The sequence below is a fragment of the Palaemon carinicauda genome, chromosome 12, assembly GCF_036898095.1.
Source record: "Palaemon carinicauda isolate YSFRI2023 chromosome 12, ASM3689809v2, whole genome shotgun sequence".
NCBI classification, from domain to species: Eukaryota; Metazoa; Arthropoda; class Malacostraca; order Decapoda; family Palaemonidae; genus Palaemon; species Palaemon carinicauda.
In genome coordinates, this window is record NC_090736.1 from 145,802,088 (window position 1) to 145,874,176 (window position 72,089).

At 46.0% G+C, this 72,089-nt stretch overlaps 1 long non-coding RNA gene across 1 annotated transcript; it reads left to right on the forward strand.

The window, feature by feature from the left end:
- Positions 1 to 15,839: 15,839 nt before the first annotated feature.
- LOC137650680 (uncharacterized) lies at positions 15,840 to 59,318 on the forward strand. Its single transcript, XR_011046049.1, has 3 exons — positions 15,840 to 16,015; positions 41,794 to 41,883; positions 59,109 to 59,318. It is a non-coding gene; the product is annotated as an uncharacterized lncRNA (long non-coding RNA).
- The last annotated feature ends 12,771 nt before the right edge of the window (positions 59,319 to 72,089 follow it).

Below are 72,089 nucleotides of genomic sequence, written 5' to 3' on the forward strand. Positions count from 1 at the left end.
AACTATGGATAAATATCCATACAACATCGTGTTCAAATAGAAATAAATTGATTATGCCTATATTTATGCATTTTCAATTCTAACTATGCCTAAATATGAATAAATATCCATACAACATCGTGTTCAAATAGAAATAAATTTCCACTCAGTACTTGGAACCGAACACGCTAGCCAGGTCGAAACCAACCATCCCATGAGAGGCTATCTACTGTTCCTTGAGACTCTGGTCAGTGAACAGATGAATCAATAGAATACTAATATCTAGTAACCACATAACATGTAACCATAAACCCCATCGGTAAAATAATGTTAACCCCGGTTCTGAACGTCTGAGTCAGGGGTGGCCAACCTGTGGCGGATGCGCCAACAGTGTCACATTTCATGAATACAAGTGTCGAACTATACCCCAAAAGATAGTACATTAAATGACTATTCTTTAAAATTTATTTTTATGAGTTATACAGCTGATCCCAGCCTGTGAATAGGATCACTAACCAAAGTTCAAGGAACATCCAGACTTATGTCCCCTTTCTGTTACAGAAGGTTCGCCTACATGGTTCCCGTCAGGATGATGATGAATCTCTCTGGCCTGCAAGAGAGGCTCTCCGCCCTTGGGTATCAAGGTTGGGAAGAAATGCTCCATCTAGAGGTCCCTATCTCCTCAGAGTGTCCTCTCTAAGGTTGGACGACGACCCCATGGACGGGCAGGTAGGTGGGGATGAGTTTTGAGCCTTCAGCTTTGCAATTACCTACGTCACCGACCTAGGACCCTTAATGGATCCTGATGTTCATGTTACCCTGCATAAACCGTGACTGCTAAAAGCAACACATTCTAGGGAAAACCAAGGGGCTATGACGGAGCTCAAAAGTATGGTGGTGAGTCGGATCCGTTCAGGAACTCGGAAGTTTCCCCCTACAGCCCCAGGCATATCGAAGTAACCTCCTTCGATAAAAACAACGCATAGAGATTTGCCTTACATGTTCCATATATAGATGGTACCATATATCTGGATGGCATAGACGTCCTCCCTCTGGGGGACCTAGATTTTACTCCCAGGTACTAGAATTCCCGTTCAACGGATTCGTTCGATTGAAAGAGATTGCCATGGTTAGGTTAGACAAGGTACCGAAGGTAACAGTATTATTTCCTAAAGGGCAGGCCCGATCTGTCTGGACCAGGATGTTGTCAGTCTGGGGGGTACGATAATTCCAAGATCTGCCCTTCCAATTCGACCTACACGTTTGATGGTCTGATCGGGTTAGTTGTGGGAAATACGTTCTGTCTGAGGCCTCTATCAGACAGGAATCGATAGTCGGTTACCCACTCGTCATCACAGCCTTCCTCTGATTCGACGTCTATGCATCCAAATCCCCCTCATCAGGTGGTCTACCTCACTGATTCCCCAGGTACACAGCCCAACCCCGTTGGGATGTTTTACCTGCATACAGCCCTAGATCCGAACCCTCAGGCTCCTCTCGTGGACACCAGAGAGGAAGCTACAGGAGTAGAAGACAGTCTCGCCATCGAGACGGACCTAGGAAAAAGGGGGCTCAGAGAAGGAAAGTACCTAGATTCACCCCCTCACAACGCGGTGGTCCCAGTAGGGGGTAGACTTTACCATTTTCGAGACCATTGGACCTTCGGTCTGTGGGCTCATAGCATAATCTCTAAAGGTTTGAGGTGAAAATGGCCACAAGGTCCTCCTCCTCCACCAGTGACCTTCTCCCAGAAATCCACTCCCATCCTGAAAGAGTACACCACAGGGTTACTCAAGAAGAAGCAATCAAACGGGATCGATCACTTAAGTTCCAAAGCCACCTGTTCACGATTCCGAAGAAAGGCTTGTCGGCATTGAGAGTGGACCTGGACTTGTCAAGCTAAACTCTTACATTCTCTGCGACAAGTTCCGGATGTTGACTATCTCTCAGGTGCGGACCTTACTTCCCCGTGGGACCGTCACCACCTCTGTCGATCTTACCGACGACTATTATCTTGCGCCTATAGCTCGAAACTTCTCTTCTTATCTGGGTTTCCGCCTAAGCAGGAAAGCCTTTGTGTTCAAGACATGCCCTTTGGCCTCGACATTGATCCCAGGATATTCACGAAACTGGGAGAGAGAGTGTTAGAACAACTCAGGAACCAAGAGATACAGATCATTGCTTATCTGGCCGGTTGGCTCATTTGGGCCCGGCCGGTCATAGAAGGCAACAGAGCTACGAAGGAATTACAGTACTTCAATTTCTCGACAACCTGTGATTTCGGGTCAATCTCCAAAAAATCTCGCCTGCAACCATCAGGCTGCTTAGAATGGTTAGCCATTCAGTGGGACCTTTCGAAGCACACGTTGTCTCTCCCTTCCAAAAGGTAAGAGGAATAGTTTCCAAGATCAAAAAATTTTCTCAAACACAAACAGGTGTCCGAAGAGCCTTAGAAAGTATCCTCGGACTTTTCCAATTCACTTCAGTAACAGATCTCCTAATAAAAGCCAAACTCGAAGACATCAATCGAGTTTGGAGAAAGAGAGCTACAGTACCTATAAGAGACATGGTCTCGAAGATCCCCTCTGTCTTGAAAATGAGACTACGCCCATGGTCCGAACCGAAGGACCTCTCCAAATCGGTTCCTCTACAATTCCCACCTCCACAAGTGACATTCCATACAGCCGCGTCTCTAAGTGGATGGGGGGATTACTCCGAACATCAGATGTTTCAGGTTCTTGGTCTCTCTCCATGAAACAGTCCCATATCATTGTTCTCAAAGCCATGGCAGTGTTCTTGACCCTGAAGAGAGACTCTCCTCAGAGGTCGACCCACATCAGAGTAGTGTCAGACAGCACAGACGCAGTACACTACGTCAACAGGGGAGGATCCAAGTCACCCAACCTGAATCAGATCCTGGTCACTATCTTCGCCTGGGCAACAGAAGAGAACTGGTTCCTGTCAGCACCTCACCTAGCGGGAGGCCAGAATGTGAGAGCGGACTCACTAACCAGGACGGATCCACTGGAGTCAGAATGGTCTCTAGACATAATTTCATTCCGGTGGATACTCAGGCTCGTTCCAGGCCTCCAGGTAGATTTATTCGCAACTCAGATGAATCACTAACTTCCTTGTTATGTGACCCCAACCCTGGACCCTCGGGCTTATGCCATGGACGCATTACCCCGGGATTGGAACCATTAGAAGAAGATTTCCCTATCTCCCCCAGGGAATCTTCTAAAAACTTTTACACAAACTACGCTCCTTCCGGGGCGCAGTGGCTTTAGTACCACCTCACTGGCCAAGAACAGTTGGTTTCCTCTCCTCCTCGAGTTGAAACTCAGTCCCATCCGGATCCCGTTCCTCAAACTGACCCGAGTATCCAAACTCACTGTGTCAGATTACTCAAGGATAGCCAAAACTCTAACTTTGTGGACTACAGGAAGTTGGCAGCTCGTAGAGATGCGAACATTGAACCGGAAAACGATCTCTTCATCGAATGGGACAAAAGGGACTCGACAATTCGCCAATATGATTCGGCCGTTAACAACTAGTAGGTCCCCTAAGAGTGCAGACCATACTCGTATGTCCCCGCATTTAGCCATCTCTTTCTTGAGGTTCCTATTTGACAAAGGCCTAACAGTTAGCACTTTAACCACCATCAAGTCAGCTTTGAAGAAGATCTTCCTTGTTGGGTTCAACATTAACCTAGCTGATTCCTATTTCTCATCAACCCCAAAAACATGTGCTAGGCTTCGACCTTCGGTTCGGCCACAAAAGGACTCTTGGTCTCTGAACGGTGTTCTCAAACTTGCGATGGACACGGACAATGAATCCTGCTCTTATATCACTCTTCTTAGGAAGACTTTATTTCTAACGGCTATGGCCTCAGGTGATGGAACATCAGAACTAGCAGCTCTCTCACGAAACCCAGAAAACATAGATTTCCTCCCTTCAGCCAAAGTACTCCTTTTCCAGACAAAGCTTTCCTAGCTAAAAAAAAAAATGAGGATCCGCAAAATAGGTGCTCCCCTCGGAAGATTATTCTTCATCCCCAGGATTTTTCTCCATGTACAGTCACACTCTCAAGCCCCTTTTTAGCTAGAACTGCCACCCGCTCGTCTGGCCCCTTGGTTATCAGGGAACAAGGAGGTACTATATCCATTCACGGTATCAGGCAACAAATCCTCTACTTCATTAAACAAACTAATCCGGAATCATTTCCCCAGGCTCATGATATACGGACAGTAGATGCCTCCAACAATGATTCCCAGAACAGGGACTTTGATGATTTTAAAAAATATACGGGTTGGAAATCCCCTATGGTTGTCAAACGCCAATATCTAAAGATCTTACAGGCCCTTAAATGCCGACGATGGCAGAGGGGAGCCTTATCCCTCCCCATTAATCTCCTCTTCTTCCTTTCTTCCATCTCTTCTCTTCTCCCTCCTACCCGCCACTCACACCACGTCGCCGCTCTCCTTGGTAGTTCGTTAGCCCTATGATATTTGCCATGTTTAATTCCTATGGTTTAACTATTATTGTAGTTACCGTTCCTTTAATGTTTAGATATACTTAGACATGTAAGGTTTGATGCCTTTTGCAATTCGACACTCAGTTGGTTCCTTGTGGTCATTATTATTTAACCTTACGTTCCCTATGTCATTTGGCTGGTTGGTAATTGGACGATTACTTTATTATATCATAGTATTGTCGTACATGGTGATTGTATTCTCCTCATTATGTTATTAATTTATTGGGCTTGGAAGGCATTCTCTGGTACTTTTTCGCCGGCCGTCACAGATCGACCCAGAAAAGGGATTTTGACGAAGGAAAAATCTATTTCTGGGGAGAGACCTGTGACGCCCGGCGAAACCCTTCCCGATTATTTTTGTACGGACCCACCCTTTCCTTGCCAAGCCATATGTTCTTGCAGAAGGATGACCTGGTGAGCGCGAGTGGTAGGTGTCGGTAGGGTAACCCAACTGTATTCTCTAGGGCCTGTCACGGCCCTCCCCCTTTGATGAAGGGATTATCTAAATGGAAGACAGCCTGTGAATAGTGTTTTACAAACGCCCTTGTTAGATATACGACACCAACAAGGTGCTCGCGCGAGGGTTGTAACCTCTGCATTCCATGCTTTTAATTTTCTCTGGTATATTTGGAAGATTTATATCAGAAAAAGTACAAAGAAGGACTTTTTCGCCGGGCGTCACAGGTCTCTCCCCAGAAATAGATTTTTCCTTCGTCAAAATCCCTTTTATTATTTTGTTCATGGGTACAGCATTACATTATCTACTTATTTATTGTTGAATTTCAAAATTTTGTATTCACCTGACATCTTTATGGAAAATAATAGCTCCTTTTTTCCCAACAGATAGTAATGAAATCCATCGTTTTTGAGCCCACAATTTTAAGAAAAGTGTACGAAATTGTTTCAGCATCTCAAAGTTGCATGGTAGAAATGCGTGTCACAACAGAAGACGATCCTCGGCAAGCAAATGCATAAGGTGTACTGTAGATATTATAGGACTCAATACCTATGATTTTGGTAAGTGAAAGAATAATGGGGCATTGAGTAGAGCGCAGACCTCCGCCCTGCCAGCTTATTTCTTGATCTTTTGCTCGATCTTAACCTTGACCCTAACATGAATTAATTGACGTGGATTTTTGTAAACAAATATGAACCAAGTTTGAACTTTCTGTGACAATGATGTACAAACTTATTGATGATTACGTAAACTGGACATTTTTCTTGACCGTGACCTTGACCTTTAACCTTGATCTTCCAAAATTTGATAATTTCCAGCTTTTTATATAACAGTTTCATTACTCTACAATTATAATTGTGGCCAGGAAGCTGTTCACAGACAAACACACACAAACAGTTTGTAAAACATAACCTCCTTCCAACTTCCTTTGCGAAGGTAAAAAATACCTCTACTGTACCACATAGTATATTGGAATTTTCAATATTAAACTTAGCCGGTGATTATATAAGCTGCAGCTCTGCTGCTCGACAGAAAACTCTACGTTCAAAATCCGCCAGCGATCGCTATGCAGGTAGGGGGTGTACTTCAACAGCGCCATCTGTCGTGCAGGTACTCAGTACTCAATGTAAACACAGAACTCAATTTTCTCTCTGTCGTGCCACCGGCAAGACCTACTAAATTCGCTGTTGCTAACTGGATTGGTTTTCACAACTTTTTGGTGAAGTACACGTTTCTAGTTTTGAGCTTTCGCTTTGCAGGCTTTATCTTCAATACATCCTTGCATTCTTTTGTTGATATCGGATTATTTGTTGATGACTTTGGATAGTTTTTGAATTCCCCTTTGACTAATTCAAAATGGCTGACCCTTCTCAAGTCCCTAAATTCAGGAAGTGTAATGCTAGGGACTGTTCAAGGGGTCTTCCGAAGGCCTCTATCGATCCTCACACGGTTTGTTCCAATTGTCGGGATAAAACCTGTCAATTGGAAGATCGATGTGAGGAATGCGTTGGGCTTTCGGAATTCGATTTTATCGAATTCCAGAAATATACACGTAGGCTAGAGAGAGATAGAGTCAGGAGAAGTTCATCTCGCTCCGTTGAATTTTCCTCTCCTCATGCCCCACAACCTATTCCTTCCCCTGTAGTGGTTGCTCCTGATCCCCCTTCTAGCACTCAAGAACCTTCGATGGCAGATATGATGCGTGCCATCCAAGCTCTGGGTGAGAGAGTCGAGTCCTTGGCTAGTGACCGTAACCAGCTCATGGCAGACGTCAAGGAGCTGAAGTGTAAGAGTGCAGTGGGTAGTGATAAAGTGAGTGGTAGTGTTGTGGATAGTGTTGTGGATAGTGTTGCGCTTGAGGGTTCGTCTGTTCGTGCCTGTCGTCCTCCCAGTCCGGGACCTCTTGCAAGCTCCCAAGCCCAGGGGAGAAGCAATGTCGTACGACCAAAGGGTTCGAGAGGCTTTAATCAGCGAACAGACGTTCCCTCCGTGGTTTCGGGCGTATCTACCCAAGATCGCCCCACCCACACAAAGACGAGAGAGCCCATTTATTCCTCGTCTGCGGAAGAGGTTTCTCGTAAGAAACCATGGACCAAGGTCTCGCGGCCTCTTAAGCGCAAGTCGGTCCCTTCCGCGCAAGTCCAACGGCCCAGTTGTAGCCACTGGGTCAGTTCGGACTCGCTGCAGTCTTCTGACGACTGCTCACCTCCTAAGAGAGGCAAAGCGGTACCGCATCAGGCAGTAACACCGTCTGTTGCCGCACCTGCTCCTGTAGACACTAAGTGGTCTTTGCTGCAGACCATGCAGTCTCAGTTAACGTCATTGATGCAGGACTTTCGTGCGGAGAAGGTTGACGCTGCACCAACCTCTAGCCTACAACCACCCACGGTTGTGCGTCCGGTGGACGCTGAGGCGACCTTCTGCCGCACTCCAGCTGAGAGAGTCCCGCCACCCATGCGTTCCAGTGTACCCTGCCAGCCGCATGTTGACGTTCAGCGACGCACGGAACCTTCCGTTGACGTTCGCGAGGTACAACAACAGTCTAAGTTGTTTTGTTTTGACGCGGTGTGTCAACCTCCGCAACCCAGTGTGGTTACCTCTACTCGCCCACATCAGACTAGACAGTCTGGAGTAGACGCTTTGCGTCCCCGCGCTGCTATGGTTGTTGCCAGTTCACAGACTGGGCAACAGTTCCATGACGTTGCGTCCGGTTCAGTCACGCGTGCACCCGTGCTGCCGGACTCAGCTGACCAGCCGATTCCTACTCCTTTGCCGCTTCCTCCTCAATTCTCAGATGATGGACTCTCTGATGATGACGACGCTGCACACATTGATGACCCACATACGGACCTTGACGAACCCAAGACCACGCAACCCTCTTTGGACTTTAGAAAAGTTCTTGCTCTGTTCAAAGAGATGTATCCGGATCAGTTTGTGTCTGCGGCTCCACGCTCTCCTCCGTCAGAGTTTGCTTTAGGCACGCAGTCATCCGCGCCTGCCTTTACGAAACTCGTCCTCGCCCGCTCGTCCAAGAGAGCTTTACGAGTTTTAGGAGATTGGATGCAGTCCAAAAAGAACCTAGGGAAGACAGCATTTATGTTTCCTCCTGCGAAACTCTCTTCCAGATCGAGCGTCTGGTATGCCACGGGAGAAGTTCTCGGCTTGGGAGTTCCTGCCTCTGCCCAGGGCGACTTCTCAAGTCTAGTAGACTCTCCCCGCAGGCTAGCCATGAGACGCTCTAAGATATGCTGGTCTCCTTCGGACCTAGACCATCTGTTGAAAGGAGTGTTTAGAGCCTTCGAGGTCTTTAACTTTTTGGACTGGTGTCTGGGAGCTTTGAGCAGGAAGATCTCCCCGTCTGACAAGGAATCTTCCTTGCTCATAATGTCCTGCATGGACAAGGCCATACGTGACGGATCTAGTGAGCTTGCGGCTTCGTTCGTATCCGGGGTCCTCAAGAAACGGGAGAACCTTTGCTCTTTCCTGTCAGCTGGAGTAACACCGTGTCAGAGATCGGAACTTCTTTTTGCTCCTCTCTCAAAGTGCCTTTTCCCAGAGGACTTGATTAAGGAGATTGCTGCCTCCTTGATTCAGAAGGACACCCATGACCTGGTTGCGTCCTCTGCCCGCAAAGCCACCCCTTTGCCTACCTTGTCAAGACCCAGGATGGACACTCCAGCGTCCAGATTCATTCCGCCCTTTCGTGGCAGAGCCTCCAGCAGAGGAGGTGCTCGTGCCGAAGGGAGACGTGGGAAGAAGAAAGGTACCAAGTCCTTTAAAGGCAGAGTCTGACTGCCACCTTCTTCAGACAGCAGTGGGAGCCAGACTCAAGAACTTCTGGCAGACCTGGGAGGAAAGAGGCGCAGATGCACAATCTTTGAAGTTGCTCAGAGAAGGGTATAAGATCCCGTTTGTACGCAAACCCCCTCTAGCAACGTCTCCCATCGATCTCTCTCCCAGGTACAGAGAGGAAGACAAGAGACGAGCTTTGAAGCAGGAGGTGTCTCTCTTACTAGAAAAGGGAGCGGTAGTCAAAGTCCGGGACCATCAATCCCCGGGCTTCTACAACCGTCTCTTCTTAGTGGTAAAGAAGACAGGAGTGTGGAGGCCGGTGCTAGACGTCAGTGCGCTGAATGTCTTTGTCACAAAGCAGACGTTCGCCATGGAGACCACAAAGTCCGTTCTAGCAGCGGTCAGGAAGGAAGACTGGATGGTCTCTTTAGACCTAAGGGACGCATACTTTCACGTCCCCATCCACCCAGAATCCCAACCTTTTCTGAGATTCGTTTACGAAAAGGTTGTCTTCCAATTTCAAGCCCTGTGCTTTGGCCTAAGCACAGCTCCTCTTGTGTTTACGAGGCTGATGAGGAATATTGCCAAATTCCTGCATTTAGCGGATATCAGAGCCTCCCTCTATTTGGACGACTGGCTTCTAAGAGCTTCTTCCAGTCGTCGCTGTCTGGAGAATCTAAAGTGGACTCTAGATCTGATCAAGGAATTGGGTCTCCTGGTCAATATGGAAAAGTCTCAACTGGTCCCATCCCAAACTATTGTGTATTTAGGGATGGAGATTCACAGTCAAGCTTTTCGGGCTTTTCCGTCGGCCCCCAGAACAAGTCAAGCCCAGGTATGCATCCAGAACATGCTAAAGAAGGAACGATGTTCAGTCAGACAGTGGATGAGTCTGATAGGGACGCTTTCATCCCTGGAACAGTTCGTTTCGTTAGGGAGACTACACCCGTCCCCTTCAATTTCACCTAGCTGTTTACTGGAAAAAGGACAAGACGCTAGAAGCGGTCTCGATCCCCATTTCCGAGAAGATGAAGTCGTCCCTGACTTGGTGGAAGGACAGTATCAGCCTCAGAGAGGGTCTGCCCCTGGCTGTTCAGACCCCCAACCACGTTCTCTTCTCGGACGCATCGGACGTAGGCTGGGGCGCGACATTAGACGGTCGGGAATGCTCGGGAACTTGGAACTCGAGTCAAAGGACAATGCATATCAACTGCAAGGAGCTACTGGCAGTACATCTGGCCTTGAAAAGCTTCAAGTCCCTCCTTCAAGGCAAAGTGGTGGAGGTGAACTCGGACAACACCACGCCCTTGGCGTACATCTCCAAGCAAGGAGGGACCCATTCTATAACGTTGTACGAGATCGCAAGGGACCTCCTCACCTGGTCAAAAGATCTAAACCTTTCTCTAGTAACGAGGTTCATCCAAGGCAACTTGAATGTCATGGCAGATTGCCTCAGTCGGAAGGGTCAAATCATTCCAACAGAATGGACCCTACACAAGGATGTGTGCAAGAGACTGTGGGCCACATGGGGCCAGCCGACCATAGATCTCTTCGCAACCTCGATGACCAAGAGGCTCCCAATATATTGCTCACCAATCCCGGACCCAGCAGCAGTTCATATAGATGCCTTTCTACTGGATTGGTCACATCTAGACCTTTATGCATTCCCCCCGTTCAAGATTGTCAACAAGGTACTGCAGAAGTTCGCCTCTCACGAAGGGACAAGGTTGACGTTAGTTGCTCCCCTCTGGCCCGCGAGAGAATGGTTCACCGAGGTACTTCAATGGCTGGTGGACGTTCCCAGAACTCTTCCTGTAAGAGTGGACCTTCTACGTCAGCCACACGTAAAGAAGGTACACCAAGGCCTCCACGCTCCGTCTGACTGCCTTCAGACTATCGAAAGACTCTCTAGAGCTAGAGGCTTTTCGAAGGAGGCAGCCAGGGCGATTGCTAGAGCTAGGAGGACATCCACTCTTTGAGTCTACCAGTCGAAGTGGGAAGTCTTCCGAAACTGGTGCAAGTCAGTATCAGTATCCTCGACCAGTACCTCTGTAACCCAAATAGCTGACTTCCTATTATACCTGAGGAAAGAAAGATCTCTTTCAGCTCCCACTATCAAAGGTTACAGAAGCATGTTGGCATCAGTCTTCCGTCACAAAGGCTTAGATCTTTCCAACAACAAAGATCTACAGGACCTCCTTAAGTCTTTTGAGACCACGAAGGAGCGTCGTTTGGCTACACCTGGTTGGAATTTAGACGTGGTACTAAGATTCCTTATGTCAGAAAGGTTCGAGCCACTACAATCAGCCTCCTTTAAAGATCTCACTTTAAAGACTCTTTTCCTGGTTTGCTTAGCCACAGCTAAAAGAGTCAGTGAGATTCACGCCTTCAGCAGGAACATCGGATTTTCATCTGAAACGGCTACATGTTCTTTACAGCTTGGTTTTCTAGCCAAAAACGAGCTACCTTCTCGTCCTTGGCCGAAATCGTTCGATATTTCAAGCCTTTCAAATATGGTTGGAAATGAACTAGAAAGAGTCTTATGCCCTGTTAGAGCTCTTAAGTTCTATTTAAGACGAACTAAACCTTTACGAGGACAGTCAGAAGCTTTATGGTGTTCTATTAAGAAACCTTCTTTGCCTATGTCAAAGAATGCAGTATCCTATTATATCAGACTGTTGATACGAGAAGCTCATTCCCATCTGAGTGAGGAAGACCAAGCTTTGCTGAAGGTAAGGACACATGAAGTTAGAGCTGTCGCAACTTCAGTGGCCTTTAAACAAAATAGATCTCTGCAGAGTATAATGGACGCAACCTATTGGAGAAGCAGGTCAGTGTTCGCGTCTTTTTATCTTAAAGATGTCCAGTCTCTTTACGAGAACTGCTACACCCTGGGACCATTCGTAGCAGCGAGTGCAGTAGTGGGTGAGGGCTCAACCACTACATTCCCCTAATTCCATAACCTTTTTTAATCTTTCTCTTGAAATGTTTTTTATTGTTGTTTTTGGGTTATCCGGAAAGCTAAGAAGCCTTTCGCATCCTGGTTGATTTGGCGGGTGGTCAAATTCTTTTCTTGAGAAGCGCCTAGATTAGAGGTTTTGATGAGGTCCTGTAGTATGGGTTGCAACCCTTGATACTTCAGCTCCTAGGAGTCGCTCAGCATCCTAAGAGGATCGCGAGGCTCAGTAAGGAAGACGTACTTAAAAAGGCAGAGTAATTGTTCAAGTCGACTTCCTTACCAGGTACTTATTTATTTTATGTTTGTTATTTTGAATAACTGCTAAAATGAAATAAAAAATCCTTAGCTCATAATAATGTAAACAATTAATGCTGGTCTCTACCCACCCCCCTGGGTGTGAATCAGCTTATATAATCACCGGCTAAGTTTAATATTGAAAAATGTTATTTTTATAATAAAATAAATTTTTGAATATACTTACCCGGTGATTATATATTAAAGGACCCTCCCTTCCTCCCCAATAGAGACCCAGTGGACCGAGGAGAAAATTGAGTTCTGTGTTTACATTGAGTACTGAGTACCTGCACGACAGATGGCGCTGTTGAAGTACACCCCCTACCTGCATAGCGATCGCTGGCGGATTTTGAACGTAGAGTTTTCTGTCGAGCAGCAGAGCTGCAGCTTATATAATCACCGGGTAAGTATATTCAAAAATTTATTTTATTATAAAAATAACATGATTCAAGATAACTGACAGCTAAAAGTAGTTCTTTGATATTTTCAAACTAAAGTGAACCAGAATTTAATTTTCGTCATGAGAACTTAGTTTTGTAGTCATATTATCAATAAAGGTAAGTTTTGTAGGAAAATCAACTTAGCAAAAAAGGTAGCGTAACCGAAACCATCATGATGATGATGTTAAATAAACTTTTAAATTTTTAGGGCCAGTAATTTAAGAGGTTACCTTATACAATATGGTTCCTCCAATTGCTGTATATTGGTGTTATTTGTAGATGATTTGGTGGGTAGTATTTAAACTGGGTTTGATAAAAAAAGAATATCTTTATAGATTAATGGATATCTTCTATTCTCTTCATTCTATTCTGGCTTGCAAAAGGTTTCATAGGAATGTTTTTCTTCAAAATAGGTGTTATCTTTTTTCTTAGCTTTGTATTATTTTTGTTAATGTTTATGAGTAGGTTAGTTGAAAGTGTTTTCAATTGCAGCCTTTTCTTGTATTTGATATCGGACAGTCATCTTGAAATGTTATTCATCTTTATTCTTCATACTATTTTGGCTCCCTTGAGGGCAGGACTTGCATCTCAGACTACCCTAGTAGCCAACCGGGACTATTTACTGCTCCGTGTTTAAACCCCGTGGGTGATACTTGGAGCCAGGACCATGATCCTAGGTTGCAGCTTCAAGCCTCGTCCCTTGGTCTTTGACTACCTCACAAGCCAAGTGGGAAAATTGTTACGGCCGTTTTTTCCACCTCCATTGGGCAACACGTTATGTGGAACCGGAGCCATGACCACGCACCATGGCTTTGAGCCTTGGCTCCACAGGCTCGGGGTCCGGGTCAAGTGTTACCTCAATATCCAAGTGGGACAGGTGTTGTAGTCCCATGATGTACAAGGGTCCTCTTGTATTGTCCCCTTCCTGGCCAAGGCAGGGGCGTTGGCCGTGACATTGGGTGAAGGTCTTGAGGCTTGGTCCCCCTGGCTAGGGCTTATGTTCTCCACTTTGTCTTGCATTGGTCTGGTGTATTCCCCCCCCCACCTGGCTGATTCACAGGGCCTTGACCGTGACCCTCTTTCACGGCTCTTCAGTTACTATGCAGCCTGTTGTGATACACAGGTGATACATAGGGCTGTTGCCTCGTATTGCAGTTCCATGCCTTCCCCCCTTGGGGACAGGAGTTTGGGTCCCCCCAGTTACCTTGTCCAGGTGGGACAGGTTCTTTGTCCTCCATGTCAGGGCTTGAGTCGTGACCTGAAGTGTGAGCCACGAGCCTCGACCTATGGAGGCGTGACTCAGGTCCCAGGCTACCAGGATAGCTGGAGTTATTTTATGTCAGCTCTTTGTTTCGGCCCCCCTCGGCCAATACAAGGGGATAAGGCCTTGGTCCCCTGGCTATCTTGATAGCTGGGGGTTACTGGCATACAGTTCTGTGTGTGAACCCCTTGGATCAATGCACGTGGCTAGGTCATGACCCTGTGTCAGCTCCTCCCGCCATGGTCCCCCCTGTCATCATGGATTGAGTTTCCCGACTGCAGTATCCATGAACCAGGGTGGGTGGCTAAGAGTTGGTTCCCTGGACACTTGTGGCCGTCTAGTTGATAAAGGCCCTTTGGCGTTCTCCATCTCTCCTTTTACCTGATCTTGCAATCCTTCAGTAGAGCAAGTTCAGAGAACTGCACCAATCAAAGTGTTCATTGCGTTTGGGCGGGTATTACGAAACCAAGAGTTTTTGGGGAAGAGATCTTCATCCTGTAAGGCGCTGGGTCGTATCCATCCTTCTGCCTCATCTAGCCTCTATCAATCCCGAGCTGAAGGGTCATTAATGAAGAGACTTTGATAGGTTAGGGACGGGGCTTCTCGTCATCACACATCTGTTGCTTGACTCCTCATTAGATGGATTTAATGTCGGTCCAGCTTTCACGATGAAACATACTCCCTACCTGCCTATGTACTTACCTAAACGGGCTCAGGTTTGTATAGCTAGGGAAATTAGAAATTACTTAAAAAATTGGGGATTTTAGGTAATTTCTCCTGCGTATGTAATTGAAAATTATTGTGTCGGTAGATTAAAAACACAAAAATACTGTACATTATAGGCTTGATGATATTGATTGGGTTGCATGATAAAACTGGTCTTGTCTTAAGAAATCTATTTTTGTAATGACTATAGTATATACTGTACTGTAGGTAAAGTTACTGAAAACTAACAAATATGTATAACTACTGTACATAATTTTTGTAAGCTTATTTACTGAATTTATTGCATATATTTTTTTTTTCATTGTTTCCTTTCCTCACTGGGCTATTTTTCCTGTTAGGGCCCCTGGGCTTATAGCATCCTGCTTTTCCAACTAGAGTTGTAACTTAGCAAGTAATAATAATGATTATAGTTCTGTTGTAAAAGGAAAAGAGGTTATAAAACAAGGTGTTTGTTTTATAAGATTATACGTCAATCATCATCATCATCATCATCATCATCTCCTATGCCTATTGATGCAAAGGGCCTCTGTTAAATTTCACGAGTGTCTATCTTGAGTTTTTAAATCAATACTTCTCAATTCAACATCTCCTACTTCACGCTTCATAGTCCTCAGCCATGTAGGCTGGGTCTTCCAACTCTTCTAGTGCCTTGTGGAGCCCAGTTAAAAGTTTGGTGAACCAATCTCTTTGGGAGTACAAAGAGCATAGCCAAACCATCTCCATCTACCCCTCACCATGATCTCATCCACATATGGCACTTGAGTAATCTCTTATACTTTTGTTTTTAATCCTATCCTGCTCTACGAAAAAGTCAGTTGATTTGTTTATCGTCTAATCATTGAAATTATGTCCAATTAAGATGCATTGAGAGTGGTTATTTATGAAGATGAATTGTGAAAGAACCACCTTTGATAGTAGAATACTTGAGAATACTTGCTTATATTTTGCTCTACTTTGTTCATTTATCAGATCACTTGTTTCAACAAGAGTTGGAAACAGTAAAATTGAGTAGCACAAGAGGTCTCTGTCTTTCATTATGAGTCGACTAGGGTTTTTTTAATGTTCAGTTAAGTATGATTTATATACTGCACAGTATTTGACTCGCAGTCTACTGTATTTCTGATGTATCGGTACCTTACTTTCCTTTAGAAGCTTTTGAGATAAAGTATTACCCTTCATAATTTCAGGTATTAGATACAGTACAATGTACAGTATACTGTATGTCATTTCTGGTTCAATTTTTTATTGAATGTGAGACATGTGGAATTTAGGAATTAATTTTTTGGTTCATGGGTGCAGTATTACATTATCTACTTATTTATTGTTCAATTTCATAGTTTTATATTTACCTAACATATTAATGGAAAATAATAGCTCTTGTTTTCCCAACAGATAAAACTGAAATCCAGCATTTTTGAGCCAACATTTTATGAAAAATTTATGTAGTTGTTTGAGCACCTACTCAAAATTGTGATAGAAATTTGTCTCACAGCAAATGACAAACTTTAGCAAGCACATGCAGAAAGAGGTGTAGATATTGAAGGGCCCTATACCTCTCATTCCGCTTCTCACAGTAAGTGAAAGAATATTGCACCTTCGTTATTGTTACTTAATAGTAACTTGCCAACCTCATGGATGCTTCTTGAGTCAGTCCTAATAAGTAAATGAATACCTATACTGTACAGTACTGTATCATATACTGTACTTGAAGATTCAAGGTTAACTGGCAGCTTAAAGTAGTGCCATGATATTTTCAAAGTAAAGTGAGCCAGAATTTACTTTTTGTCATGAAAACTTAAATTGTTCCGTAACCTAATACAAACCACGCTATTTACATGGGGTATTATTGTGGCGGAGCTGAAATGACGAGCCATTAAAATTTAACGAGGGTTAACTACCCCCTCGCTAGTTAGCGGGGGGTAGGGAAGGGGTAGCTAGCTACCCCTCCCCCCATCACACACTGTGAATAGCTCAATTCACTTTTGGCTCGGGTGATGATCAGACGTTTCTGCTCTCACCCTCGCTTGACAGCCTTTAATTATCTGCTTTCTCTTTAACCTGTTTGTGTGTGAAGTTGGCCTCGACTAACAATGCGTACTTGCCCTGGACTTCCTAATCGCCCGTGCGGGACTTTTATGTCCTCTTTGGATACGGATCCTCATGCCCTTTGCCCCCTTTGCCGAGGTCAACGGTCTGATAAGGAAAATGTGTGCAGTGAGTGCAGGGAGTGGTCTGCCTCCCAGTGGGAGAAGTTCGGCCGTAGACGCAAGAAGAAGCCCAAGAGAGACCGATCTCCTTCGAAGGTGACTTTGAAGAAGGAGGTCTCTAAGGACTCTCCTTGCGCCGCCCGAACCTCCTCCGAAGGTCTCCCTCGTCCGGCTTCACCTGTGAAACCGCCGAGTGAGATCGCAGGCCCTAGTGGTTTTTGCCAACCTCGCGGTGGTGTAGAGGGCGTGGCCTCCCTTAGCGAGGTTGTTCCCTCTCCTCCCCCGGGGGAGGATATTTTATATTTTGATGAATTTGACTGTACGGTATCTAACCATGGTTTATTTCAGCTGTGGGCTTCCTTGGGGCTTAGGGCACTCCCTCCAAGGAAGGCCTGTTTGCCTTGTTGCAGCTGGGGGCTGCAGTCAAACAGTCGCCGGTAATTCCGGAGGTTTATCCTTCGGACATTGTTGACGCTGTTTTGTCTGTCCCTTCTGACGTGTCAAGTCAAATCCTTGATCCTGCTGCCTCGGATGTTACTGAAGACTCACCTCTCCCTTCCGCGCAGCCTTCGGAGGGAAGGGTGGGTCCTCCGGTCTCTCCTGCGAGCTCGTCTCCCCCCCGGGGTAGCGCGCTTTCAGAGACACCTCTTCGAAGGACCGATGACCCTGACTCCTTACCCAGGGGTCGCATTCGACGTAAGGCCCGTAGGCCTCTTCGAGAGAGGGGGCTCCCTTCTCCCTATAAAGGGGTGAAGAGGCGCCTCTTTGGGTCTCCTTCTCCTCTCCCTGCGGAGGAACTACCTCGTCAGGAGAAGGTCATACCTACAACATCCCTTGACCTCTCTGTGGATCGTTCACGATCCCCTACTCCTGCCAGATCTTCAGTGCTGCCGTCACCTGTAATCCTACAGGCACCATCCCCTTCGGGGGAAAAGGACTCTGGGGTTAAGTCCCTGGCCCCTGTGCGCGCACCTGCGCGCTTGCGTGCAGTTGAGCGTAGGTCATCTTCGTCACCTACTCGTCAACGATCTCCTGTTCGCCAGCGTTCTCCAACGCGCCAGCGATCTCCTGTGCGCCGGCGCTCTCCTGCTCGCCAGCGCCCCTGGGTGCGCTCTTCATCTTGAGGATGATCAATGCTCCCCAACGCACCAGCGATCTCCTGCTCGCCACTGCCTTTCTGGGCGCGCTCTTCAGCCTGTGAAGGACCAACGCTCCCCAACGCGCCAGCGATCTCCTGCTCGCCAGCTCTCCTTAGGGCGCCCCCATCCTGAGAAGCAACAACTTCCTGATGGGCGCACTGCGCACCATCACTCTCCTGCGCGCGCGCAAGCACGCACTAGTGCCTGTGCCTGTGCCTGTTACGCGCCCACGCTCGCCAGCGCCCTCAAGATCTTCTGATTCAGACGCTCGCAAGGGTTCACCTTTGCCTCACTCGTCGATTCCTGCACTCCCGGTTGCCCCTGCGCGCCCTTCGATTTCTGAGCGCCTCTTAAGTTTGGCGCACACACGCCCACGATCTCCTACAGCTCGCCCTTAACGCCAACATGCTGTGGGGCCTGCAGGCTCTAAAGAAGGGGCTTCTCCTTCATGCGCCCCAATCACTGACAGATCTGCGCGCCAACAGTTGAGAGAGATCAAGTCTTCTAGGAGACATCTCTCTCCCTCCCACCATCACCAGCGCTCTCCTAAGAGGTCGCGCGCCCACTCGCCAGCTCATTTTCTGGAACGCTCTCCTACGCGTTCATATGCACGCTCTCCTACTCGACCTCGTGCATACCCTCCTGCACGCCATTCACCTGCGCGTTCACCTGCGCACCAATCACCTGCGCGCCATCATTCGCGGTCCTATGGCCGCCATTCTCCTACGCGCGAATGCTCACCCACAGGTCGTTCGCCTACGCGCCATCGCGCTACCTCGCCCGCCCGCGAAACTTTTTTTCACGAGCTCTCCCGGGCGCGGCATCGCTCCCGCCCGTGTGGGTCATACGGATCGCAAGGATCCTCAGCAGGACGCTCCTCCTGGGAGGCGTTCCCAGGATTCACCTCCGCGCAAGAGGAGGACAACGGCAGAACAAGAAAGATTGGCAGAGAGGTCTAGGCAATCATCTTTTTTTTTTCAGGAAGGCCCTGTGGTGTCCACTTCTAAAGGTCGCGAGATCCCCTTTTCTCCAGCGGGGATTGCTGACACAGCGTCAGTTACCCGTCTACCATGGTTCCGCCACATGATCAATGCTGTGGTCCAGGCTATTAAGCCTTCCAGCACTGATCAGGGACGGGACCCTGTGACGGGTTCTCCACCGTTGAAGAAAAGGAAAGGAGTGGGCTTCGTGGTGACTCCTCCTCGGGAAAAGCTGGTCTCCAGGAACCCCATCAGGCGGACCCCTTCTCCTTCTCCAACCTCTGCAGCTCCACCCCCTCCTGTAGATGAGTTTATCTTGTCCTCGGGGGATTCCTCTAACTCGGAGAATTCTCCCTTGGCACCAAGGGGAGAATTTTCTCCGGATAGAGGAGGGGTTGCACGGGAGGAGGTTCCTCCTCGGGCGTCTGTGTTGGAGTCCTACTTTCCTCCCAGGAGGGAATCGAAGGACACAAAGACTGTTCCAAAATCTTCATTGAGGATTCGTCAAGAGCCAGCAATCCCTAGGGAGGACGTCCACGTTTCTCCCCAAGAAGACCTCTTGGGGATGGGAGACTTAGCTGCCAGTCCACCAAGAGGAGAGCACAGCGAGTCAGAACATGCATTCTGGCAGGTCTTTGGATTGATGAGGGAGCTCAACAAAATCAAGGACCCGGAGACAGCCCCTCGCGAGGGGAAAGACACCGTGCTTGACGAGGTCTTTGGTGTCCAGAAGCCCCCCAAGACTAGTGTGGCTTTGCCCTGGTCTAAAGGGGTGAAAGGCGCCAGGGACAAGGTCAAAGCTCAACTCTCCGGTCTGGCCTCCTCAGGACGTTCTTCTGCCGGGTTCAGACTCCTCCTACCTCCTCTAGTCCAACAGAGGAGGTATTTCGAGATCGACGGGGAGTCTTGCATGTCTCTTCCACTCCATCATTCCATGGAAGAACTGTCTAAGGGAACTCCTTTCGAGAAGCTCTCTACCCAGCAGGTGACGTTTGCGGCATCAGAGACCCAAAACCTGGAAAAAGTCGCGAAGAGTGCCATGCAGGCAACTTCGTGGCTTGATCTCTGGCTTGGGTCTCTGGGCATCCTATTGCGATCTGAGGATCTGTCCAAGGAGAGCAATAGGAAAGCTTTGGAGACCTTCCTCCTCTCGGGCACTCGCTCTATTGAGTTTCTAGCCCACCAGGTCACTAACCTGTGGGCCAACTTGATCCTCAAAAGACGCGATTCAGTGTCCGAGAGGTTCCATCCGAAGATCCCCACTGCAGACGTCAGCAGGCTCAGGCACTCCTCTATTTTTGGAGGGGAGTTACTGGAGCCTCGTGACATGGAGCAGTTGGCTGAGAGGTGGAGGAGATCGAACCAGGACTCTCTCCTCCAAAGGGCCCTGACATCTCGGCCCTATAAACCTCCAGCCCCTCAACAACAACGTCAACAGCAGCCTCGCAGGACACCTAAGCAGGCTCCAGCAGCTAAGGCAAGCGTGTCTAAGCCGCAGTCCTTTCAGCCGAAAGACAAGAAATGCGGCAAGTCCTCTAAGGGAGGTAGAACTCCCAGAGGAAGCGGCAAAGGTCGCAAACACTAGGAGTGGCAATCCCCCCGCGTGTCCACCTGTGGGGGGATGCCTAAAAAGTTGCGTGCAGAGGTGGCAGCAACTCGGGGCCGACCCTTGGACGGTCTCTGTGATCGGTCAAGGGTATCGCGTCCCGTTCACAACATCTCTACCTCCCCTGATAGCGAATCCAGTGTCGTTGAACTCCCATGCCTTGGGATCGGCAAAGGGGTTGGCCCTCCGGGCAGAAGTCGAGACCATGCTCAAGAAGGATGCTCTCCAGGAGGTTGACGACGGCTCCCCAGGCTTCTTCAGTCGACTCTTTCTTGTAAGGAAGGCGTCTGGAGGCTGGAGACCGGTCATCGACCTCTCAGCACTAAACAAGTTTGTCGTACAAACTCGTTTCAGTATGGAGACAGCGGACATGGTCAGACTTGCAGTGAGACCACAAGACTTTATGTGCACTCTGGATTTGAAGGACACGTACTTCCAGATCCCCATCCATCCGTCTTCCAGGAAGTACTTAAGATTCAGCCTAGACGGCAAGACCTACCAGTTCAAGGTGCTGTGTTTCGGTCTCTCCACGGCACCCCAGGTGTTCACCAAGGTGTTCACTCTGATCTCGTTGTGGGCTCACAGGAACGGCATCCGTCTCCTTCGTTATCTGGACGACTGGCTAATCCTGGCAGACTCGGAGTCGACCCTTCTGCGACACCAAGACAGGCTTCTGGAAGTTTGCCAAGATCTAGGGATCTTGGTAAATCTCGAGAAGTCCTCTCTGCGCCCTACGTACAAACTGGTATACCTAGGCATGAAACTAGACACGATTCTCCACAAAGCCTTTCCATCAGACGAAAGGATAGCAAGGCTGAGGAAGGTAGGAGAACCTTTCCTCAGACGAGGAGAGCTTCCGGCCCAACTGTGGTTACGTCTCTTAGACCATCTATCATCTTTGGTTCGTCTTGTTCCAAACGGCCTCCTCAGGATGAGATCCCTTCAGTGGCGGCTGAAGTCACGATGGAATCAGGGAAACGATTCCCCGGACTTCCTAGTTCCCATAGGACCTTCGGAACGGGCGGATCTTCGATGGTGGCTGGACGACGAGAACCTACGGAAGGGAGCAGATCTCCTCGTCCTCCCCCCAGATTTGACTCTGTTTACGGACGCGTCAAATCAAGGGTGGGGGGCTCACATTCTAAACCAAAGAGCCTCAGGCCTTTGGTCAGAATCGGAAAGGTGCCTCCTCATCAACCTGCTAGAATTGAAGGCCGTTTTTCTGGCTCTTCAACAGTTCCAACAAACCCTGGCGGGCCACTCCGTGGTGGTGATGAGCGACAACACCACAGTAGTAGCTTATATCAACAAGCAGGGAGGTACCTTCTCGCAACAGCTATCCCATCTTGCAGTAGAGATTCTGAGATGGTCCGAAAGCCGCTCGATCTCACTGTCAGCTCGCTTCATTCCTGGCAAGAGGAATGTCCTCGCCGACAGCCTCAGCAGGGCGACGCAGATAGTGAGTACCGAGTGGTCTTTGGATCCTCAGATAGCCAACAAAGTCCTGACTTTGTGGGGTTCTCCGACTGTAGACCTGTTTGCGACAGCCTTGAATTTCAGGCTTCCCCTTTACTGCTCTCCAGTCCCAGACCCCAAGGCTCTCTGGCAGGATGCATTTCAACACAGGTGGGACAACATGGACGTTTACGCCTTCCCACCTTTTTGTCTGATGAGAATGGTGCTCAACAAGGCCAACCTATCGGTCAACCTCTCCATGACTCTCATAGCTCCGCCATGGCATCATGCGGAATGGTTCCTGGATCTTCTGCAACTCCTAACGGAACCCCCAAGAGAACTCCCTCCACGTCACGAGCTACTCAGACAACCACATTGCAACATCTTCCACAAGGCCGTAGCTTCGCTTCGGCTTCACGCCTGGAGACTATCCAGCGACTCCTCACGGAGAGAGGATTTTCTCAACAGGTTGCGGACAGGATGTCTCGGCACCTGCGAGAATCCTCTGCCAGCGTCTACCAGGTGAAGTGGAAAGTGTTTTGTGGTTGGTGTCGTGGAAGGGGTTTCTCTCCGCTCGATGCCACTATTCCAACAATAGCGGAGTTCCTTGTATATCTTCGGGAGGAAATGCGCCTTTCGGTCTCGGCGGTGAAAGGCTATCGCTCAGCCTTAAGCTTAGCCTTCAGGCTGAAATGAGTGGATATTTCCTCTTCGTTGGAACTTTCTCTACTCATACGCAACTACGAGCTTACTTGCCCCCAGTCAGAAGTCAGACCCCCTCCTTGGAACGTGGTTCAAGTGCTTTCAGAGCTCCCTTTGAACCATTACGCCAGGCGTCTGATCGCCACCTAACGTGGAAGACGGTGTTCCTACTCGCGTTGGCCTCGGCCAAACGAGTAAGTTTTCTTCATGGTCTCTCCTACGACATTGCCCATTCAAGGGGATGGGGGGAGGTAACGTTCAGGTTCGTCCCTGAGTTCATTGCTAAGACTCAAAACCCTGGGGTGTCGGATCCAAGATTCGACTCCTTCAGGGTAAAGAGTCTACGTTCTGTAACAAATGACCCAGACCATCTGTTACTGTGCCCAGTCAGGAGTCGGAGGCGCTACCTCAAAAGAACAGCTGCAGCCCGTCCTCATGTGCAAGCTTTGTTTGTCAGCACAGGGAGGACAAGAGGAGGGTCACCAAGAACTCCATCTCTTCATGGATTCGCAAGGTGATAAGCAGCACCTTGAATCCCGACTCTCCTCCGTCACGTCGTCCCAGAGCTCACGACGTCAGGGGTGTTGCTACTCCCCTGGCCTTCAAGAGAAACTTCTCTGTGACGCGGGTTCTACAAGCTGGGGTCTGGAAACGTCAGACGACGTTCACAGCCCACTACCTGCAAGACGTGACCCACAGGAACCTCGATACGTTTTCTATCGGTCCTGTGGTGACTGCACAACAGCTGGTCTAACCTCAGGCTCCTTATTGGACAAGTAGCAGAAGGTTGAGGGCATTGTTACCCGGTTTTAGTCTGCGTGTTTGAAAGAGTATGTCTGGCCCTTACTTCTTTCTTCATTCTCCCCTCTCTTGGGATAGCAGCATCCAGGTCTTTGCGCAGCTGACCTCAACCTCTGCAGGTAAACCATGCTTCCTTGTGCTCCTAGTATTACCCTTAATACTGTCGCGTCTCCCATACCCTGACGAGGTGGTATTGGGAACGTCCTAGCCTAGAGTTCCACATAAGAACTCCAGGTCAACTTCCTAGGACGAGTCACGTTATTCTCCTTCACACACATCCTGGTAGGCCGCACGATGGTCAAACATGACAACGTGTGAGGGTTAGGGGCTCCCGTTCCTTGAGTTCTACAACTCGGAATTGGAGTCCCCGGGTAAAGCCGAAGCCAGAAGGCTGGGGACTTTCCGCCCTTCCTAAGGGTAAGTCACCCCATGTAAATAGCGTGGTTTGTATTAGGTTACGGAACAAATGACAAATTTTGTAGATAATTTGTATTTTTCCTACCATACAAACCTTAGCTATTTACGCAAATGTTACCCGCCAGCCCTGACCCCCAAGTCAAGTCCTACCTTTAAGTGAATTGAGCTATTCACAGTGTGTGAGGGGGGAGGGGTAGCTAGCTACCCCTTCCCTACCCCCCGCTAACTAGCGAGGGGGTAGTTAACCCTCGTTAAATTTTAATGGCTCGTCATTTCAGCTCCGCCAAAATAATACCCCATATAAATAGCTAAGGTTTGTATGGTAGGAAAAATACAAATTATCTACGAAATTTGTCATGTTTTGTAGGAAAATCAACTTTATTGGAAAAGGTAGAGTAACCAAAACCATCGTGACGATACTCTTAAGTAAACTTAAATATTGAGGTCCAGTAATTTTAGATGTTTAGTTTATATTCTTCCTCCCATTACTGTATATAGGTGTTATTTGTTGATGATTTGGTAAGGAGATTTAAAGTCTGGAATTGTTCACAAGTGTTTCCTTATAAAATTACTAATGGACATTATATCTTCTCTTCATTCTATTTTGGCTTCCAAAAGGTTTCATAGGAATGTTTTTCTTCCAAATATAGTGGGTGGACCTTTTTACTTAGTTGGGATTTATTTTTGTTAGTGTTTAATTTAGGATAGTTGCAAGTGTTTTTAATAACTACCTTTTCTTGTGCAAGATCTCTTACCACACAGTCATCTTGAAAAATTGTGGCGTGATGTCACAAAAACAACCCCCACACCCTTGAATCACTCTAACTGACAAATGTCTCCTCAGCACAAACTTTCCCCTTACGTTATCAACTGGAATCTTAGACAGAAGGGGAATAAAAGCAAAGCATAACCTTAATACTATATTCCTTAAAACTAAAATGCTTAATACAAACCATCCACAATCAAAATAATATCACCTAAAACTGATAAAAACTTGACACTAAATATACAATAACCTGAACACCATTCAAATACTGTAAACTATAAAAAAACCGTATCAAAACTTAAAAATTAAGCGCACACCAACACAAAAATATGTATGTGTTTATAAATATTAAAACACCAACACTCGTTCACAAAAAGCAGAACTGTTTCTCGGCACACTACCACAGCTCTGTGATTAACAGACTAAACTGTGTGGCAATTTGCCACAACTGCCTCCGTGATTGGGGTCGTAGTTATCATCGTCATCGTCATCATCATCAATCGAAAGTTCATTCAGTCCGGGTCATCAACAATTATATAAATCTGAACAGACGTATCAAGTTCCTTATCATAAACCAGGTCATCAACAATCAATTCCATATACAAGTTAAAATCTCCCCAAAGGAGAAATTACCGCCTGCAATATAAAAAAAGAAAAACACTTACGAACACTCCTAGCTAACTAAACTATCACACTATAATCAATGATAAATAAGGAACTTTCTATTATTCAGAATCACTCCTAGCAAAGATGAATAAATTGTACTTACTGTCAAAATGATTAAACACTTCCATGCTGGTCAAAATAATAATAAAGGGATTTTGACAAAGGAAAAATCTATTCCTTACACTTTTCTGATATAAATACTTCCAAATATACCAGAGAAAGTTAAAGTATGGAATGCAGAGGTTACTACCCTCGCACGAGCACCCAGTGGGCGTCGTGTATAAAGCAGGGGCGTGTGAAAACCACTATTCATAGGCTGTCTTCCATTTAGATAATTCCTTCATCAAAGGGAAGGGCCGTAACAGAGGCCCTAGCTACCTTACCTGAGCCACTCTACCGACGCCCGACGCTAGCGACATCTGTACTACATCCTTCTGCAAGAACTATGGCTTGGAAAGGAAAGGGTGGGGCAACGTAAGGGAAGGGTTTCACCGGGCGTCACAGGTATCTCCCCAGAAATATATTTTTCCTTTGTCAAAATCCCTCTTCTGGGTCGACCTGTGACGCCCGGTGAAAATGTACCAGAGAATGCCTTCCAAGCCCAATAAACACTCTCAAATAATAAGGATATAGTCAAACACCATGTACCAAAAACAAAATACTATATTAAGGTAAGTAAAATATAAAATATAACACATTAGCCAAAACAGGAATCCAAAAATATGGAGTAACAATAAGAGGAAATGCAGGGAAGCATCCCGAGAATCAAAACACAACACAAAATCAATCCTTACATGGCTAAAGAATAGTAACATGAAATAACATAAGGTAAGGTTAAACATACTAAAAGGTAATAACCAGGGTAATGAAGCAATGGTAACATAATTCTAGGGCTAAACGAACCACCCAGGAGAGCGGCGACGTGACGAGAGTGGCAGGTAGGAGGGAGAAGGAGAGAGATGGATGAAAAGGAAGAGCAAAGAGATTATTGGGGGAGATAAGGCTCCCAGCTGCAACCGTGGTGAATTTAAGGGCGTGTAGGTTCTTCAAATAGTGGCGTTTGAAAACCATAGGAGATTTCCAACCTGTATACTTCTTAAGGTCATCAAAATCCATGTTCTGAAAGTAATTGATGGAGGTTGCTACCGACCGGATATCATGAACATGGGGAAATGATTCTGGGTTAGCTTGCTTAATAAAGTAAAGGATTTGTTGCCTGATGCCTTGAATAGAAATAGTGCCTCCCTGTTCTCTGAGAAACAAGGGGCCAGACGAGCGGGTGGCGGTTCTAGCTAAAAATGCCCTGAGTGTAGTGACTGGACACAGAGAAGTATCTTGGAGAAGAGGGATAACCTTCCAAGGGGACCACCTATTTTGCGGGTCCTCGTTTTTAGCTAGGAAAGCTCTGTCTGGAGAAAGTAGAACTTTGCCTGACGGGAGGAAATCTATATTTTCAGGATTACGTGAGAGAGCTGCTAATTCCGAGATTCTAGCACCTGAGGCCAAGGCCGTTAGGAATAAGGTCTTCCTAAGAAGAGTGATGTAGGAGCAGGATTCGTTATCCGTGTCTGAAGCTAGCTTTAGTACGTTGTTCAGAGACCAAGAGACCTTTTGTGGGCGAACCGAAGGTCTGAGCCTAGCGCATGCCTTCGGAATAGATGAAAAATAGGAATCTGCCAGGTCAATATTGAAACCCACGAGGAAGATCTTCTTCAGAGCCGACTTAATCGTGGTTATAGTGCTAGCTGCTAGGCCCTTGTCAAATAGGGACTTAAAGAATGAGATGGCCAAATTAGAGGTCATGCGAGAATGTTCTGAATTCTATAGGAAATCTGCTAATTTCTTAACAGCCGAATCGTATTGTCTAATTGTAGAGTCCCTTTTGTCTGATTCTATGAAGAGGACATTTTCCGGGTCAATGTTTGCGTCCCTGTGGGCTGCAAACTTCATGAAATCCACAAAGTTAGGGTTTTGGCTATCCTTGAGGAATCTGACACAGTCTGAGTTTGGACTAATGGGGTCAGCTTGGGGAATGAGATCCGGAAGGGGCCGAGTTTCAACTCGAGGAGGAGAGGAAACCAACTGCTTTTTGGCCAGTGCGGTGCTACTAAAGCTACTGCCCCTTGGAAGGAGCGTAGTTTGTGTAAGACTTTCATCAGAAGATTCACCAGAGGGAATAGGTAAATCTTCTTCCAATGGTTCCAATCCAGGGTTAGAGCATCCATAGCATATGCCTGAGGGTCCAGGTTTGGGGTCACATAACAAGGAAGTTTGTAGTTCAGTTGTGTCGCGAATAGATCCACCTGGAGACCGGGAACCAGCCTGGAAATCCACCGGAAAGAATTCATGTCCAGAGACCATTCTGACTCCAGTGGTTTCGTCCTGGTTAGTGAGTCCGCTATCACGTTCTGGACTCCTGCCAGGTGAGTTGTCGACAGGAACCAGTTCTTTTCTACTGCCAAGGCGAAAATTGTGTCCTGGACTTGATTGAGGTTGGGAGATTTCGATCCGCTTCTGTTTATTCAGTGCACCACTGCTGTGCTGTCTGAGACTATCCTGATATGAGTGGACCGTGGAGGGGATAGCCGCTTCAGGGTCAGGAATACTGCCATGGCTTCTAGTACATTGATGTGGAAGTGTCTCATGGCAGGGGACCAGGAGCCCTAAAACATCTGTTGGTTGTAATATCCGCCCCCAACCACTTGGAGACGCGTCTGTATGAATCGTCACTCGTGGAGGAGGGAATTGCAGAGGAACCGATTTGGAAAGGTTCTCTGGTTTGGACCGTGGCCGGAGTCTCTTTTTCAGGACTGAGGGGATCGATGAAATCTTGTCTCATAAATGTATTGTAGTTCTCTTTCTCCAAACTCAGTTGATGTCTTTGAGTTTGGCTTTCAACAAGAGGTCTGTCACTAACGCAAATTGAAGTAAGCCGAGGATTCTTTCCAAGGCTCTTCTGGACACCTGTTTGTGTTTGAGAAAGTTCTTTGTCTTGGATGCTATCTCCCTGACCTTCTTGGAAGGAAGAGAGAGCCTGTGACTTGAGAGGTCCTATTGGATGCCTAACCATTTGAAGTGGCTTGCCTGTTGCAGGCGAGACTTTTGTAAGTTGACCTTGAAACCCAGCTTGTTGAGGAATTGAATCACTTTGACTGTAGCTTTGTTGCATTCCGGGATCGACTGTGCCCAGATTAGCCAATCATCCAGATAGCAACTACTTTGATCCCTTGGTTCCTGAGTTGTTCGAGCACTGTCTCCCCCAGTTTTGTAAATATCTTGGGGGCTATGCTGAGGCCGAAGGCCTTCTTGCCTAGGCGGAATCCGAGGTAAGGGGAGAAGTTTCGTGCTACTGGGACGTGATAATAGGCATCTGTAAGATCGATAGAGGTGGTGACGGCCCCACAGGGAAGTAAGGTCCGCACCTGCGAGACAGTCAGCATACGGAACTTGTCGCAAAGAATGTAAGAATTCAGTTTTGACAAGTCCAGGACTACTCTCAGCGCCGACGAATTCTTCTTGGGGACTGTGAACAGGCGCCCTTGAAATTTCAGTGACCGTACTCTCTTTATGGCTTTCTTCTTGAGTAATTCTTTGGTGTATTCCTCTAAGATTGGAGTCGGTTTCTGGAAGAAGGTCACCGCTGGAGGTGGAGATCCTTGTGACCATTTCCAACCTAGGCCTTTTGATACTATGCTGTGGGCCCAAGGACTGAAGGTCCATTGGTCCCGGAAGTGGTATAGTCTCCCTCCTACCTGATTCCCTTCATTGAGAGGGGGTGAATTTAGATCCATGTCCTCCACGAGGACCCCTGGCTCTTGGCCCGCCGCGGTGGCGAAACTGACCTTTACCCCTGTTGCCGCCTTTAGAGTATCCTCGAAAGGTACTAGAGGTTTCGTAAGCTGGATTGAAGGCTGGGGAGGGCATCCAAGGAGCCATGGGGGTAGGATGGGTACCTTGGGGAGCAGGAAGGTAGACCACCTGTGGTGGAGGAGCTGTATGCGGAGAAGCCGTCTTAGAGGTAGAAGGAGTTGACGAGTGAGGGCCTTGATGGAACTGTCCACGGCTGGTCTTGTACGGGGTGAAGCGTTGTTTCTTTTTGAAGAAAGACTGCTTCCCTGAATCTACCTTCCTTTTGGTCGAAAGACCCCATCTCACTTGTAAGTTCTGGTTAGCCCTTGCAGCATCTTGTAAGACTTTGTCTACTTCCTCCTGTGGAAACAGAGTCTTGCCCCAACAGGAGGAGGCTATGAGTCTATTTGGCTCATGCCTAATGGACGCTTCTGCCAGAACATGCTTCCTGCAGTTTATCTGGGATGTCCAGAAATCGTGCAGGTCGAACTGGAACGTTTGGAGGTTGTTCTTAGCAAACATCCGGAATAGAGTCTCATCCGGGTATAGGGAGGCTAACATCTCTGCCGAGATCATGGAGTGAAGAGACCTAGCTAGTCTGTTTCTAGCGTCGAACTCTGACTTGAGAAGGTGATCCGGTAGCTTGGGGAGCTTCTCAGAGAAGAGAGATGAGGCGCAGTCCGGGTTGAGCTTACTCACCAAAAAGGTAGCAGAGGCATCCTTCCAAAGGGCGGAGGATCCCGGAAGAAGCAGCGAGGTGGGGTCTGTGTGGGGAGGGCCGAAGCCGGAGTCAAAGTGCAAGGGACCACTGAGGGGACGAAACCCTGCCGGAGGAGTGCACCAGAATAACAGAAAGGTACGTGTTCCCAGCTCATGGTATCGAACTCATGGCGGAGTTGGATAGGGGTTCAGACCCAGCTCCCAAGGCCGTAGTGGGGAGAGGATGGAACTAGGGGAACTAATGATGGCTCTGGGCCATCCAAATAACCAATACAATAGACTCACAAATGACAGGACCTATTTAAAGCACTAGCCTCAAAATAAACTAAAAGTAACCACAAGATAAACATGTAAATAATAAAATTAATGCGTAATTCCCGCAAGGGGAAGAGAGAGAGAGAGGGAGAACCCGTGATTGTATGAACAGAAAACGGGAACTCCAGCTCTCGTACTAGGTATAACTAAAATATATGAGAGAGAGAGAGGGAGACACGTGACCGTATGAACAGAAAACGGGAACTCCAGCCTCTCTCTCTCTCGTGGTTACTATAAAGAAAACTAAAACGAACCTTAAATAAAATACACATAATAGTCCATGATCAACAAAACAATAGAATAGAAAGGAACGAAGAATAACGAAACGAGAACGAACAAGAGTGAAAAATGGCGAAATTATGATAACGCCAAACGGAAATAACTCAACTATAATAAAGCCCCGAACGCTAATCTTCGTTCGACTAGAATATGGACTCGTAAGCGATAAAAAGTACTAAGACAATAAATATGGTTCAAAATATAACAAAATATATGGCACAAGGCCAGGAGTATATAAAAGATAATAATGAACCTAAGATGACAAAAGTACCAAACGGGCATAACAAGTTAAAAGAGACGTAAAAACTTAAACAATAACAATGGCTGCCAATGCCGTGGAAGGCAAAACCCGGGCGCACTAAAAACACTAAAATGAATTAAGATAACACTAGCCCGGTACTAAAAAAGTCTGTCAAAACAATCTATGGTACTTAACATTGGTGCAGGAGCAAGGAGAGCCTCGGTCATGATGAAACTTCACGAAAACAGTGAAAAAACCAAGCGGCACAAGAGAACAAAACGACGCTTATGAAGTCCAACAGAAGGATGTTGTACAGATGTCGCTAGCGTCGGGCGTCGGTAGAGTGGCTCAGGTAAGGTAGCAAGGGCCTCTGTTACGGCCCTTCCCTTTGATGAAGGAATTATCTAAATGGAAGACAGCCTGTGAATAGTGGTTTTCACACGCCCCTGCTTTATACACGATGCCCACTGGGTGCTCGCGCGAGGGTAGTAACCTCTGCATTCCATACTTTAACTTTCTCTGGTATATTTGGAAGTATTTATATCAGAAAAGTGTAAGGAAGGACCCTTTTCACCGGGCGTCACAGGTCGACCCAGAAATAATAATAATAATCCAGCATTCACACAACTGCCTCTGGGTGCAGTCAAATCAAAAAGAGCATTCGCCCAGACATTCACCCCTGTCCTAAGCTAGCTAAAATCAAACAAACAACCTCAGTTATACAACAGTCTTCTCATAACAAACAATCATTACACACTCTCTCTCTCTCTCTCTCTCTCTCTCTCTCTCTCTCTCTCTCTCTCTCTCTCTCTCTCTCTCTCTCTCTCTCTCTCTGTGTGGATTTGGCAAACAACAAAAAATAAAGAAAAATAAAACAAAAATTAATCCTCCACCGAGTTATTTCTGCTGAGACTAATTCGGTGGAAGATTTTCCTACATATGTTCTTGAATATGTGAAACTTTTGAAGTTTAAACTAGGTGTAATTTCATTTATGATGACAGGAGTCTCAATTTATAGTTTGTTATTTATCATATAAGTTTTACTTTGTTATATCCATATTTGGCTTATGAGTCTTTCCTTTTTAGGTTGTAGCTAGGTGCAAGTGCTTTTATGTTGAGCTGGTCTTATTTTATAGTTTATATCTTGTCTTGTTTAAATTACTTTGTTACATAGGTATGTCTTATCAGGTTTTTTTTTGTATTTTCTCTTTTATGGATTGTTTTCCATATTGGTGCTCTGTCTTGTAGAATTTTATTTTCCAGCTAGGATTGCTGGCTTGGTTTGTAGAAATGATTATATAATTACTGTATACATATGTAATGATATTATACAGTTGAAGGATTATGGAATTTTTGTTGGGTAATTTAAGCCTGGGTTTGAGGTGGGGTTGTATAGAGCAGATATTTATATGTGAATTACCTTACCCTTTTCTCAATGTTTTATTTCAATCACTGACTGTTGTAGATTGCAGCTAGTGATCATTTAGGCATAATGATGTTTAGTCTATTCAATCATCACAGTACAATACTTTTTCGAAGCTGTAATATTCGTAACATGGAAAATTTACTCACTTGTGTATTGTAAAAAAAACTGCTTAAGATTATCATGATGAAGAAAGTCAATTTAGCTGTGTTTGGTTTTAATTTGGTGCTTGGTTTTTGCCTGTTTTCTATTTTATTGTTCTGAATATAATGTAGTTTTTATGTAATTTTTAAAGTCACACCAAATTATGTACAATATACAGTAGACTGACGCTGTCTGGTGGTTTGAAGAAGTATAGTATGCTGCTCTTTTTTTCTTTGGCCAGAATGAATTTTTCAGACGTCGGCATTCTTGGAAAGACTTTCCATGTTTGCCAGTAACCTTTGAAGGTTATGAGGTATAACTTTCATATTTGGAGGGTAGGTTTTCAGCAGGAATAACTTTCAGATCCAATCTCTGACATTTGCAACTATAAAGGTTGTCAAAGTTTAACACGCGAGGTCAGCTTTGCTGTCTTCTGACATTATTTTCAATGTAACTCTTTTTATTCATTGCATAAACACCTTGGGTTATAGAGGTAACAAATGCTGTACATGCATTGCAATAATTATTATTACTATTCTTGTTACTAACTGAATTATAACCCTGGTTGGAAAAGTGAGTTGCTATTAGCCCGTTGGCTCCAACAGAGAAAATAACCCAGTGAGGGAAGGAAATAAGAATACAGATAGAACAGTGTGCCTGAGCGTACATCCATCACGACCTTATCAACCAAAATAGTATTGAGAAGTTTCATGCAATACTAGATATGATCAACAGGAGACTTTGTTAATCTTGTGCCTACATTCAGTATAATAATGTGGGATCTGTTAATGGGAAGATATGCTGCACTGCAAATACCATTATAATCTATCAGGATTTGGTTATTGGTTTCCTTTGCTTGATTAAAATTTTTGTTATTCAAGATTCATCATTAATTTTACAATTTCCTGATATTTTATAACTATTTCTAGTAGGCCTCACTGTTTTTTGCATAGCTCTGCTAGGGTAGGCTATATGTTGGAAAAGCGTTATGGAAAACACCCTTTTATGTTTATATTTGCTGTACAGCCAATATGTTGTGGATCATTCTGTTGGTATTGAGTAATCTCAGAAGCATTAGTAAATTTGTTTTAATTTCTTCAAGCCAATTAACTTAATTAAAGCTTACATTGTTTGAATATGGTGTGGTTCTTGAAGTTGAAAAGGGAAATTAGATTTTTAAATATTTAACTTAGCCGGTGAATATATAATAGCTGCAACTCTGCGGCTCGACAGAAAACATACTCAAAAAACTCGCGAGCGATCGCTATGAAGGTTGCGGGTGTGCCCACCAGCGCCAACTGTCGGCCAGATACCACTCTTGTATGTAAACAAAACCTTCAATTCTTCTCTGTCGACGTTGACGACAAGACGTATTCATACTCGCTGTAGAACCTGGAGTTTTCCCATCATATTTGGTGAAGTACTTTATTTTGGTTTGAGCTTTCGCAGTACAGGTGTTTTTCCTCAACATAAACTCTTGAACTCTTTATTGAATCGGATTATTTGTTGATGACTTGGATTGTTTTTGGAATTTTCTTTGACTAATTCAAAATGGCTGACCCTTCTCAAGTACCTAGATTTCGAAAGTGTAATGCTAGGGACTGTAATAGGCGTCTTCCAAAGGTTTCTCTCGACCCACATACTGTTTGTTCCAATTGTCGGGGTAAAACCTGTCAATTGGGAGATCGGTGTGAGGAATGCGTGGGCCTTTCGGAATTCGATTGGCTCGAATATGATAAATATGCACGCAGACTAGAGAGAGATAGGGTAAGGAGAAGTTCATCTAGGTCCGTAGATTTTTCCTCTCCGCATGCCCCTGAACCTAATCCTTCCCCTGTAGTGGTTGTTCCTAACCCCCCTTCTAGCACTCAGGAACCGTCTATGCAAGACATGTTACGTGCTATTCATGCCTTGGGGGAGAGAGTTGAAGCGTTAGCAAGTAACCGTAATCAACTCATGGCTGACGTGAAGGAACTTAAGTGCCATAGTGCCACGGCGGAAAGTTGGAAAGTGATTAGTGCGCAAAGTGTTGTGAACAGTGTTGCGACCGAGGGTTCGTCTGTTCGTGCCTGTCGTTCACCTAGTCCGGGATCTCTTGCAAGCTCCCAAGCCCAGGGGAGAAGCAATGTCGTACGACTTATGGGTTCAAGAGGCCTTGATCAGCGAACAGACGTTCCCTCTATGGTATCAGGCGTATCTCGTCAAGATCGCCCCTACCATAAGACGAGAGAGCCCATTTTTACCTCGTCTTCCGAAGGCTTTTCACGCAAGAAACCATGGAGAAAGGTTTCTAGGCCTCTTAAACGCAAGTCGGTCCCTTCAGGACAGGTCCAACGTCCTGGATGTAGTCATTGGGACAGTTCGGACCCGTTGCTGTCATCGGATGACTGCTCGCCGCCTAAGCAAGGTAAAGTTGTGCCGTCTCAGACGCTAACCCCGTCTGTTACCGCACCCGTTCCCGTAGACCCTAAATGGGTTATACTGCAGGACATGCAGTCTAAGCTTGCGTCCCTTATGGAAGACTACAACGCAGACAAGGTTTCCGTTGAGCCTAGCCGTTTATCTCATAGAGATCCTGGCCTTCAGCCACCCAAGCGTTCTGTTGTGCGTCCTGTTGACGTTGGTGTAGCCATCTCACGTCAAACAGTTGGGGTTGTACCACACCCGATGCGGTCTCGTGTGGATTTTCAGCCGCATGTGGACGTTAGGCAACTCGCTGATGCGCCTGGTGACGTTCAGGACGTTCGCCAACCATCAGAGTTGACTTGTTTTGACGCTGAGCGTCAACCTCCGCAACCTAGAGTTGTTTTGACTGCACAACCCAGGCGGTCTAAGCAGTCTCGGGTGGACGCTGTGCGTCCTCACGCACCTGTTGTTGTTGACAGTTCCCAGACTGTTCAGCAGTTTCAGGACGCTGCGTCCTGCTCCGCCACTTATGCACCAGTGCGGGCGGACGCTGCGTGTCAAGCATTGCCAACCCCTTTGCTTGTTTCTCATCAGTTGTCAGATGAGGAACTTTCGGATGAGGACGTTGCTGACCCTCAGCCTGAGGATCATCCTTCAGATATTGATGAGCCTAGAGCAGTTCCGCCATCTATGGACTTCAAAAAAGTCATGCTCATTTTTAAAGAGTTGTTTCCTGAACACTTTGTCTCTGTGGCTCCTCGTTCGCCGCCATCTGAGTTTGTTTTAGGCGTACCTGCTGCCATGCCAGCCTTTACAAAACTCGTTCTCTCTCGCTCATCCAAGAGAGCTTTATGGCTGTTAGGCGATTGGTTGGAAACCAAGAGGAGTTTAGGGAAGACGGCCTTTGCCTTCCCCCCATCTAAACTCTCGTCTAGATCGAGCGTCTGGTATGCCACGGGAGAAGTTCTCGGCTTGGGAGTTCCTGCCTCTGCCCAGGGCGACTTCTCAAGTCTTGTAGACTCTCCCCGCCGCCTAGCCATGAGACGCTCAAAGATTAGTTGGTCATCCTCAGACCTTGACCATCTACTTAAAGGCATTTTTAGGGCTTTTGAAGTTTTCAACTTCCTTGACTGGTGTTTGGGAGCCTTGAGTAGGAAAATCTCATCAGCCGATAGAGATGTCTCCTTACTCATTATGTCCTGCATGGATAAGGCCATCCGTGATGGATCCAATGAGCTCTCCTCCTCGTTTACTTCAGGAGTCCTAAAGAAACGAGAGTCTCTGTGCTCTTTTCTGTCAGCAGGAGTGACGCCCTGTCAACGATCTGAGCTACTCTTTGCCCCTTTGTCTAAGTTCTTGTTTCCTGAACTTTTAGTTAAGGACATAGCGTTGTCTCTAGTGCAGAAGGACACCCATGACTTGGTTGCGTCCTCGGCTCGCAAAGGGACCCCTTTGTCTGCCTTGTCTGCTAGACCTAGGATAGACACTCCAGCGTCCAGGTTTATTCCGCCCTTTCGTGGCAGAGCCCCCAGCAGGGGAAGTACTCGTGCCGAAGGAAAGAGAGGAAAGAGGAAAGGAGCCTAGTCCTCGCGTGGCAGAGTCTGACTGCCCGCAGCTTCAGACAGCAGTAGGTGCCAGACTCAAGAACTTCTGGCGAGCCTGGGAGAAGAGAGGCGCAGATCAACAGTCTGTGAGGTTGCTCAGAGAGGGGTACAAAATCCCATTTGTACGCAAACCTCCTCTAGCCACTTCCCCCATCGATCTCTCTCCCAGGTACCGAGAGGAAGCAAAGAGACAAGCCCTGAAACTAGAAGTGTCTCTTTTGCTAGAGAAGGGAGCGGTGGTCAAAGTCTCGGACCTTCAATCACCGGGGTTTTACAACCGTCTCTTCCTAGTTCCGAAGAAGACAGGAGGTTGGAGACTGGTGGTAGACGTCAGTGCTCTGAATGTCTTTGTCACAAAGACAAAGTTCACCATGGAGACCACGAAGTCAGTCTTAGCAGCAGTCAGAAAGGGAGACTGGATGGTCTCTCTCGACCTAAGAGACGCTTACTTCCACATCCCCATTCACTCAGATTCCCAACCTTTTCTGAGATTTGTGTTCGACAATGTGGTGTACCAGTTTCGGGCCCTGTGCTTTGGCCTAAGTCCTGCTCCTCTCGTGTTTACGAGGCTTATGAGGAATGTGGCAAAATTCCTCCATTTATCGGGTATCCGAGCCTCCCTTTATTTGGACGACTGGCTTCTCAGAGCCTCGTCCAGTCATCGCTGTCTGAAGGATCTCAATTGTACTTTGGATCTGACCAAGGAATTGGGACTTCTGGTCAACTTGGAAAAGTCCCAGCTGATCCCATCCCAAACTATTCTGTATTTAGGGATGGAGATTCGCAGTCCAGTTTTTCGGGCTTTTCCGTCTGCCCCCAGAATAGATCAAGCCCTGCTCGTAATCCAAAGGATGTTGAAGAGAGAACGTTGCTCAGTCAGGAATTGGATGAGTCTAGTAGGAACTCTATCATCCCTGGAGCAGTTTGTCTCGTAGGAAGGCTACACCTCCGACCTCTACAATTCCATCTAGCTTTTCACTGGAAAAAGGACAAGACGCTAGAGGCGGTCTCGATCCCGATTTCCGAAACAGTAAAGACTTGCCTGAATTGGTGGAAAGACAATATCAGTCTACGAGAGGGACTTCCCCTAGCAGTTCAGAAACCAAACCACGTTCTATTCTCAGACGCATCGGATTTGGGTTGGGGTGTGACACTGGACGGTCGGGAATGCTCAGGTCTGTGGACCTCAAGTCAGAGGAGCATGCATATCAACGGCAAGGAGCTTTTGGCAGTTCACCTGGCCTTGATGAGCTTCGAGAGTCTCCTTCGAGACAAAGTGGTGGAGATCAACTCGGACAACACCACAGCCTTGGCGTACATTTCCAAACAAGGAGGCACCCACTCCCTGACACTGTACGAGATCGCAAGGGACCTGCTCATCTGGTCAAGAGATCGAGGCATCTCCCTGGTAACGAGGTTTATCCAGGGCGACTTGAACGTTCTAGCAGATTGCCTCAGTCGGAGAGGTCAGGTAATTCCTACCGAATGGACCCTCCACAAGGATGTGTGCAAGAGGCTTTGGGCGACTTGGGGTCAACCCACCAGAGACCTCTTTGCAACCTCGATGACCAAGAGGCTTCCAATTTATTGCTCTCCAGTCCCAGACCCAGCAGCAATACATATAGACGCCTTTCTCCTAGATTGGTCTCACCTAGACCTATACGCATTCCCACCATTCAAGATTGTCAACAAGGTACTGCAGAAATTCGCCTCTCACGAAGGGACAAGGTTGACGTTAGTTGCTCCCCTCTGGCCCGCGAGAGAATGGTTCACCGAGGTACTTCGATGGCTGGTAGACTTTCCAAGAAGTCTTCCTCTAAGAGTAGACCTTTTACGTCAGCCACACGTAAAGAAGGTACACCAAAGCCTCCACGCTCTTCGTCTGACTGCCTTCAGACTATCGAAAGACTCTCGAGAGCTAGAGGCTTTTCGAAGGAGGCAGCCAGTGCGATTGCAAGAGCGAGGAGAGCTTCTACCATTAGAGTTTACCAATCGAAGTGGGAAATCTTCCGAGACTGGTGCAAGTCAGTATCTGTATCCTCGTCCAGTACCTCTGTAGCCCAAATCGCTGATTTTCTCTTATACCTGAGAAGAGTTCGCCCCCTTTCAGCTCCCACGATCAAGGGCTACAGGAGCATGTTGGCTTCGGTCTTCCGGCATAGAGGCTTAGATCTTTCCAACAATAAAGATCTACAAGATCTCCTTAAGTCTTTTGAGACCTCTAAGGAACGTCGTTTGGCTACACCTGGATGGAATTTAGACGTGGTCCTAAGATTCCTCATGTCAGACAGGTTTGAGCCTTTACATTCAGCCTCCCTGAAGGATCTCACTCTTAAGACTCTTTTCCTGGTGTGCTTGGCCTCGGCTAAAAGAGTCAGTGAGCTTCATGCCTTCAGCAAGAACATCGGTTTTTCGACAGAAAAAGCCACTTGTTCTCTTCAACTTGGTTTCCTGGCCAAGAATGAACTGCCTTCTCGTCCTTGGCCTAAATCTTTTGATATTCCTAGCTTATCAGAGATCGTAGGCAACGAACTAGAGAGAGTATTATGCCCCGTTAGAGCTCTTAAGTTCTATTTAGCTCGTACTAAGCCTTTACGGGGTAAATCTGAAGCGTTATGGTGTTCGGTTAAGAAACCATCCTTACCTATGTCAAAGAATGCTTTGTCATATTTTATCAGATTGTTAATACGAGAAGCTCATTCCCACTTGAGTGAGGAAGACCGATCTTTGCTTAAGGTTAAGACGCACGAGATTAGAGCTATAGCAACTTCCGTGGCCTTCAAGCAAAATAGATCTCTGCAAAGTATCATGGACGCGACCTTTTGGAGAAGCAAGTCAGTGTTCGCGTCATTTTACTTGAAAGATGTCCAGACTCTTTACGAGGACTGCTACACACTGGGTCCATTCGTAGCAGTGAGTGCAGTAGTGGGTGAGGGTTCAACCACTACACTTCCCTAATTCCATATCCTTTTAATCTGTCTCTTGAAATGTTTTTAATATTGTTTTTATGGGTTGTTCGGAAGGCTAAGAAGCCTTTCGCATCCTGGTTGATTTGGCGGGTGGTCAAAGTCATTTCTTGAGAGCGCCCAGATTAGGGGTTTTGATGAGGTCCTGTTGTATGGGTTGCAGCCCTTGATACTTCAGCTCCTGGGAGTCTGTCAGCATCCTAAGAGGATCGCTGGGCTCCGTGAGGAAGACAGACTTACAAGGCAGAGTAATCGTCTAAGTCAACTTCCTTACCAGGTACCTATTTATTTTGGTTTTGTTATACAGTATTGATAACTGTCAAAATGAAAAAACTCTTAGCTTATACGCTGTAAACATAATTAACTCTGGTCTCTACCCACCTCCTTGGGTGTGAAACAGCTATTATATATTCACCGGCTAAGTTAAATATTTAAAAATGATATTTTAATTATAAAATAAATTTTTGAATATACTTACCCGGTGAATATATAAATTAAATGACCCTCCCTTCCTCCCCAATAGAGACGCAGCGGGACGAGAAGAATTGAAGGTTTTGTTTACATACAAGAGTGGTATCTGGCCGACAGTTGGCGCTGGTGGGCACACCCGCAACCTTCATAGCGATCGCTCGCGAGTTTTTTGAGTGTGTTTTCTGTCGAGCCGCAGAGTTGCAGCTATTATATATTCACCGGGTAAGTATATTCAAAAATTTATTTTATAATTAAAATATCATTTTTATATGTTTCTTCAAGTGAGAGAACTTATTTAATAATTGAATTAAATATAAAAGATTTTTCACTGTGCTGTAAAGGCCACCTATTAGGAAGTAGGTATAGAGAAAGTGTCAGCCAAGCATAGTTTCAGTAATTAATGGGTTGTGACTAATAAGAAAAAGAAATTCCTGAGGAAATTTGCTCTTGGAGTAAAATTGAACATGAGATGTGGAGTTTTGAATCAGAAGAATATTTAGTAATGTTACTAAGACTATGGGGTTTTGCAAAGGAGCCATAATAATTGGCCTACAGAAGGAAAAGTCCATGCTTTTTTGAAAAATTTTCCTTTTTTTTGCAATATAGAGGCTCACTTCCTCAGGTTTCAAGGCAGCCAAAAATTGTATCCCCTTTGTGTTGGTTTCCAATATAGTAAGGTATCTCAAGCTAAAGCTAAAATAGACTGGATAACCTAAAAACCATCATTCGACGCTCTATAGTAAGTCTCACCTCCCGCCTACGATCTAGTAAAAATCCCCTAATTCAAAATGTGCTTGCAAGTGCAGTGAGAATAAAATACAAAATGTGGGAAACCTGTAATAAGGAAGCGTCAGTACAATGAATTGTATTCACTAATCTTTGATAGTGTGGCTATGCCAAATCTTCATCTCTAAATAACTTGGGTGTAATACCCAGTAATGTTATGATAACGTGTTTTATTATGTTATATCTTTGTTGTCTGGAAGTCCTGTATTTCCTTCACACCACCTGCTCTGTGACTAGATTTTATTTTTTTGTTCCCCAGAGTTCTATCATTATTCAAGCAATTTCTGTTCCAACATAATTTTCATTGTCATCGCCATTTTTTTTGTTTCCTCTTTTTGTTTGTTGATATGCATGTTATCATCATTATTAAGCGTTAATTCTATTGTGATTTTATTACCCAGACATTAGAACTCTGTGGTCAACCTGCTAATTGATGTTTGTAATTTATCACTGATATTATTGCATATCTCATCTATTTTTACCGATGTCAAAAGTGTAAGATCACTGTACCCTTATTGTAACTCTGTATATGGCTTTTGCTGAAATAAAGATTATTATTATTATTATTATTATTATTATTATTATTATTATTATTATTATTATTATTATATCAGTCAAGAGTATTGTGGGTCACTTAAATGGGTTTGTCAGCTGGACAAGAGAAACTAACTGTTACTATGTAGTAGAATTGATTTCATTACGCCTTGAGAAATAGGCTGTCAGAATAAATTCCACTACCAATTCATTTGTGTAGATCATTTCTTGTCATCCCAAGGTCATGGAGTAGTTCGTGAGTCAAAGCTTAGATGAAATATTTGAGTGCTAATAGCAGTTGTAGTTGCTTGCATTATACCCATCCACCTTACCTCCTGTATTATCACTGTCTATTCTCTTTTAACTAAAGTTTCATGATGTAACTGCTAGGTTTTCTGCAGTTGCACTTGGGGCAGTGTATGGTCTCACAGGGTCCACTGCTGGGCTATATAGCCCAAATTCATAAATACATAGTTGAAATGATAGAGTTTAGTGAGATCTGATGGAACTTTATCAACGAGAATGCAGTTGATTGCTTTGTGCCAAAATTCAAATCGGTTGAAAATGATTCATGTATAACTTCATGCTTTGTTGAATTGATATATAATACTGTGGTGATTATACTTAATGTCTCAGTTCCAAGTGACAGAGATTTTGTTTGTCACTCTTCTGACCCATTTATATCTGATAGATGTTTATTAAATTATATTAGCATCCTTAAGCTGAAGTACTCTAGTCGTTTGGGCGGTCTAGGGTTAGTAATATATCTGTAACTTTTTTTTTTTTGGTGGCTGACAATAATTTAGTAGCTTGATTAATGAAGTATAGAGCATTCTTTTTAGGTTTAGATTATCAATGTTTAATTTCTTTTCAGAATAATATGGAACCTTCCTGCATTGAGATGGAAATGGAATCTTTATAAATCAAGTGGGTTTCTTTTGACCAAAGCTTCACACTGACAAAGGTTAGTAAAAGAATGGGAACCCATTACATTTTCATTGTTCTTAAATTTGTAAGAATGTCTTTTTTAGCTTACTTAGTTTCTGTACAGAAAAATGTAATTTTAGTGATAAAATTTATTATTTCTATACTCACCTGATGTTCATATTGCTTTTAATGCACCCATGAGAACTTAATGGGTGGTTCCTCTTTTGAACGATGTTCACTATCAATAACAGAATCACTTCATGTACGCTTTTTGAACACTTGGTGATATTTTTTAACACTTATGATCCATTTTGACAAGGAACCTATTAATAGATGACTGCGCTTTCCTTTTCTTTAAAATGGTAGGAAAAAAATATGTATCATTGTCAATAAATAGATTCACTCCTCTCCCTGCCGAAGCTTTGTCTGGGTAATGTTTCTACAAAATTTTGTAGGTTTTCCCACATTCTTAACATCCCCCTAATTTTACTTGAAGCTTGAGATTTGTTATTCTGTCCCGCTTCCTCCTAGGTTTAAATCTCCTTCACATTCTCTTGATGCTGCACCTTATGCATCTCTAATTATTATCATTATTATTACTATTATTATTATTGTTATTATTATTATTACTGTATTACTATCATTTTTATAATTATTATTATTGTTGTTGTTATTATTATTATTATTTTTGGGCTCAGGCCATGTCGTCCTGATGGAAGGTTCCTTTAAGTAGCTTCCTAGGGTATATTTGGCTACAGTGATATTCCCAGAGAATTTACCTTAAGGTCTCCAGAATTCTAACTCCTGGCGCGAATATCCCTAAAGTTTCCCTTTAAGGATATTGCATAATATCAGAGGACGTATTCTTGACACGCCATATAGCAATCTTCACCCCGAATAGCGTTTAAGCTTCAAGGGGCAAAGTGACAAAAAACGAAGGGGAGCCGTTAATAAGGTACCCTTCCTCTGTTACTATTTGAGTATCTAGATGCCGCCATCATCGCCGCTATGTGTATTCCTTTTTCTGTAGCGATCTGGCTCGGTGATTTTCCCGGTTGCTCTCTCGTTATTGGATTATTTTGGATTTATCATGCAATCTCCAGCCTCTTCTGCCTCTGGAAAGTTGAGTATTTGATTTTTACATTGTATAAATGTTAGCTCCTGCCTCTTGGTAAAATTAAATCAAATTAGTTTAACTTTTGGAAGTGCTGTTGCCTGAACCGGAGGCGTCGTGGACGCTGACGTTCGTAAAGCATGAGTTATTTAGTTAGCCAGAACGACTTTCCCGGTATAAATAGCATAAAACAATAATAGCTATTTAGTCTTCATTGTTAGGAGTTATTTATATTATGCCGATAGTATTCGTAATAGTTTCGGTGATTTAGGTAACCGAACCTTGCTAACGCTAGGCTTCCTAGCCTAGGCGTTTCAGTTTACTTTCATGCATGATATAATGATATTTTAATTATAAAATAAATTTTTGAATATACTTACCCGGTGAATATATAATAGCTGCAACTCTGCGGCTCGACAGAAAACACACTCAAAAAACTCGCGAGCGATCGCTATGAAGGTTGCGGGTGTGCCCACCAGCGCCAACTGTCAGCCAGATACCACTCTTGTATGTAAACAAACCCTTCAATTCTTCTCGTCCCGCTGCGTCTCTATTGGGGAGGAAGGGAGGGTCATTTAATTTATATATTCACCGGGTAAGTATATTCAAAAATTTATTTTATAATTAAAATATAATTTTTAAATATTTAACTTAGCCGGTGAATATATAATAGCTGATTCACACCCAAGGCGGTGGGTAGAGACCAGAGTTAATAAAGTTTACAGCGTATAAGCTAAGAGTTTTTTCATTTTGACAGTTATCAATATAACAAAACCAAAATATATAGGTACCTGGTAAGGAAGTTGACTTAGACGATTACTCTGCCTTGTAAGTCTGTCTTCCTCACGGAGCCCAGCGATCCTCTTAGGATGCTGACAGACTCCCAGGAGCTGAAGTATCAAGGGCTGCAACCCATACAACAGGACCTCATCAAACCCCTAATCTGGGCGCTCTCAAGAAATGACTTTGACCACCCGCCAAATCAACCAGGATGCGAAAGGCTTCTTAGCCTTCCGAACAGCCCCTAAAAACAATATTAAAAACATTTCAAGAGACAGATTAAAAGGATATTGGAATTAGGGAAGTGTAGTGGTTGAACCCTCACCCACTACTGCACTCGCTGCTACGAATGGACCCAGTGTGTAGCAGTCCTCGTAAAGAGTCTGGACATCTTTCAAGTAAAATGACGCGAACACTGACTTGCTTCTCCAAAAGGTCGCGTCCATGATACTTTGCAGAGATCTATTTTGCTTGAAGGCCACGGAAGTTGCTATAGCTCTAATCTCGTGCGTCTTAACCTTAAGCTAAGATCGGTCTTCCTCACTCAAGTGGGAATGAGCTTCTCGTATTAAAAATCTGATAAAATATGACAAAGCATTCTTTGACATAGGTAAGGATGGTTTCTTAACCGAACACCATAACGCTTCAGATTTACCTCGTAAAGGCTTAGTACGAGCTAAATAGAACTTAAGAGCTCTAACGGGGCATAAAGCTCTCTCTAGTTCGTTGCCTACGATCTCTGATAAGCTAGGAATATCAAAAGATTTAGGCCAAGGACGAGAAGGCAGTTCATTCTTGGCCAGGAAACCAAGTTGAAGAGAACAAGTGGCTTTTTCTGACGAAAAACCGATGTTCTTGCTGAAGGCATGAATCTCACTGACTCTTTTAGCCGAGGCCAAACACACCAGGAAAAGAGTCTTAAGAGTAAGATCCTTCAGGGAGGCTGAATGTAAAGGCTCAAACCTGTCTGACATGAGGAACCTTAGGACCACGTCTAAGTTCCATCCAGGAGTAGCCAAACGACGTTCCTTAGAGGTCTCAAAAGACCTAAGGAGATCTTGTAGATCTTTATTGTTGGAAAGATCTAAGCCTCTATGCCGGAAGACCGAAGCCAACATGCTCCTGTAGCCCTTGATCGTGGGAGCTGAAAGGGGGCGAACTCTTCTCAGGTATAAGAGAAAATCAGCGATTTGGGCTACAGAGGTACTGGACGAGGATACAGATACTGACTTGCACCAGTCTCGGAAGATTTCCCACTTCGATTGGTAAACTCTAATGGTAGAAGCTCTCCTCGCTCTTGCAATCGCACTGGCTGCCTCCTTCGAAAAGCCTCTAGCTCTAGAGAGTCTTTCGATAGTCTTAAGGCAGTCAGACGAAGAGCGTGGAGGCCTTGGTGTACCTTCTTTACGTGGGGCTGACGTAACAGGTCTACTCTTAGAGGAAGACTTCTTGGAAAGTCTACCAGCCATCGAAGTACCTCGGTGAACCATTCTCTCGCGGGCCAAAGGGGAGCAACTAACGTCAACCTTGTCCCTTCGTGAGAGGCGAATTTCTGCAGTACCTTGTTGACAATCTTGAATGGTGGGAATGCATATAGGTCTAGGTGAGACCAATCTAGGAGAAAGGCGTCTATATGTATTGCTGCTGGGTCTGGGACTGGAGAGCAATAGATTGGAAGCCTCTTGGTCATCGAGGTTGCAAAGAGGTCTATGGTGGGTTGACCCCAAGTCGCCCAAAGCCTCTTGCACACGTCCTTGTGGAGGGTCCATTCTGTAGGAATTACCTGACCCCTCCGACTGATGCAATCTGCTAGAACGTTCAAGTTGCCCTGGATAAACCTCGTTACCAGGGAGATGCCTCGATCTCTTGACCAAATGAGCAGGTCCCTTGCGATCTCGTACAGTGTCAGGGAGTGGGTGCCTCCTTGCTTGGAAATGTACGCCAAGGCTGTGGTGTTGTCCGAGTTGATCTCCACCACTTTGTCTCGAAGGAGACTCTCGAAGCTCATCAAGGCCAGGTGGACTGCCAAAAGCTCCTTGCTGTTGATGTGCATGCTCCTCTGACTTGAGGTCCACAGACCTGAGCATTCCCGACCGTCCAGTGTCGCACCCCAACCCAAATCCGATGCGTCTGAGAATAGAACGTGGTTTGGTTTCTGAACTGCTAGAGGAAGTCCCTCTCTTAGACTGATATTGTCTTTCCACCAATTCAGGCAAGCCTTTACTGTTTCGGAAATCGGGATTGAGACCGCCTCTAGCGTCTTGTCCTTTTTCCAGTGAAAGGCTAGATGGAATTGTAGAGGTCGGAGGTGTAGCCTTCCTAGCGAGACAAACTGCTCCAGGGATGATAGAGTTCCTACTAGACTCATCCAATTCCTGACTGAGCATCGTTCTCTCTTCAACATCCTTTGGATTACGAGCAGGGCTTGATCTATTCGGGGGGCAGACGGAAAAGCCCGAAAAACTGGACTGCGAATCTCCATCCCTAAATACAGAATAGTTTGGGATGGGATCAGCTGGGACTTTTCCATGTTGACCAAAAGTCCCAATTCCTTGGTCAGATCCAATGTCCAATTGAGATCCTTCAGACAGCGATGACTGGACGAGGCTCTGAGAAGCCAGTCGTCCAAGTAAAGGGAGGCTCGGATACCCGATAAATGGAGGAATTTTGCCACATTCCTCATAAGCCTCGTAAACACGAGAGGAGCAGGACTTAGGCCAAAGCACAGGGCCCGAAACTGGTACACCACATTGTCGAACACAAATCTCAGAAAAGGTTGGGAATCTGAGTGAATGGGGATGTGGAAGTATGCGTCTCTTAGGTCGAGAGAGACCATCCAGTCTCCCTTTCTGACCGCTGCTAAGACTGATTTCGTGGTCTCCATGGAGAACTTTGTCTTTGTGACAAAGACGTTCAGAGCACTGACGTCTAGCACCGGTCTCCAACCTCCTGTCTTCTTCGGTACTAGGAATAGACGGTTGTAAAACCCCGGTGATTGAAGGTCCGAGACTTTGACCACCGCTCCCTTCTCTAGCAAAAGAGACACTTCTAGTTTCAGGGCTTGTCTCTTTGCTTCCTCTCGGTACTTGGGAGAGAGATCGATGGGGGAAGTCGCTAGAGGAGGTTTGTGTACAAATGGAATTTTGTACCCCTCTCTGAGCAACCTCACAGACTGTTGATCTGCGCCTCTCTTCTCCCAGGCTCGCCAGAAGTTCTTGAGTCTGGCACCTACTGCTGTCTGAAGCTGCGGGCAGTCAGACTCTGCCACGTGAGGACTTGGCTCCTTTCCTCTTTCCTCTCTTTCCTTTGGCACGAGTACTTCCCCTGCTGGGGGCTCTGCCACGAAAGGGCGGAATAAACCTGGACGCTGGAGTGTCTATCCTAGGTCTAGCGGAAAAGGCAGTCGAAGGAGTCCCTTTGCGAGCAGAGGACGCAACCAAGTCATGGGTGTCCTTCTGCACTAGAGACAAAGCTATATCCTTAACCAAAAGTTCAGGAAACAAAAACTTTGATAAAGGGGCAAAGAGTAGCTCAGATCGTTGACAGGGCGTCACTCCTGCTGACAGAAAAGAGCAAAGAGACTCTCGCTTCTTAAGGACTCCTGAAGTAAACGAGGAGGAGAGCTCATTGGATCCATCGCGGATGGCTTTATCCATGCAAGACATAATGAGTAAGGAGACATCTCTATCGGCCGATGAGATTTTCCTACTCAAGGCTCCCAAACACCAGTCAAGGAAGTTGAAAACTTCAAAAGCTCTAAAAATGCCTTTTAAGTAGATGGTCAAGGTCTGAGGATGACCAACTAATCTTCGAGCGTCTCATGGCTAGGCGGCGGGGAGAGTCTACAAGGCTTGAGAAGTCGCCCTGGGCAGAGGCAGGGACTCCCAAGCCGAGAACTTCTCCCGTGGCATACCAGACGCTCGATCTAGACGAGAGTTTAGAAGGGGGGAAGGCAAAGGCCGTCTTCCCTAAACTCCTCTTGGTTTCCAGCCAATCGCCTAACAGCCGTAAAGCTCTCTTGGACGAGCGAGAGAGACCAAGTTTTGTAAAGGCTGGCATGTCAGCAGGTACGCCTAAAACAAACTCAGACGGCGGCAAACGAGGAGCCACAGAGACAAAGTGTTCGGGAAACAACTCTTTAAAAATGAGCATGACTTTTTTAAAGTCCATAGATGGCGGAACTGCTCTAGGTTCATCAATATCTGAAGGATGATCCTCAGGCTGAGGGTCAGCAACGTCCTCATCCGAAAGTACCTCATCTGACAACTGATGAGAAACAAGCAAAGGGGTTGGCAATGCTTGACATGCAGCGTCCACCCGCACTGGTGCATAAGTGGCGGACCGGGACGCAGCGTCCTGAAACTGCTTGACAGTCTGAGAACTGTCAACAACAACAGGTGCGTGAGGACGCACAGCGTCCACCCGAGACTGCTTAGACTGCCTAGGTTGTGCAGTCAAAACAACTCTAGGTTGCGGAAGTTGACGCTCAGCGTCAAAACAAGTCAACTCCGATGGTTGGCGAACGTCCTGAACGTCACCAGGCGCATCAGCGAGTTGCCTAACGTCCACATGCGGCTGAAAATCCACACGAGATCGCATCGAGTGTGGTACAACCCCAACCGCTTGACGTGAGTTGGCTACACCAGCGTCAACAGGACGCATAACAGAACGCTTGGGTGGCTGAAGGCCAGGATCTCGATGAGATAAACGGCTAGGCTCAACGGAAACCTTATCGGCATTGTAGTCTTCCATAAGGGACGCAAGTTTAGACTGCATGTCCTGCAGTATAACCCATTTAGGGTCCACGGGAATGGGTGCGGTAACCGATGGGGTTAGCGTCTGAGACGGCACAACTTTGCCTTGCTTAGGCGGCGAGCAGTCATCCGATGACAGCAACGGGTCCGAACTGTCCCAATGACTACAGCCAGGACGTTGGACCTGTCCTGAAGGGACCGACTTCCGTTTAAGAGGCCTAGAAACCTTGCTCCACGGTTTCTTGCGTGAAAAGCCTTCGGAAGACGAGGTAAAAATGGGCTCTCTCGTCTTATGGTAGGGGCGATCTTGGTGAGATACGCCTGATACCATAGAGGGAACGTCTGTTCGCTGATCAAGGCCTCTCGAACCCATAAGTCGTACGACATTACTTCTCCCCTGGGCTTGGGAGCTTGCAAGAGGTCCCGGACTAGGTGAACGACAGGCACGAACAGACGAACCCTCGGTCGCAACACTGTTCACAACACTTTGCGCACTAATCACTTTCCCACTTTCCGCCGTGGCACTATGGCACTTAAGTTCCTTCACGTCAGCCATGAGTTGATTACGGTCACTTGCTAACGCTTCAACTCTCTCCCCCAAGGCATGAATAGCACGTAACTTGTCTTGCATAGACGGTTCCTGAGTGCTAGAAGGGGGGTTAGGAACAACCACTACAGGGGAAGGATTAGGTTCAGGGGCATGTGGAGAGGAAAAATCTACAGACCTAGATGAACTTCTCCTTACCCTATCTCTCTCTAGTCTACGTGCATATTTATCGTATTCGAGCCAATCGAATTCCGAAAGGCCCACGCATTCCTCACACCGATCTCCCAATTGACAGGTTTTACCCCGACAATTGGAACAAACAGTATGTGGGTCGAGAGAAGCCTTTGGAAGACGCCTATTACAGTCCCTAGCATTACACTTTCGAAATCTAGGTATTTGAGAAGGGTCAGCCATTTTGAATTAGTCAAAGAAAATTCCAAAAACAATCCAAGTCATCAACAAATAATCCCATTCAATAAAGAGTTCAAGAGTTTATGTTGAGGAAAAACACCTGCACTGCGAAAGCTCAAACCAAAATAAAGTACTTCACCAAATATGATGAGAAAACTCCAGGTTCTACAGCGAGTATGAATACGTCTTGTCGTCAACGTCGACAGAGAAGAATTGAAGGGTTTGTTTACATACAAGAGTGGTATCTGGCCGACAGTTGGTGCTGGTGGGCACACCCGCAACCTTCATAGCGATCGCTCGCGAGTTTTTTGAGTGTGTTTTCTGTCGAGCCGCAGAGTTGCAGCTATTATATATTCACCGGCTAAGTTAAATATTTAAAAATAGACATTCCTAGTGTTATAAAATTAAATGAAGCTTTTTAGGCAATTTATACATGTAAGATATATTGATTGCATAATAATTTCCTCTTCTAAAGACAGTATACTAGAGAGTTTCGGAGATTTAGGTAGTCGATTCTCGCTGCCACTGGGCTACTAGCCTAGTGGCTTTAGTATACTTTCATACATGTTCCCCGGTTACCTTCGCGTATCGTTTTATCAATTCAGGCGTAGATAGATATCTCCTAGAATTATTATATAAAGCGATACTCGTCTCCAGTGAAGATTTAAGGGTAATCCCTCCTTCCCTCTGAGTGTAGCCCTAGGCTACAACCCTAGTCGGTCGTGCCTCGAGTTGTCATTCAGGCAGGACTAGGCTAGGGTTTTCTGTCCCTTCCTTTAACCACCACAGATGGCAGGTTTTGGGTTTTGGTCAGAACCTCAGAGTAGATAGTCTTGTGCCGGCAAAAGGGTGGCCTTTAGATGGAGATGGATTGCTAAAATATTTCCTTTCTTTATGCATGGCAGCCTGTGGCCTCCCTCACTTCACTGGAAGTATGTCGCCTGATGCCAAAATATTATGACATACATTTCAGCAAATCTTTTGGTTCAATAATTGGTGCAGTACTTGTCTTGGCCATCTGGTCATTGCAATAAGTCTCAGGTGGTGATTTGGATGCAGGAACAAGACTGAAAGAATTACTCAAAATGTAAAAAAAATCATAAGAAACTGTCGATTTAAGGTAATATAAAAAGCCATTCTTAGATGAAAGGGGGAAAGTTTTTACAGTACTGTATAGATTTTTTAATGATTTGTATCTATCTACTATTGCACTTTCCACGATTTTGGTGGGTAGCCAACATCAAAAGAAACAAAAAGGGGAGTATTCCTGTTCCTCCTTTCCTGATGAGGAACTTGACCAAGTTTGGTTGCTATTGCTAAGGTGCCACAGCCCCCCTCACCCCCATCTTTCACTGTAAATGAAGCTTTGTACGCTGAATCCAGTACTGCTGCTACCTCAGTGGTCAACTTATAGCAGCAAGGCCTATCGGAACTGGGTCACAATCACTCACGATTCATTTCTATTCCTAGCATGCTCTTTTGCTCCTATGATTATTTCAGATACTAAATAAGACACCTGTATGAAATATAAAAACTCTTTCATGATTGGCATGTGTTTTAAGATGTCTTTACTATTTGAATAGTTGCCATAACTTGCCTTGTTTGTCTATCACAATCATACTTCTTTAGTTTATCTTTCTAAAAGAAGAAAATTCTTGCAAGACTGCCGAGACACTTACAAAAGGAAATAAGATTAGGGGAAGAAAGAGAGTGGTTGCTTTAAAACTTAGTAAATAACAGAAAAATTGCTCTTTAAAGGATGGAACATTCTAAGAGTGGAAAAGTCCAGTTTGTTTAACTTATTGTTGCTGAGATTTTATTGGGATCACTCAGGCACATTATTTTATCTGTTTCCCATTTGCTTTCCGCACTGGACTCCTTTCCCGTTTGGAGATCTTGGGCTTATAACATCCTGTTTGTTCCGTAACCGGAATACAAACCACGCTATTTACAAAGGGTTACCTTTTAGCGTAGCTGAAATGGCGAGCCATTAGAATTTAACGAGGGTGTATTACCCCCGCGCTAGTTAGCGGGGGGGTAGGGGAGTGGTAGCTAGCTACCCCTCCTCCCCCTCACACACAGGTGAATACCCACTTTCACTTTTGGCTCGGACTGTGACAGACGTCTCTGTCTTGGTCCTCTCTTGGCAGCCATTGTTTGTTTGTTTTGTCTTTACTTAATCGCTTACTTTTCATTTACTCAATATATATGTAAACATGTTTTCATGTTTGTATATATATTTGAGTATAGAAATAAGTAAGTTTCCTTTTCAGATTTGTGTGTGTAGTGTACGATATCTTCGTTGAGGCCTCGGCAGTTAGGCCACCACGGCGTAATTTTATGGGTGGCGATCGAGTTTGACTTATGTCTTTCTCTCTCTCTCTCTCTCTTGAGGTCGTTCACCCTTTTACTACGTGTTACTACGCCCTTGTAGCCTAGCTTCCTTTCCGTGTGGGGGGTTGCTACGCCGTACGTTTGTCTCAATTAGTTATGAATCTAATTGTTGTTTTTTGTTTTTCTGCTTGTAGAACGATTCCTTTCGGGGTTTTCGTTCTTTCTTTAGTGTTCATTCATTTTTAAATTAAATAATTACATAGTTACATAATTATAATTGTTATAATTCTGTTTTGGTTACAGCTCTCCTTCCGCGAGTGTAAGTGGTTGTGAGGGCACGTGCCTGTTGTGTAATTCTTGTTCCTTTTCCTCGGGATTCCTCTTCGGAGCCTTCCCGGGGGAATGAATGTGTACTAATATTATTTGTTTTATTTTTTTACAGTTACCGATCTAGTTCGTTTCTGTAATATAGCAACGGTGTGAGATGTCTGGTTGAGTCCTGGGGATTCGGCTGTTGCTGCCTCCCCCCTTGTATTTTCGTCAGGGGCGTGTCTCCTTCTACTGGTAGTACTCCCGTGACGACGGACAGCTCTCCAGTTTATTTTAGAACTCTCAGGAGGCTTGCCTCCTTGGGCGGGTAACTTTCCTTCCGAGGGAAGTTTTTCCTGTCCAGGCTTGAGTTTTTCCCTTTTGGGGGGTTCTTCTCTTGCCTTTTTTTCGTGCGACTATGCTCTTGGTGCTGAGCGGTCGCACCTGCAGTTTCGCTCAAGGGGCTGGGCAACTGCAGGAGCTCCTCTTCGGAGGATTGCTCCTTTTAGGTCACTGGCTGACCAGTCTCTTCCACGAAGTGTTTCTCTTTCGTTCGCGAGAGAGTACACTCATAGAGACTCCTCTTCGGAGGTTTCTTCTGTTGCTGTTGTTGTTGCTGTTGGCCTCCCTCGCCGTAAGGCCCACCGTCCGCCTCGTCGTAAGGGCCTCTCATCTCCTTATAAGGGTGCTTGAGGCGCCTTTTTGGATCTCCGTTTGCAGCATACAACTCCTTTTTCTCGATCTTCCGCCTTGGTGCAGATGGACAGCAGTCTGATCTCGTCTTCCGACGGGCAACGGTCTTCCCGACGGACAACGGTCTTCCCGACGGACAGCGGTCTTCCGACGGACAGCGGTCTTCCGACGGACACCAGTCTCCCGGCGGACAACGATCCCTTCGGGGCAAAGGGTTGCCTCCACGGGGGTTCTTCCCTTGCGTGTCAGGGTTTCCCTGCGCGCCCTTCTGCTGTGTTCTCTCCTGCTCCTGCTCAGTGTGAGCACACAGGCGCTCTTCTGCTCATCAGCGCTCTCCTGTTCGTCAGCGCTTTCAAGATGATCATCCCTGCGGTTCCTGTTGGTTCCTGTTACGCGCCCTGTGCGCCCACGTTCGCCCTCGCGATCTAGAACTTCGGTTCAGGTCGGGGTCAAGGACTCTTCTTCTTTGCGCAGGCTTCCACGCGTAGCCTTCTGCTCGTCAGCGATCATCAGCTCGTCAGCGATCATCAGCTCGCCAGCGATCATCAGGTCGCCAGCGATCATCAGCTCGCCAGCGATCATCAGCTCGCCAGCGATCACCTGTCTCTCGGCAATCTCCGGATCGCCCACGTGTGTTACAGCCGGCACGCCAACGTTCTCCAACACTTGTGAAGGAACATGGTTCGCCAGCTACTAGCTCACCTGCGCATGCTGATCGCCATCGCGCGACCCTCAACTGCGGATGCTGATCGCCATCGCGCGACCCTTAACTGCGGATGCTGATCGCCATCGCGCGACCCTCAACTGCGGATGCTGATCGTCATCGCGCGACCCTCAACGGCGGATGCTGATCGCCATCGCGCGACCGCACACCTGCGGATGCTGATCACCATTGCTCGACCCTGCGCATGCTGATCACCATCGCGCGACCCTCAACTGTGTATGCTGTTCGCCATCGCGCGATCGCCCACCTGCAGATGCTGTTCGCCATCGCGCGACCGCCGACCTGCGCATGCAGATCGCCATCGCGCGACCCTGGCATGCTGATCACCATCACGCGACCCTGCGCATACTGTTCACCATCCCGCGACCCGGCGCATGCTGATCACTGCTCGCGATTGCTCACCTTCGCATACTGCTCGCCAACGCACGATCGCTCACCTGCGCATACTGCTCGACCATCGCGTCGGCATAACACAACGCGCCATCGCCAACCTGCGCGTTAGCGCTCACCAGCTCACCACCGATCGCTTGTTGATCCATATCGCCAGCGGTCCTCCTCGCCCACGCGGCAGCGCGTTTCCTCGCCATCGCGCTAACGCTTGCGTTCGCCGCCTCGGACTCGCTCTCATCCACCTGCCCACCCTCACGACCGCTCGCCTGCGCGCCCGCTCGCCCGCGCGACCGCTCGCCCGTGCAACCGCGCGACCGCTCGCCCGCGCGACCGCTCGCCCGTGCAACCGCGCGACCGCTCGCCTGCGCGCCCACACGCCCACGTTCCTGCACGTCTACGCTCATGCTCTCCAATGTTCGCCCACGCGCGAACCAACGGTTTTTCCATCGCGCGAACCTACAGTGTTTCTTCGCACAAATGTCGGTTTTTTTCTTGCAGTATCCATTGCTCGTCTATGGGTTATCGACCACCAGGAATTTCCGTCGCGCGAGCTCCAGGGCAATTGCGACCACGATTCCCAATGGGGTTTTCGCAGCATGACCAGCCTGGCGAGTTCTTCTGGAGCGTATTTCCAGAACACGGCCTCACCCCGTAAACACAGAGCATGGCACTTTCAAGAATAGGAGAAACTTAAGGGAGATCTGAGCAACACTCCTCTATTCCTGAACCTGGGTTAGCCCTTCCCCGTCATTCCCTGGAAGGATTTTTGGCGGGGGGGGCTTTCCGTTCGAGATTTCTCCATCGGACAAGGGGTGACTGCTTACCTCTTCCTCTGGGAGCTTACCAGGTTCTTTCCCTCCTCGGTTACGGCCCGAGGTTTGGTTCAAGGAAGCTACAGGAAGATCAAGGGTACTTTCCTCCTCTCGAGCTCAGGCACCTTGGCCTTTCGTCGTTAAGTATCTAACTTGCGGACAAGTTCGATGTTGTACCATCTGGTCGCGCTGACTGAGGGCTTCCTTCGGGTGTCTCATCTGTGGAGGTCGACGACCTCAGACACCCTTCCATCCTTGAGAAGAGTTTGTATGTGCCCAAGGACAGAGACTTAGACAGCTGCTGTGCGGAGTAAATCGACTTCCGGTTTCACTCCTCCAAGGCACTTTCTTCCAGACTCTGCAGGGCCCCAGCGCCCTTTTCTTTCAACCACGTCGGCCTAAGTTATTGGCTATGACAACTGGGACAAGGTGTCCAATTGCAGTTTCCTCCTGTCAGGAACAGATGGCACGGGAGACTCCCCCGGGGGGCATAGTCCTAAAAGGAGTTCACGAACTCTAGGATTGCAGGTTTTTCGCTGGGAGGATGCTTAAGGTTACTCATCCGAATGACAGCTTCCCGATGCCCATTCCCGCACAATCTCTGTGATTAGCCAAGGATATCGCGCCTGCCGTCTCTGTCAGCGAATTCAGTGTCTCTGAACCTCTATGCCATAGCGTCAGCAGAGTTGCCCGGTTAGGCAGAATGATCCATACCTTAGGCGAAGGTCTTCCTTAGGATCATCGACGGCTCCACCCCCGGCCCCCTCAGTCGATCCTTTCTTGTAAGGAAGGATCTGAGAGGGGATGTCCATAGTCGACCTCTCAGCCCTGATCAAGTTTGTCGAACAAACTTCGGCCAGTGTAGACCAGCAGAATCGATCAGACTGGTAACGAGGCGACAGGACTCCTTAAACCCTGGATCGGAAGGACGGGTACTTTCAGTTTCCATTCCATCCATCTTCCAGGGTGCTTGTCGAATTCAGCCTAGACTGCAAGTATTCCTGCTTATGATGCAGTGTGGCTATCCCACCGTGGCATAGCAGGTTTGTTTCCCCAGAGAACTCTCCCTGCCTTCCTCTTAGCCGCTCAGGTGCAGGCTTCCGCCTCCTCTGCTGTTTGGAGGGCTGGTCAACTCCGGTAGGCTCGGGTTTCGACCTTCTTCAGCGCCGGGACAAGCTTCCGGATGCTTACCATGAGTGTGGGCTCATGGTATTTTGCTTGGAGCCTTCTCTTCCTCTGCCTCAACATCTGGAGTATCTGGCCATGATATTAAGTCAACGGCCTTACCACGTTGGAAACCCCGCTTCTCGTCCGTCCAGCGAGGTTAAGCAACGTCGGTACTTGGATGGGTGACCACCTGGGGACGCCAGATTCTGTTACCACATCCTCCGAGCCTTCCTTTCGGTTGACTGTGGCAAGACTGAGGAGAGTCGCAGTACCTGTTCTCAGTCAAGCAGAGCTTTCAGCCCTACCTTGGAACGTTTCCTAGTTCTCCTTTCCTCATTGACCCGTCTATAGTCCGAACGGTCGCCTCAGGATAAGTTCCATGTGGGGCGATCCAAGTTCCGGTGGCTTCAGGCAATGTTTAACCGGACTCCCTGGCCCTATGGGACCAGTGGAACTATTAGACCTGCAATGGGTGTTGACCTATGGAGCATCTTGATGGTAGTGGATATTCTCGTCCTTTCCCCACATTCTTGATGCGGTTCTCGGACTCGTCAAAGGAAGGGGGGGGGGGGCAGGTTCCGGTCCAGGCCTATGGTCAAGACCTGAAGGATACCTCTCCATCATTCAGGCAGGTTTAGGGGCCTTAGTCTGGCCCCTCTTCAGATCCTACAGCTCCTGCGAGTCCAAAGCCTTCAGGCTTAAAGGAATAACATTTTCCTGCCCGCTGGATCTAACCTCGCTCATGCGAAGCTACGATCGTCCCTGCCCTAGTCGGAGGAAGACCTCAACTTGGAGCATGGCTCGGACTTTTAGTCCTTTAAGAGATCTTCTCAAGACCCTTTTATGACAGGCCTCGGATTGTATTCCGCCTTGGGTCTTCTGCTCACTCTGGCCACGGCCAGTGTGTAAGCAATCTTCTTGGTCTCTTACTACTCCCCCCTTTCTAAGGAAGAGGGGAAGGCAACATTCAGGCTCGCTCCTGAGTTGTTGGCTAGACTCAGAATCTGAGGGTCCCGGCCCTTCGGTCCGATTCATTCAAGATTTCGAGTCTCCATTCTGTGTCTGATGTCCCAAGACCTTCTCTTTCTTGCCAGTAAAGGAATCGAGAGGTTAGCGCTGGGAACAGCTGCAGTTTGTCCTCAGTTGCAGCCGATTTGGGAGCACAAGGAGGACATGGGGGGAGAGTCACCAGTATACCTCTTCAGCCCGGACTCAAGGACATTCTTCTCGACCTGTCTCCAGACCCTCCCCCGTCACGTCGCCCTACAGCACGATGTTGGATACATCGCAACGTCCCTCGCCTTCGAGTAATACTACTCTGTGACGCAGGTGCTACAAGCTGGAGTCTGGAAGCGTCTAATGACCTTCGCAGCCCGCTTCCTGCAGGGCGTGACCCACAGGAGTCTCGATACGTTTTCTATCGCTCTGTGGTGGCTACACAACAGCTGGTCTAACCTCAGGCTCCCTTTTGGACAGGTAGCAGAAGGTTGAGGGCATTGTTATCAGGTTTTAGTCTGCATGAACGAAAGAAGTATGTCTGGCCCTTACTTCTTTCTTCATCATCCCCTCTACGGGGAAGCAGCATCCTGGTCTCTGCATAGCTGACCTCGAATCTCTGCAGGTAAACCATGCTTCCTTGTGTTCCGAGTATTGAGTCAATACTGTCGCGTCCCCCATACCCTGACGAGGTGGTATTGGGAACGTCCTAACCCAGAGTTCCTTCTGGAACTCCAGGTCAACTGCCTAGGACGGTTCACACTTCTTCCTTCACACACAAGCTTACGTAGGCCACATGGTTCCTTGCGGAGCAAGGAACTTGTGAGGTGCAGGGACTCCTTTTCTCGAGTGCGACTCACTCGGATTCTGAGTCCCCGGGTAAAGCCAAAGCCAGTATGGCTGGGGACTTTCCACCCTTCCTAAGAGGTAAGTCACCCTTTGTAAATAGCGTGGTTTGTATTCCGGTTACGGAACAAATGACAAATTCGAAGATAATTTGTATTTTTCCTAACCATACAAACCTTAGCTATTTACACATATTTGCCCGCCAGCCCTGTCCCCCAAGACAAGTCCTACCTCTAAGTGAAAGTGAGTATTCACCTGTGTGTGAGGGGGAGGAGGGGTAGCTAGCTACCACTCCCCTACCCCCCCCCCCTCCCCCCCCCCCCGCTAACTAGCGCGGGGGTAATACACCCTCGTTAAATTCTAATGGCTCGCCATTTCAGCTACGCTAAAAGGTAACCCTTTGTAAATAACTAAGGTTTGTATGGTTAGGAAAAATACAAATTATCTTCGAATTTGTCATTTTTCCAACTAGGGCTGTAGCTTAGCTATTAATAATGATAGTTTGTCTTCTAGATAGTGCAAATTTACAAGTAATAAATCAGTTTCTTCTTCAACTTCCTCTGCCTACATCTTGTGAGAGTTTGGTGTGGGATATTCTCTTACTTGTGAGAACGAAGAATATTTTAAGATATTTTTTCTCACTTACCAAGCCATATGTCTTTTTTATGAAAAACATTTATTTGATCATAGTGTGTACTGTAGAGATATAGTCTTCTTCTGGTAAAGGAATAAAAATGATTTAAACTAATTCTTTGACTATTGCTTTGTAAGCCAGTGTAGGGAAAAAGACTGATACAGAATTGTGTTGATTGAAGGGGATAACATGATTTAGACAGGAACTCTGGAAAGAGATTGAATATAAAGTAGAATATTGTAAGACAACATGCTCAAAGTAATTTTCGGCCCTTTACTTTTCTTTGGGATCTTTTTGAGTAATTATATTTTACAAAATCTTTTATAGGTCTTTGAAGATCTCTCTCTCTCTCTCTCTCTCTCTCTCTCTCTCTCTCTCTCTCTCTCTCTCTCTCTCTCTCTCTCTCTCTCAAGTATATTTGACTTTCTTGTCACTTAACTGCATTGATTTATTGCATTGTATCAAGTTTTATAAAAAAAATAAAAAATATTGAATACCATTTTAGAAAATATATGAAAATTACCTAGTGAATAACCTAGTGTTAAATGTAGAATATTACATGCAATAAAATCCCAAATAAAATATGTTCATCATTATGAATACTTTGTTATGTATTGATAACTTGCCATGAAATCCACAATACCAGATGTGGAGGAAAATATTAAAAGCCCGAAATAGTTTATGATGCGTTTGGATCAATACTTCTTGTTATTGGATCTTTCTGACTCGTCCTTCTCGCTAGTATTTCCAGAAATCGACCACTTGACTGTCACTTGAAGGGAGAGCAAGAGGGAGAGAAACAATTGTTGCTGTCAGCATAAATTTTTGCCTTCAAATGTTCAAGGTTCTGTTATTGTCTTCAAATGTCTTATGTTATTCATCCCCTTCTAATAATAATCGTCTCGGTGGATAGGTGCACGTCTCTCTCTCTCTCTCTCTCTCTCTCTCTCTCTCTCTCTCTCTCTCTCTCTCACAGTAACTTTTGTAATAGAATTTTGCATAAGGTGCATATGTATCAAAGTTATTTTGTCAATACAGTATTGTCAATTACAACTACATCCCTTTTTTTCAATATTAATCTTACCCGATGATCATGTAGCTGTCAACTCCGTTGCCCGACAGAAATCTAAGGTCGGGATACGCCAGCAATCGCTATACAGGTGGGGGTGTACACAACAGCGCCATCTGTGAGCAGGTACTCAAGTACTTCTTGTCAACAAGAACTCAATTTTTCCTCTGTCGTGCCACCGGCAAGACCTATTTGGATACGCTGTTGATTCTGGAGTTGTTTCTCACGATTTGGTGATGTATTCGCTCTAGATTTTAGCCTTCGCTATTCAGGAAGCTTTATTATTAGCTTAGCAAGCTTTTGGAATTAATTTGGATTAATTGTTAACGAACTTTGCTAGTTTTTGGAATCCCCCCTTGACCATTTCTACAATTCAAGATGTCTGACCATTCTCAAGTCCCTAAGTACAGGCAGTGTAGTGTTAGGGCTTGTACTAGGCGTCTTCCGAAGGCCTCCATAGATCCTCACACCGTTTGTTCCAATTGTAGGGGTAAATCCTGTCAATTGGAAGATCGGTGTGAGGAATGCGCTGGGCTTTCGGAATTCGATTTTAACGAATTCCTTAAAAATGCACGTAGGCTAGAGAAGGATAGGATCAGGAGGAGTTCTTCTCGCTCTGTTGATTTTTCCTCTCCCCATGCCCCTCAACCTTTTCCTTCCCCTGTAGTGGTGACTCCCGACCCTGCTACTAGTGCTCAGCCATCCATGGCGGATATGATGCGTGCCATTCAGGCTCTGGGTGACAGAGTGGAGTCATTGGCTAATGACCGTAATCAGCTTTTGGCAGATGTCAAAGAGCTGAAAGCGAAAAGTGCAGTGGGAAGTGTTAGTGCAAGTGAGGTGAAAAGTGTCAGTGTCAGTGTTGCGCATGAGGGTACATCTGTTCGTGCCAGTCGTCCTCCCAGTCCGGGACCTCTTGCAAGCTCCCAAGCCCAGGGGAGAAGCAATGTCGAAGGACCAAAGGGTTCGGCAGGCCTTGATCAGCGTACGGATGTACCCTCAGTGGTTGCGGACGTTTCTCTTAGAGATCGTCCCATCCACATACAGACGAATGAGCCCTATCATCCCTCGTCTGTGGAAGAAGTTTCCAGGAGGAAACGATGGACCAAGGTCTCACGACCGCTCAAGCGTAAGGTCCCTTCCGAGCGAGTCCAACGGCCCAGGTGTAGCCACTGGGTCAGTTCGGACTCGCCGCAGTCTTCCAAAGACTGCACACCTCCCAAGAGAGGTAGAGTGGTTCCACAACAGGCTACTGCTCCGTCTGTTGCTGCTCCAACCACGGTAGACCCTAAGTGGTCCATGCTGCAGACTATGCAGTCTCAGCTTGCTGCGTTCATGCAAGAGTATCATGCTGAGAAGGTTGACACTGCCCCTGTTAGCCTACAACCTGCCGCGGTTGTGCGCTCAGCAGATACTGCGGCTGCCTGCTCCCACACTCCACCTGTGAGAGCTCCACCACCGATGCGCAGTCCACCCTGCCAGACGCATGTTCTTGCTGCACCATCCGTTGACATGCGTGAGCTACCGCATCAGCAGTGGGAAGGTGCTGTAGAGCTGCCGGGTTCTGACTCTTTGCGGCATGCTCCGCAACCCATGCGGCATGCTCCGCATCCCATACGGCATGCTCCGCAACCCACGGCAGTCCCTCCCACACACCAGCACTCTGCTTTTGTTGTTGCCAGCTCGCAGACTGACCAGCAGCGGCATGATGTTGGATCCGCAGCAGCTACGCATGCACCCGTGCTGCCGGATTCAGCTGTTGAGCTTTCTGCTCCGCCTTTGCCACTTCCTACTCAGCTTTCGGATGATGGAGTTTCGGATGACGAAGATGCACATGTGGATGAACCGCACTCAGACTTAGAAGAGCCCAAGTCTACGCCTCCCTCCTTAGACTTTCGTAAAGTCCTTGCCTTGTTCAGGGACTTGTATCCAGAACAGTTTGTGTCTGCAACCCCTTCGTCTCCTCCCTCCGAGTTTGCTCTGGGCATGCAGTCTGCTGCTCCTGCCTTCACCAAGCTTGTCCTCGCACGCTCATCCAAGAGAGCTTTGAGGGTTATGGGAGAGTGGTTGCAGTCCAAGAAGCAACTGGGAAAGACTGCTTTCATCTTTCCGCCTACCAAGCTTGCTTCCAAATCTAGCGTCTGGTATGCCACGGGAGAGCAACCCAGCTTGGGGGTTCCTGCCTCTGCCCAGGGCGACTTTTCAAGTCTGGTTGACTCTCCCCGCAGGCTGGCTATGAGACGATCGAAGATTTGCTGGTCCTTTTCTGACATGGATCATCTGTTGAAGGGAGTCTTTCGTGCTTTTGAGATCTTCAACTTCCTCGATTGGTGTTTGGGAGCGTTAAGCAGAAAGACTTCCCCTTCGGATAAGGACTCTGCCATGCTGATCATGTCTTGCATGGACAAAGCCATTCGGGATGGGTCTGGTGAACTTGCGGCTTCGTACACGTCGGGAGTGCTTAAGAAGAGAGAACATCTTTGCTCCTTCTTGTCGTCTGGTATCACTCCTTGCCAGAAGTCGGAGTTGTTGTTTGCTCCTCTCTCCAAGTCTCTGTTTCCGGAGGAGCTGATCAAGGGGATGGCTTCCTCACTGATCCAGAAGGATACCCATGATCTGATGGCTTCTTCCGCACATAAGGCTAAAGCTTTACCTTCCGTGCCTAGACCTTTCCGTCCTGCAGCAGTAGACACACCAGCTACTAGGTTCATCCCGCCCTTTCGTGGCAGAACCTCCAGCAGAGGAGGTACCCGTGCCGACAGTCACCGTGGCAAATCCAAGAAGGGTTCCAAGTCCGCAAAAGGCAGGTTCTGACTGCCTTCCTCTCCAGACAGCAGTGGGAGCCAGGCTCAAGTTCTTCTGGCGAGCTTGGGAGAGCAGAGGTGCAGACGCTCAGTCTGTGAAGTGGCTAAAGGAGGGGTACAGAATTCCGTTCTGCCGCAGTCCCCCTCTAGCTTCATCTCCCATCAACCTCTCTCCCAACTACAAGGAGAAGGACAAGAGGCTAGCGTTGCAACAAGAGGTGTCGCTCTTGCTACAAAAGGGAGCGGTAGTCATAGTCCGGGACCATCAATCCCCGGGCTTCTACAACCGTCTCTTCCTGGTAGCGAAGAAGACAGGAGGTTGGAGACCGGTGCTGGACGTCAGTGCTCTCAATGCTTTTGTCACCAAGCAGACGTTCACGATGGAGACGACGAAGTCGGTCCTAGCAGCGGTCAGGAAGGAGGACTGGATGGTCTCTTTAGACCTGAAAGACGCGTACTTTCACGTCCCCATCCATCCAGACTCCCAACCTTTCCTAAGGTTCGTCTTTGGAAAGGTGGTGTACCAATTCCAAGCCCTGTGCTTTGGCCTAAGCACGGCACCTCTTGTGTTTACCAAACTGATGAGGAATATTGCCAAATTCCTTCACTTGGCAGACATCAGGGCCTCCCTCTATTTGGACGACTGGCTTTTAAGAGCTCCGTCAAGTCGTCGCTGTCTGGAGAATCTCAGATGGACTATGGATCTGACCAAGGAATTGGGCCTCCTGGTCAATATAGAGAAGTCCCAACTCGTCCCATCCCAGACCATTGTCTATCTAGGTATGGAGATTCAGAGTCGAGCTTTTCGGGCTTTTCCGTCGGCCCCAAGGATCAATCAAGCCCTAGAATGCATCCAGAGCATGCTGAGAAGGAACCGATGTTCAGTCAGGCAGTGGATGAGTCTAACAGGGACACTTTCATCGCTGGCCCAGTTCATCGAGTTAGGGAGACTCCACCTCCGCCCCCTTCAGTATCATCTAGCTGCTCACTGGAGAAAGGACATGACGCTAGAGGCGGTCTCAGTGCCTGTTTCCGAAGAGATGAGGTCTACACTGACGTAGTGGAAGAACAGCATTCTTCTCAAGGAAGGTCTACCATTGGCTGTTCAGACCCCCGACCACCGTCTCTTCTCGGACGCATCGGACACGGGCTGGGGTGCGACACTGGACGAACAGGAATGCTCGGGCACGTGGAATCAGGAGCAAAGGACACTTCACATCAATTGCAAGGAGCTTTTGGCAGTTCATCTGGCCTTGATAAACTTCAAGTCCCTCCAGCTAAGCAAGGTGGTGGAGGTGAACTCCGACAACACTACAGCCTTGGCTTACATCTCCAAGCAAGGAGGGACTCATTCGAGGAAGTTGTTCGAGATCGCAAGGGACCTCCTCATTTGGTCAAAAGATCGAAAGCTTTCGCTGGTAACGAGGTTCATTCAGGGCGACATGAATGTCATGGCAGATCGCCTCAGCCGGAAGGGTCAGGTCATCCCCACAGAGTGGACCCTTCACAAGAATGTTTGCAGCAGACTATGGGCCCTGTGGGGTCAGCCCACCATAGATCTATTCGCTACCTCGATGACCAAGAGGCTCCCGATGTATTGTTCTTCGATCCCAGACCCAGCAGCAGTTCACGTGGATGCCTTTCTGCTGGATTGGTCCCATCTAGACCTGTATGCGTTCCCTCCGTTCAAGATTGTCAACAGGGTACTTCAGAAGTTCGCTTCCCACGAAGGGACACGGTTGACGTTGGTTGCTCCCCTCTGGCCTGCGAGAGAATGGTTCACCGAGGTACTGCAATGGCTAGTGGACGTTCCCAGGACTCTTCCTCTAAGAGTGGACCTTCTGCGTCAGCCTCACGTAAAGAAGGTACACCCAAGCCTCCACGCTCTTCGTCTGACTGCCTTCAGACTATCGAAAGACTCTCAAGAGCTAGAGGCTTTTCGAAGGAGGCAGCCAGAGCGATTGCCAGAGCAAGGAGGACATCCACTCTCAGAGTCTATCAGTCAAAATGGGAAGTCTTCCGAAGCTGGTGCAAGGCGAATGCAGTTTCCTCAACCAGTACCTCTGTAACACAGATAGCTGACTTTCTGTTACATCTCAGGAATGTAAGATCCCTCTCAGCTCCTACGATCAAGGGTTACAGGAGTATGTTGGCAGCGGTCTTCCGCCACAGAGGCTTGGATCTTTCCACCAACAAAGATCTACAGGACCTTCTTAGGTCTTTTGAGACCTCAAAGGAACGTCGGTTGTCCACTCCAGGCTGGAACCTAGACGTGGTTTTAAGGTTCCTGATGTCATCAAGATTCGAACCGCTTCAATCAGCCTCTTTTAAGGATCTCACATTAAAGACTCTTTTCCTCGTTTGCTTAGCAACAGCTAAAAGAGTCAGTGAGATCCACGCCTTCAGCAGGAACATAGGTTTTACATCTGAAACGGCTACATGTTCCTTGCAGCTCGGTTTTTTGGCTAAAAACGAGCTTCCTTCCCGTCCTTGGCCCAAGTCGTTCGAGATCCCAAGCCTGTCCAACTTGGTGGGGAATGAACTAGAGAGAGTACTTTGCCCAGTAAGAGCTCTTAAGTACTATTTAAGACGGACAAAGCCATTACGAGGACAATCAGAAGCTTTATGGTGTTCTATCAAGAAGCCTGCTCTACCGATGTCTAAGAACGCAGTTTCTTACTACATCAGGCTTTTGATTAGAGAGGCACATTCTCATCTGAAGGAAGAAGACCTTGCTTTGCTGAAGGTAAGGACGCATGAAGTAAGGGCTGTCGCTACTTCAGTGGCCTTCAAACAGAACCGTTCTCTGCAGAGTGTTATGGATGCAACCTATTGGAGAAGCAAGTCAGTGTTTGCATCATTCTATATCAAAGATGTCCAGTCTCTTTACGAGAACTGCTACACCCTGGGACCATTCGTAGCAGCGAGTGCAGTAGTAGGTGAGGGCTCAGCCACTACATTCCCATAATCCCATAACCTTTTTTAATCTTTCTCTTGAAATACTTTTTATTGTTGTTTTTGGGTTGTACGGAAGGCTAAGAAGTCTTCCGCATCCTGGTTGATTTGGCGGGTGGTCAAATTCTTTCTTGAGAAGCGCCTAGATTAGAGGTTGTGATGAGGTCCTTTAGTATGGGTTGCAGCCCTTCATACTTCGGCACCTAGGAGTCGTTCAGCATCCTAAGAGGACCGCTAGGCTCAGTAAGGAAGACGTACTTAAAAAAGGCAGAGTAATAGTTCAAGTCGACTTCCTTACCAGGTACTTATTTATTTTATGTTTGTTATTTTGAATAACTGATAAAATGAAATACGGGATACTTAGCTTCTTATGTTAACATGTATGCTGGTCTCCACCCACCACCCTGGGTGTGAATCAGCTACATGATCATCGGGTAAGATTAATATTGAAAAATGTTATTTTCATTAGTAAAATAAATTTTTGAATATACTTACCCGATGATCATGAATTTAAGGACCCGCCCTTCCTCCCCATAGAGAACCAGTGGACCGAGGAGAAAATTGAGTTCTTGTTGACAAGAAGTACTTGAGTACCTGCTCACAGATGGCGCTGTTGTGTACACCCCCACCTGTATAGCGATCGCTGGCGTATCCCGACCTTAGATTTCTGTCGGGCAACGGAGTTGACAGCTACATGATCATCGGGTAAGTATATTCAAAAATTTATTTTACTAATGAAAATAACATATTTTGAAGCTGGTACATGTATATAGGGTATTTATGTGTGTACATAAGGAAAAATGTAGGTGTATACAGTACAGTATATGTATAAATACATATATACTCAGCTTTAAGCATTATTATTTCACGTATCGTTCCCGGCTTTGCATCTCTCGTCCTAAATTTTAGAATAAAAAAATTTAATTTACGTTGCGCCGTTTTACTCAACCTCCGTCAAGTGTAACCTATGACTAAAAACCAAACTAAACAAAATTCTTTTCATGAAATAAGAAAATATTCAATTACCTTATGAGTTGAAAGAAAACTCATTAATTTATTCCAGTGCTTGAAGAATATCTAATTTCTTCTGGAGTTTTTCATCATAATTTAGCCTTTACTTTTATGTGGTATCTTATCCTATTAACCAACTTTGTTTGTTTCAAATTTTAATAGGTTATGCTTTACTTTTATTAGATATTGTATATCATGGTTCCACAATTAATTCATATTAGGAATTAAACATATATCTTTCCTAAGAAATAGTATTTTTTTATATATTTACATCCTGGAGGGTACTTAGCCTTGCATTGTGTGTCAGCTCTGCTACGTTGACCAATTTTCTCCAATTTTTTATCTCTATCATATGAGTTGTATCAATCACTTCATATATATATTTCTGTACATATTGTTCTTATCATTATTCTTAAGTTAGTTTTTAAGTATGATGAATCTTTTTAATTGCTTTTAATTCTTATTCTGTCTGGAGACATTAAGCGAAATCCGGGACCAGTACGTCCTAGACTTGGCCAGTGTTGTCTACTGTATTGCAATATTCATGGTCTGCATGCCAATATTCAAGACCTTACAGTTACGACCAGACATTATGATATTTTGTTATGCTCAGAAACTTTGGTTTCTAAATTGAGGCACTCATCTGAGCTCCTTATTATTGGTTTTAAAAAGGAAATAATTTTCAAACTGGCTGCCATTCTTAGGGCAAGGGGAATGGCGGTATATATTAGGACTGAGTATCCTGCTTCTCATAAAGGTACCCTGACACTTGCACGACTTTTTGCCACGAATTTGTCATGGCAAGTCGTGACATTTTGTGGCATGAACTGGAAAATAAAAAAAAAATAAAAAATTACCTCAGAATCACAGCTGACCTGTCAACATTGACACGAACTGGCACGATGAGTTCATGCATAGTTTGCGCACTTCCCGCATCGTCCCGACGAGTTCACGAATAGTTTATGCATAGTTCACGACCCGGTCACAAAATTTTGTCGTGACCAAAATTTTGAACATTTCAAAATTCTCGTCACGACATGCAACGATGTCACGACGGGTTTATGAACACTTCATGCCAGTTCACGACGAGTTCACGCCAATTCATGACTCGAGTCGTGACAATGCGTGCCACAAGTTCGTGAAAGTGTCAGCCTGGCTTAAGTCCTCCTTCGAATATGGATGTCATGAGATTCAGGTAATAAAAGTTTGTGGCAGGCATAACAACTTCTATTTGTGTTCAATCTACTAGAATCGAGATATGGACGATTCTATCTTTAATTGTCTTCTTACCATTATGGCTGATACAAAATTTGCTCTTTTGTTTTTGTTGGTGATTTCATTGCTCACCATAGGGAGTGGTTAAATTATGTTTCTTCTAATGATTGCCGTGGCCTAAGATCTTTGGACTTTGGCTCTGAATCTGGCTTTGAGCAAATCATAAGTGAAACTACTCACAGGTCTAGTAACTGCTTGGACCAAGTATACGCCGAATTCCACTCCTCTGGCATTATAACAAGTAAGGTGGGTTCTCCAGTTGGGACATCTGATCATGCCTTAATTTCATTAATAGTGAAAATTGAGTAGTCTGTCCCTGGTGTGTCATACTGTATTCGTGTAAGATTTATATAAAATCTCAAGCAGACTGGAGTGGCATATTTAGTGATCTTTTGAACTTGAATTGGTCATAATTGTATAATAGTGATGATCCTTTAGTTCCTTTGAATGAGAATCTAGTTAGTATAATTGTTAGGCCTATCCATTTTCGTATGCTAAAGTACCGAATGAAAGACAAACCCGGGTTCAGTGATGATTGTAGATTTGCATATATGGTGAAGTAGAGGCCTATCATCTTTGGAAATATAACAGATCAGATTAGACTTGGAATAGTTATATTCAACTAAGAGCTTTTGCTTAGGATTTTATGATTCAACTGAAAAGGATTGCAATTTAACCGTAAAAGAAACCCCTTTTGGGTACAACCCAAAAAGATGAGTGGTGGGCTACCCTTAAGTATGCACTCTTTGGTGTAAATGTAACAGTTCCTCCTTTGCTCCTCTACCAGCATTTACACTGATGGGTTCTAAAGACATGCTGTATTATGAAGTGTAACACCCTGTTCACTTTGTACGATATCCTGTCCAATGTATCTGAATGTGGTATTACTTTGCTCCCTAACCTGAAAGTGATTTCTGATTTTGGCAATGACAACATTTCCAAATCGCTTTGTTTCTCCCCATAGGAAATCATCTATGTGCAGTAAAAACATTCCACATAATTCTCTATTATCATACCAATAGAATGCTGTGGGGTCAGTTTTCACTTGCTTGCATCACCCCATCTTCAGCAGGAAAGTCTTTACTGTGAGGTACCACATCCTAGCTGCATAATTAAGGCCATTGACACATTTATCCAACTTCTATAGTGCATACACCCTGCTTCTACAGATGGAACAAGATAGAACACGCTCAAAGCTTCACTCTGTAGAACTGCAGCCTTAATGTCAATTGAACTCACTACCCACCTTTTTTAAGGCAAAATTGCAAGAAAAGACCTTAACACTCTTTTACTGACAGTGGGAGAATCTAACTGAATTTCTTCTTTTTCCTCAAAACCTCTTGCAACTAGCTGTGCTATACAGTAGTATTCTTTTTTCCTTCACAGTTTTTCTTTTGTTGCCACCCACCTAACTGGGTGCTTTCTGACCCGTTAGAAACTGTCTCGTTTACCCCAAAACTCTTCCAGCTTTTCAGTTCTTGTTTTGCTTTTTCAAGTTCATGACTTTCTGTATTTTCACAAGCCATTAGTAGTTTGTTGGCTTCTTGCACTTCATCCTCTTCAATTACGGGTACCCATTTTTCTACATCTCTGTTCCTGTTGAGAACAGATATATGTCCATCTTCGGATTCAATATTCCTACAGCTGCTGTATTTTCCGTAGACTTCCCAGCTTGCCTATGTATAGTTACTGTCTGCCATTCGTCCGACTTTTGGAAGGAATCTTATTCTCTGTACAACTTTTGGAATACTTGTGACTATTGTACTTTCCTTGGGTGTGTCCTCAACAGTGGGTGTGACCTCTTTTTCCTTGCTTGACCACTACTTTAATCTTCTGTATGAATTTCCACCGGCTTCTTTCTCCCTTATTACTTTTTCATTTTCCTTCCTTTTCACTCTGGCACCGTAACATGTCAAGTAATGCATCCCTCCTTCATCAACGTCCCTTTCAAAGGTGTATGGTATCTTCTGAACATGAGTTTCTTGTGCTCTTACGATATTAAGAGTCATATTTCAAAGTCACTGTTTTACTATCTTGACCAGTAACCCTGGCTGGTCCTTTCCATTCCCTTTGTTCTTCTCTCTTGAAATAGACTGATCACCACTTCTAAGGATTTTACCAGTGGTTCTTACTTTGTGTCTTGGTGCTCTCTGTATCTTCTCAGATGTTTCACAGGCAATAAAAGCTTTCCTTGCAGAGTGGCCTGCATTAAGATTTTTAGCAATTATTTCACTTGATGTATTTTCCAGTTGATATGTTGGTTGAATATTGTCTGGTGATTTCAGAGTACCACATACCTTTAAAGGAGTGAATAATTATTAGTAATTATCCAAGATTATCCCATCCTGCATTGTTAGTTTTTAATGTTGATATGTTGAATCAAACGCAGGTGTACACATAGCTCTTTAATGTATAATAAAAGGCTACATTACTCTGTGGTTCTGGGCTTCCAACTGAGCGTCGAGCGTCTCGTAAACAATCTTACAAACCAAAACACAAAAGTAACATATGAGCATCGCTCTCAAAAGACTTAAATCCTACTGCAGTACAAAAGTAAAAAGAATCACATCCTATCTTTGAGGTAATTAATAAATGCTTGAACCCTAATATTAAGATACATTATTTCACGTATGAACAATGCTTAAACATGTTTTATCAATGCAATATGATGCAATGTTGTGCTCAATACATGTAACAGTTGAGGTAATGCAGTACATTATTACAATAAAACATAACAGTTTCCTCCCCCTTAACTTGACTTTGTAAAAATCTTTATAAATCTAATCTCTCAGGGGCTTTCCTCTATTAATCCTATTAGGAAGCACTCTAACCTCATCTTGTACCGGTACATGAATTGATTCTGAATCTACATTTGGTTAATATTTGACTCATTTGATCTAACTACTTCTAAAAGTTTCCCATCTCTAACATTCACATGCTCTACTGTATTTATGTTTAATGGCTGTAATTGATCAACATGACGTTCTAAAATATTTCCACCAACTTGAACATCATAATGTAAATTTCCTATCTCTCTTACAATCTGTCGTGGTACCTACTTCTCTGGAGTGTTGTCTACGGGTAATCTAGTTAAAGCATCTGCATTACCCATCTTTGATGTTGGACGGTATTCTATATCATAGTGGTACGCGGCTAACGTAATTGCCCAACGTCGTAGTCTTGCAGCTACCAACGTAGGTAAACTTGCTTTTGGACCCAATATTGCTAATAAATGTTTATGATCTGTAACAAGTGTGAACTTTTTCCTACTATAAAGATACATATGAAATTTCTTAACTCCATACACTAATGCTAAACCTTCTTTCTGGGCTCCGAGCTGTGCCGCCCAGTGAAATGCTCCTTTAGCACCATTTCTAAGGTATATAACTGCTATATATTACCAGAGAAAAAATTGCATAGGAATGCCAGTTTGAACCCAGCTCGCTCACCTATATAAGGTGTCGATATAATACTGGGGCGTGATAATTTACAACCAGAGGTCTCGCACCATTTAGATATCTCCTCTTCAAAATCCCCGCCACAGCGAGGTGCCGATCAACACTACTACCGCTAACCTAACCCACGCCAGTGACGACACTCCTTTATAGCACATCTTTATATGAACATTTGCATATTTTTCTCTGCGGTGTTTTCGTTCATATCTCATTTCTTTGTGCAGATGGCGGATTCCCTGGTCTCCCCATCTAAGTTAAGTACCAGATCTATGAGTTTTGAACTTTTCAGGGTAGCATTGCCATTTATTTTAATTTTATTCGAGGTTTTATTTTTACTCTTGTCAGACCGCTTGCGGCTCCCTTGCTGGCTTGCTACCGCCTTTGCTCGTGCTTAACGTATTACAATTGGTCTTCCATACTGATTGTTTTTCTTTTTGAACCTTAATTTGGAGGTTTTTTTCTCACCGATTACACCTCATCATTGTGCTTTGGATATTATTTTGATGTTTTGATGATATACTACGTATCATAGTCTTGAACTCGGTTGGCAAGCCTGCCTTCGGGCACGGTCTAGTTGGTTTCGCTACTGCATTAAAGGTTTATATTATTATATTATTGATATGTATTGATCTTATTAATAATTATTGCGATTACCATCTAGTCTAGTTATCGCTTAGTTTGAGTGGGACTCTCGCGGGGCAGTTGTTATTTTATTTGTTTCCTACCGTTCGGCATCTACCCGAGGTAAAGTTATGTTGGTATCCCTGTCCAGCGCGACTCCTCCCGCTCTGGAGGGCTGCCAGCTATTATCCCCCTGCCATTCCCTTGCGTCCTTCTCTTACTAATTTTATTTTAAGTTACGCATGCCTATAAACCAGTTCAATGTGTTACATCATTTAACATTATTTTACACTATTTTATTGCTCATTCCGTTTTACTTATGTTGTTCCATCGGTCAGGTTGGTACTCCTGTCCTCCCTCATGTCCACGTGATCGCCTCCTGCCCCCTCATTGGTTAGTTCTCGTTGCCTCATTCCCCCCCCCCCATTATCCCCAATTCAGGGATTCCTCTCGTCTCTCATGTTGTGTGAGCGGTTTGGCATTACGGATCGAGTCCTCTCGTACCTCAGCCTTGCCACCACCTCCTCCCCCCCTCACACCAT